At 38.0% G+C, this 72089-nt stretch overlaps 1 protein-coding gene across 1 annotated transcript in view; it reads left to right on the top strand.

Annotated features, from left to right (window-relative positions):
* LOC137834190 (uncharacterized) overlaps positions 1–1036 on the top strand; it is a 4401-nt gene extending 3365 nt beyond the window's left edge. The window contains exons 2-3 of the mRNA XM_068642252.1: positions 1–502; positions 589–1036. The exon at positions 1–502 is cut by the window's left edge and continues 1518 nt beyond it. Of these exons, the coding sequence (XP_068498353.1) occupies positions 1–502; positions 589–1036 (950 nt within the window). The remainder of the gene's footprint in view (positions 503–588) is intronic.
* The last annotated feature ends 71053 nt before the right edge of the window (positions 1037–72089 follow it).

Below are 72089 nucleotides of genomic sequence, written 5' to 3'. Positions count from 1 at the left end.
TAATTGTGAGAACAGATTACCCAATATCCAAAATTTTGAGAAAACCCGAACTTGCAGGTAGGATGGTAACGTGGACGATGGAGCTATCAGAATATGGAATCAGGTACGAGCCAAGAGGACCTATCAAAGCACAATCCCTTGCAGATTTTATTATTCAAATGCCGACAGCAACACAGCAGGAGCACTGGACATTGTATGTAGATGGAGCATCAAGCAAAAGAGGCAGCGGAGCAGGAATAGTGCTTGAAGGACCAGATAACTTCCAGGTGGAGATGGCGCTAAGATTTGAGTTCAGAACATCCAACAACCAAGCCGAATATGAAGCTCTTGTTGCAGGGTTACTATTAGCCAGAGACATGGGAGTTGAAAACGTCATTTGCAAAAGTGACTCTCAACTTTCGGTGGGACAGGTGCAGGGACAGTATCAGATTTGGGGATCAAAGCAACGAGCACATCAGTTGAGCACCCACAAACAAATGGACAAGCTGAAGCCGCGAACAAAGTTATTCTCGGACAGTTAAAGAAGAGGTTAGGAAGTGCTAAAGGACTATGGGCTGAGAAGTTGCCAGAAATATTATGGGCATACAGATGCACACCACAAACGTCAACAGGAGAAACACCATTCAACCTTACATATGGAACAGATGCAATGTTACCAGTAGAAGTTACCGAACCAACATTACGAAGGCAAATGGAAGATTGGAATATCAATAATGAATGCTTAAGAATTGATCTTGATCTTATTGAAGAACTCAGAGAACGAGCAAAAATAAAGGAAGCAGCAGTAAAAAGAAGAGCAATGAAAAGGTTTAATGCGAAAGTAAAGTTCAGGGATTTTAAGGAAGGAGATTTGGTCTGGAGAATGCGTACTGACGCTCGAAAAGATCCACGACATGGAAAGTTGGCAGCCAACTGGGAAGGACCATTCAGGATAATGGAAAACTTACATAATGGAGCTTATAGATTAGAAACTCTAGACGAAAAAGTGATACCGAATACATGGAATGCGAGTCATTTAAAGTTCTATTTCAGTTGAAACAGATGTAAGCCAGAAACTTGTATACATATCAATTATCTAATCAAGAAGAATTATCCAGTAACATCATCTTATTAGAGTCATGCTTTTCTTTTCGGTCTTGGACGCTTTTCACTTCAGGTGAAATCCCTCCCGAAAAAATTTTACACCATTCATTTTGGGCTTGGATGATTTCACTACAGGTGAAATCCCTCCCGACAAAATCAGACATAATTCTTTTCGGTCTTGGATGCTTTCACTCCAGGTGAAATCCCTCCCGAAAAAGGTGGTCTTCGATTCTTTCTTCCATTGGTTCACAAAACATCTCCAAGCAATAGATATAAAACCGAGAGGTTCATGGCGTTTTCACTCAAATGTCAGCAACTAAAGACAAGTTACATTTATTCACTCACGTCTACGTTTTTGGTTACTTTAAAAGTAATACAAACCGAAAACTAACAACAATACTAAGGCAATACAAAACCGAAAGGTAAACAATGGTTAATAAAAACCAAATAATACTCGTCACGTTTCCAAGTTAACTAAACAGCGTTTAATTAAAATAAATCAAAGTAGTCCTCACATCGTTCGACCAAAAGATTTATCATACAACCGAGAAGACCAAACCAGTAAGTTCTAAACATTTAGCACAAAGCCGAACGTAGGAATTAACAAATAATACTAAGTAAATAACACAACTTTAAGGAATAGTATTCGTTAGTTCTTGATAATATTCCATGGAGACATTACAAAAAAGATTCAAAACTTCCACATATACGTTCGACATTTCAACATCAAAACAGCCTCCTCATATAAACTAAGGCACTATAAACAAAATATTAACATCTACATCTGCCTAGTTTTCAATATTGATATCTTCGGCATCATTATCCGGAATTTCATTTACAGGAATTAGTTCACCATTATAAAAATCCTTTTTAACATCAAAATTCCTGTCATCAATAGGAATCTTATAGAAATATTTTGCTTGTTGAAGAGCCTTTTCGAAGCCCAGCTTATGTTGTTCAAAGATAAAGCTTTCGGCTTCAAAAACATTGGTTCTCAGCTGATGTATCTCCTTGTCCATAGCTTTGATGGTGTTTTTATCGGAATCATTTGCAGAAGATAACGCCGATACCTTATCATTCAAACCTTGATTTTCTTTACATAGTCGAACATTTTCTTCAACAGATTTAAAGTTCTCGTTTTCTAAATCAGAAATTTTCTTCCCAAGACCTTCTATTTCAACTTCTCGTTCCATTTTCTGCTTTTTAATCTCTTCTAACTGCACCGATAAAGAGCTCGTTTTTTCTTTATACTCAGCAAAATCATTCTTCAATTTGTCAAACTCAGATAACGCCACACAGTTCCCATTCTTCTCCTTCAACATCTTTCCAATCAAAAGATTTCTGCTTGACAATTCAATAACAGAATCTGCCAAAGCAGCAGCATCCATAGTCTTCAGCATGTTATAAGACGATTCACCGAACGATGTCTGAACAAACTTTGCATACTTCGTTGTAGCACTAAATATCATTTCCGAAAGAGGTTCGGAAGACACATGTTCACTCCGACGATGGCGCCGAGAAGACGAATGTGACCTCTTGCTATTCCTATCACGCTTTTTTGATTTCTTTGAAGGACCAACAGCCTCAACATGACTTACCGGATCAATCGCTTCCACATTCACAATAGGTTCCGCGACTTCTTCCACCACAGGGTTCACCACATTTTCACGACGAAGAGTTACATCACCCACCTTATTCAGCAATTTCGAAAAATACGAGCGAGCTTTCGGATTAGTGCTCGCCATTAAAGCTGAAAATCAATAAAACATTTAGCTAAGTTAAAAGTTTTATCCTAAAAAGAGCAAAAATGTGGAACAACCACGTACCAATCAGATCTTCTCGAGGATTTGATGAAGTATACAGTTGTAGCAGGGCGCGAGTGGGAACCTGGTACGAGAGCCGACTAAAAACCTCGATAACATGACGATCGGCAACACCCATTGAATGAAACGAAATAGAATTAAACTTAACAGGATCTTTCGTCCAATACAGGGGGAACCTTGGAGAATCTCCATCAAAAAAATACTCTCTTCCTACAGGCTCTATTAGAATCTTAAAAAAACTGCCCTTAAAATCTTTATATGATGATGTAAAAGGTTTAAGAAAACAAACATTGGATTTACTAATAAGGGATAACCACCCTGGCCGCTTCCCAGGCCGAGAGCTATAATAATACAAGAAGGAAGCAGGACTAGGAGAAAGCGATAATAATTTACACAAAATACTAAATGCTTGCATCGCAGCCCAACCATTCGGATGGAGCTGAGTAGGTGCGACATTAAGGAACTTAAGGACACCTATTTGAAAATTGTTCAAAGGCAACCGAATATGAAGATCTCTAAAAAAGCAAGCATAAAAATAAAAAAACTCATGACTGTCACCCTCTCGACCATGACAAACATTGTCGGCATCTCCAACACGCCGAAAAGAAATAATATCATTTTCAATGTCAGAATAATAAATCTGGGAATGGGAAAGGAAACTACGAAGTTCGATAGCAAAATGATATTTGGACAAATACTCTCGGACTTTAGGATTAACCCATTGGTAACCTGGACGAAGACTTCTATGAGGCAATACAATGCCGAATTCTTGAGGAGCATCAACAGTCGGTGCTCCATTTGAATCATTCATACAAGAAGGAGTAGCAGATGAAGACTTCGAGTCTTGGCGATCCTCTTCTCGCACCACTCGCCCAGTTGATTCACCACCCGCGCTTGAAAAATCATCAGAAGCAGAAAAACTTGAAAGAGACATTACCTTTTTGAACTGGTTACAGATTGAAAGAAAGCTGCTTTTCTCAAATACACAACGAAACACATTCGTAAAAATTTGGAAGAAAACCCTATTTATAACCCACAGTTACACCCTAGAATTTGAAACGTTGCTAGCAATCTGAAACCGTTCAAAAAGGTATAATCTAACGGTTGCAATAAGTTCGCGTCAAATCAACTTAACTCAGCAAGGCCCAAAAACCGAGGCATTCAATATCAAATCAAATCAAATGTCAAATATACTATAATTTATTAAGACATGAATATTTTACAAAACCTTAAAATATTCCTGTCTTGGGGGGCTAGTGTACTGATAGGGTTAAAACCGAGAGGTTCATGCCGAGAACTACATAGCATAACAATTAAGATGATTAAGTTAAAACCTAGAGGTTTTGACCGAAAGTAATAAAGACAAGAATAAAACAAATATAAAAGTTGCAAAAGCCCAATTAGATAAAAACTTACAAGAGGGGTGCACAAATAATAAGAAAGGTGCAGAAAGAAAGCCCAAGAGTAAAGGGAAAGCCCATTAAAGAAACTCTATAAATAGGAGTTCAGAGATAGAAAGAGGTAAGAGTGATTTTATCTGATGAATGTTAAACCTTTTCTGACTTTGGCATCGGAGCGACTTGCAGGTAACCCCCACCTGTTGTGAGGACCAGCCGAGAGCACCAGCCGAGAGGACCAGCCGAGAGCACCAGCCGAGAGGACCAGCCGAGAGCACCAGCCGAAAGAACCAGTCGAGAGTTCCAGCCGATAGCAACAGCCGAAAGGAGAAGCCGAGAAGCACCATCAAGAAGAGAAGTACCCGGCCCAAGACAGTATTCAACCCAAGATTGAAGGATTAGTCTTGATTAACCCGTTTCAAGTGTTCTTGGTCCTTGTTGTAAGAACAATTAGCATATTGAATATATGCTTGAAAGAATTTATACTAGTGATATCTTACTTACATAATTATAATTATAATTATATATATATATATATATATATATATATATATATATATATATATATATATATATATATATGCAAAAAACTTTTTTCTTTCATGTAAAAAATTTACACTTGGAACTACAACCTTAACCTTACTAATAAATGGTTGATAGTTAAAAAATAATTGTTGGACATATTATTTATTATACAAGGTCTAAGTCGATATGTTATACAAACTTGATCCTGCCGGTTGACCTAGCGCAAGAGCGTTGCCTCGTCACGATCTTCCTCACCAGCTTGACATCATGTGCCCTTCAAGTCCACACCACAGATAGCCTCTCTGAGAACCTGAAAAACACAAGGTGGCGCCTCTGCGGCCGGTGGCGCTCCGACGCTCAAGTCAGTGACAAGAACACCCAAGAAACTGAGAGAAAATATGCTCTGTAGGACCGTACTAAAAGCACACAACCCTAGCAGAATGAGCCGTAATGAAAAACATACCTCTGCAAATTCTGTTAAGTTTACCTTTATAGCTAGGTTTCTTCTCTCTCCAGGCCGTTATGCTTTTGGACGCGTGGCTCGCATCCAACCCTGCACATGTCACCATCTGGGCTGGGGTCGCAGGTTGTACCCAGCCCTACACGTGTCATCACCTGGGTTGGAGTAACTGATAGCATCCAACCCTACACGTGTCGTCATCTGGGTTGGGGCAACCTGAACGTCATTTCTGTGTAGTAACTAGTCATGCGGCTAAGTTCTCTACTCAAGGAGTAAACTAGCACGCGGCATGCTCTAGAACACCACCTGACAAGGCGAGTATCGGGTGCAGCAAAGTGCACCATCTCTGTGATATCGCTTGTCGCTTGATGATCCCTCCTTATCGCAGCGCCATGCATGTTCTGGCTGAGGAAACCTTGCCTTCAACGAATGTCCACTCTGGGAATCCTGTCGCTGATAGGCAAGCTGTCCCCTCAACCCAAACACCCTTCACGCCCTATGCTGGCGCAACAATTGCCTCACTGGAGTTGTACACTTAAACTTACACTTCTGGGCCTTCATCAGCTTCAATATGAGCTTGTCGGGAAATCTGGCGACGCGCTTCCTGCGGCGATATCAAGTTACCTGATCGCCAATCGCCAAACACGTCGATGACAGGCAAACCTGGCGACAACCGGCCATGCTCATTGCAGAACGCCAGCTCCATGACCGGCGACTACACTCACCCCTGAACCGCCCATCTTTCCTTTGCTCACGTGCTCCGCTGAACACGCCCCACATAGTCACGTGCAAGACACGTCATCACACCTGACGACCTGGTCGGTACAAAACTCATGTAATCAAGAATGGTTCATTTTGCCAAGAGGTACTAGGCAAGGTTGAGAATGTCTCGACTCAATAATGGACACTATAAATCAATTAAATGATTAAAAACATCTAACAAATCATTATTTTTATACAACAATTAAGATTAAGAATGACATAAGTACATCTTCAAAAGCATATGTAAAGACCTATTAAAAATAGTATAAATAGACAATTAGCTTAATATATTTACTAAATGCTGCTAATATTATTGCATTGATTATAACTCTTCAATACTTACTTGAGTGTTGAGTGTATTTCCAAACACATTACTTATCTTGAATCAAACGAGACCAAGAATTGATATAAAGACGGAAGACTCCTAAACATCCAGATAACCAAAGAAAGGTAACGTGGTTTTACAAGATGTTTTTGATCTTGTAAACATTATTAATTATTTGTAAAAAATAAATCTTGATCCTGAGACATATCTTTAAGATCTGAGACATATCTTTAAGATGAAATTTGTGGGTGTTTGTTGAGTCATGAAATAATGTCTCTTGAATTAAATTAGAATGTTATTTCTATTTCTTAATTTTGTTTTACAAATAAAAAATGTGTATACTTTGCTAGTTTATATATATATATATATATATAAATAAATAAGAAAATGAATATTTTAACTATTATATATATAATATAAATCAAATTTATCTTTTGTTTGTGATTTTTTTCTCTCTCTGTAATAATAAACTTCTAATTTTTTTATAAGTTTATCAGATAGTCATTCTTTCTTTTGCCTTTAAGGCCTTACATGATCTAGTTTTTATTTGGATTTTTTTTTTGTCTTTTTTCTGATATATCGAGTCCTCTTTTCTTCTTTGTTTGTATGGATAGAGTTTGTTGTCAAATGTTTAATGTGATGTAGAAAGATGAATCTCTTGGTCTAAGTTTCATATTTGATTTGAACTAATTATGTATAAAGTCAACGCATTGCATTTGTTGTATGCATAAAATATTAGCAATTTACTATACATGAGTTGTAAAGCACATATGGTAACAATCACTTAAAAATGGTAATCGTAAATTGTTTTCAAAAGAGATAGTTTATTAAAATAATATTTATAATTAAAGTATACAAAAATTGTTAAAACACTATATATCATTTCATATTGTGATGAAAAAGGTACCATTACAAATTACAGCCCAATTCGTAAACTTAATTAAAATGTACTTACTATATTTTCATATAAATTATAAATTTTCCTTTACGGTAAGATCATTTATTTTTATAATAATTTTTTTAAATTACGTATAATATATTCTTAATTAATTGATCATTTTAAAAGTTTACACCAATAGTTTGTTAAGATAAAAATTTGATTTAGTTGATTGTATTTTTCACATATAATTTGTTATATTTTATTTTTACGATCAAAACTTGATCCTATGAAATGAATAAAAATTAATTAATTTAAATTAATAGTAAAATAAAAATAAATAATTGGTTTAGTTTCATAAATATTGATATATTTTATTTCTAATACTAATACTACCGTCTTAGTATAACTTATTCTATTTAAGATAATTTAGTATAATAACTTATTCTATTTAAGATAATTGAACACATATTTATTACATATGTTTATTAAAAGGAAAATTAATAATAATATTATTAAAACTGATTTTTTTATTATATTAAAAAATTATATTAATATTTATTATACTAAACCGATTATTTATCCTACAAATAATTATATATTTAAATATATTCATTACTTATTAACTATTAATTTTTTTTACAACAATTGGAATTGTTCACTTTATCTTCTAAAGCAAATTTGTCAACAATTGAAATATTTGACTGTCAAATTGTCTCTTTTGAAATCTTACAACACATTCAATTGATGAAACATAGAAAAAGAAATGTATTTTTTTTTAAAAGAAATGTATTTTTTTTTATCTTTTGATGGAAAAGAAATGCTTTCCAAAGAGAAGTGTTATGTGAAGAAACTTTTTGAAATTTGAAGTGTAAAATAAAATTATGAGAAATTGGAAACAAGTGTGAGCGAGTAGGCCCCACGCGGCGTGCAGGCGTGCGAGGACATTTGGGTCCCACTTCAAGGCTGCCCACACCTTTCTTTCCCTTTGAGAGTCAGAGCCAGATAGTGACCGTTTTGCCTTCAAAACTCATTTTAATATTCATTTCAAACATTCTTTATTTCAAAATATTTATTATACCTTATATTTAATAAACTATCTTAAAGATTCTTATTTTCAACGCTTTCATTATTATATAATTTACTTTTTTCATCTCCCTTCTTTATCAATTAAATAAAACTCAAATTAAACATAATAATTCATATTTTCTTTATTTTAGAAATGGCCGCATGTATTTTAAAAAAAATAATTTGTTCAACTCAAATAAGACTATATAAGAAAATAATTCTGTTAAAATATTTTGCATACTTTTATATAATTAAGTTGAAATAATCAGGTGTCGGTTAATCTATATGTTTCATTAAGCATAATTGAAATGAATGATTAATGTTATGAGTTGTACTTTTAAATAAATAAAATAACATTTTTAGATGAAAATGTGAATGGATAATAACAAAATTTTAAGGATATTCTTTTGATTAGGATGATTTAACTTGGAAAGATTTACAAAATGGTAGTACAAAGTATTTCAAGAGAAGGTTTATCATATTCAAACTTGAGAATAAAACCTAATTAACATAATACATTTTAGGATATTTTCAAATAAGAGTTGACATAATACATTAAACTTTTTAATAGTTAAAGAGCTTATATTTTTAATATAAGGTTATTTACTTTAATATTTATTTTGTCGTAGTGGTTTAATCAATTTTGGAATATATTCTTTGTATCTTAATTATTTGGCGAAGCCATCTCAGAGATATGAAATAACACATATCCGACACAAAAGTCACTTCCACTATCTAAAAATTGTCACACTCACTGTACCACCAAATCCGAGAAATTGGTAATTTGGACACAACTTTCTAGCACGGGTTGCCAATCCATTATCTGAATGAACTCTTTGAAGACTCCTCAATTAGGATTTCATACTCTGCTGATTGATGAGTTGCACAATTTTTGGAATGAATGAGAGTGGTTGAAAAATGAATGGTCAAACAGTGACATATCCCTATCTATGCAAGAAAATAAGGACAACAATTGACTTCAGCATGTGGACTAATTATACCAATAACATTTGGTTTTGAACAAAAAACTACCACAGATAGAGAGAGAGAAGCTTTTACCTAATTCATTTTTAAACTCTAAACCAAACAAAACGCGTTCTAGATATTTGCCTATAATACTGTACTAATTTGAGTTGGACTTTGTGTGTCATTGATATATTGCCTAACTGAATGCAATATAAAGTCAATATACTACATATTTGGTGTAATACTCATAGGTTTTGGCATCCAACACAGTAATATATGCATGCTATAACGTGGAAGTCACCAAAAAGCTAAATCAGGAAGTTTCTTATGATTAGCAGAATGATAATGGCTCCACTTAATGAATCATATAATGCAAAAGGAAGACAAGAAAATAATCTCAGAGAAACCTACTAATTAGGGCACAGTCCTCATATTGCATGCATATGCTCTAGGCCGTTTGGGTGAATTATTATTTGCAGTGTTTTAGGCTTTTAGCAAATCATTAACAGTTGCAGAGGCTATGCTGTGATTAATATATCAACAAAAAGCATGCATGCATATAATTTAGTCAACTGTGATATCATTTTAAAAATGAGGATTCGACAAATTGAAAATTTCATAGTTATGTTAATTATGTGGTGGAAAAACCTTCAGAAAAAAATGAGGTCATAATGCAGTAAGCTTTCGGTGTGCAAAATGACAAAGTGAACTATAATTAGGGCTATGAATACACAATGCAATGAAGGGAGACCTCCCCCACACAGTTTACAATCATGAAGTACAAGCTCAACCATGTTGGGAATGGTGTGTTTGTGTCACATTACTTCATTTGATTTGTGTAAATATATTGGTGTTGATATTGAATTGTAAAACGTCCAGTGCCTTACACGCCAAATATTGATGATGGCTTTGTTTACTTCTCAAACACCATCACCAAAGTCTGTCCCTTGTCTGTCTATGTTAACATCAGTAGCATATCACATATGTCCCTATATTTAATAGAATTATTTTGAATATTTAGAAGGTTTGGTTCAAATTACATCACAAGGAAAACCGATGTTCTTACATATGGGGTTCAAATTTATACGACTATTATATTTTTTCTTTACTATTTCGTGTTCATTATCTTGATTAACTTTGAAGTAGTATATATAATCAAGTATTTTAGTTTATGAAAAACTAATAACAATTAATTATGTATCTAGTAAGATTAATTAGTGTTAAAGGATTTATATATGGTTTTAAATTAATTGTATCTTTAATTAATGTGAAATCTTTAATCGAAGCTCACATGAGATGAGATGACAACTAAGTGAGATAAGTGCAGGTTTAACTATGACATTATCATATTTGAACTCAAAATTTATCCTCATTTTCATCCTCAATTCCAATAAGTATAAATGTTTTGCTCCATCCCCAGCGAACGAGTATATCTCTGTACCCCACCTATCCGACTCTTGTTATTTTAAGTATTAATTAAATATAAAAATAAATAAAATCATAGAAAAGAAAATATGATATTAATATCAAGTATTCAATGTCAAAAGGATACATATTATTTCTCCAATATCAAATATCAAGAAATTGTATAAATATGGAATGAAAGTATCAAATAATAATTGGATAAAAATTAATTAATTATAGAAAAGAGTAAAAATATAAAATATATGACCTAAAAATAATTTACAAAAATAAGGATCAAAGAAAACTTAATACAAATTTTTTAGGTTATCAAATAAATTAAAGATGTTTTAGTAATTTAAAATACATATTCTCATCCCCATACCTAATTTAAAAGTCAATGCAGAAATTCTCGTCAAAATCAGAATAGGTTTGAACAATACCTATAGGGTGAGTTCATTTGTCATCCCTACTCATATCGAGACATGTACATCTCGAATGTGAAACTAGATAGTTGTGGGTGATTCGATAACAACTCAATAAGAGAAATGAATTTAAGTCTAATTCAAACTCACGAGACTGACTTATAAAGATTATCACCATATAGAGTAAATTAATATTATTTCTAATTGATATATAATTTGTAACACAATCAATTCAAAATCATAAAGCATCCTATTTATCAATCTTTATTTATGGGAATGGGATATCATGCTGTGGGAGGATAAATGGTGGGAGGATAAATGGTTGGGCGACGAGGAGCTAAAAGATAAGTTTCTGAGACTTTTCTCTATTTGTTCTAGCAAGAGTGATAAGCTGTGGCAAGGAGGGTAATGGAATGACAATCTTCAGTGGGTATGAAAGATAGGATGGAGGAGAAGTTTGTTTGATTGGGAAAAGTACCAAGAGCTAGACATGGGAAGGCTGGTGGGAAGCAAAAGTATTAACGTGGAAAATGAGGATTAGTGGGTGTGGAAGGAAAGTGATACAACAAAGTATACAGTCAAATCAACATACAACATTCTAAAATATGAAAAACAGGGGGAAGGAGTAGCTATGTATTGTTGGGTCTATTAGTGTCTAAGTTCAAGAGGGGAGGGGTGAATTGAGCTTATAAGATTTTCGCAAGAACACACAATTTTTTCAGTATTCCAGAGGCAAAAAGAACAGATTGTTTTTACATGAAATAGATTGATTCTTCAGAGCAGTCTTGGCACAATTTGAATTTGTTCAATGTAAAATTGTGATCAACAGAGAATTATAACAGAATCAGATCAGCTTAATATTGTGAGGATGAAGGATACAACTATGCTTAGAAATCAAACAAAATTACTCAACACAAGGTTTTAAGAGGAATGATCCTTTCTCAGATTTTAATGAATGGACAATTTGTTCACAAATCACTTAAACCATTATATACAGCAGCCTTGTTTATGATCAGAGAACTTTAACAAATCAGGAAGAACTGATGGAGATCAAGCTCAAGAGAACATGGAGGCCACTCATCAAGCTCAAGAAGAGGTGGAGGCACAAATGGAGGATGCCCATGGAGGTCAAAGTCCACCTCAAAGGATTACAAGAAGCATGTTCAAAGCTTTGGGAGCTAGAGGACATTTATTTTCTCTTTTTGTAGTTTCTTTAGTTAAAGGTGCTTAGAGGGAAACTTTAGAAACCTCTTTTGTTATAGCATCTTTTAGGCTTTAGGTAGGAGCTTTAGGGGGGTGTATTAGTAGATAGGTGTAGGAGTAGAATAGGGGGTGCCAAAGTGAAGGAAAGGATCACACCTTCCTTGCTTTGCAAATAAGCGCCGGTTCTAGTTTGATTTGGGAGGGAATTTTGAATTGTTTTAGCTTTCATTTTCAGCACCTTAGGCTATAAATAGAGGTGCCTTCCTTGTAAAATGGAGATTTGAATTTATCTAAAGAAACTATACTCAAAATTGGAGTGAGCATTTGGAGAGCTTTTGAGCCTTCTACTCTAGTCTTATCTTGAAGGACCATGGTTTCCTCAAGTGGCGGCTTGCACACTCATCTAGGAGCATCCATACTTCTAGTGGCGTGATCATCCAACCATTCTTCCATCTTCATGAGCATTCTTTTCTCCTTCCTTTCTTCTTCTTCCATTGTTCATGTTGCCTTGTGTTTTGAGTTGTTTTTAGTTTCGGTTCTTCCAATTTCCAGCACCTATATTCTGTTTTTGTTTCTTAATTCTGTTCGGTACACTTGATTTTGATTTAATTCTGTTCGGTCTTTTCTTTTTAATTTCCTTTGTTGATTCAATTTGACAATATTTGGTTCATCCAAATGAGTTTGGGATTTGGTACTTGTTATTGGTGAGTTCTTGACTTAGAACCATGATCCAACTCTAAGGATTGGTTTATATGAGTGGTTAGTTATGCCTTTTGGTTTAACTAATGCACCAAGTACCTTCATGCGCCTCATGCATTATGTTCTTAGACCTTTCATTGGTAAGTTTGTTGTGGTTTACTTTGATGACATTCTCATTTATAGCTTATCTTTGAATGACCATACGTTGCATGTTAGGCAAGTTTTGGAAACCCTTAGGAAGGAACATTTGTATGCTAACCTTGCTAAATGTATGTTTGCTCTTGATCATATAGAATTCCTAGGGTTTGTTGTGAGTTGTAAAGGGGTCCATGTGGACAAAACAAAGGTGGTGGCCATTCAAAATTGGCCTACACCGAAATCTTTGAATGAGGTCCGAAGTTTTCATGGGCTTGCTTCTTTCTATAGAAGATTTGTCCCAAACTTTGGTACCATTGCCGCACCACTCAATGACATAGTGAAAAAGGATGTGGTCTTTCATTGGGGAGAAGCACAACAAAATGCTTTTGATACTTTGAAAGAAAAATTGACTAATGCTCCCATCTTGGCCCTTCCTAATTTCACTAAGACATTTGAGATTGAGTGTGATGCTTCAAGCATAGGTATTGGGGCTGTTCTCCTTCAAGAGGGCCACCCCATAGCCTATTTTAGTGAGAAATTGAAGGGAAGTCATCTCAACTATTCCACCTATGATAAGGAATTATATGCACTTGTTAGGGCTTTGTTTACTTGGCAACACTATCTTTTTCCCAAAGAGTTTGTGATACATAGTGATCATGAATCTCTTAAATATTTGAAAAGCCAAAACAAACTTAACAAGAGGCATGCTAAGTGGGTGGAATTCATTGAGCAATTTCCTTATGTGATCAAACACAAGCAAGGCAAAATAAATATTGTGGCGGATGCTCTTTCTAGAAGATACACCTTGCTAAATCTTTTAACCTCTCAATATCTTGGTTTTGATCACATTAAGGAACTTTATCATGATGACCTTGATTTTTCTCTCCTCTATCAAGAGTGTCTTAAGGGAGGACACAAAGACTTTTTTATTCAAGATGGCTTTCTTTTTAAGGGAAAACGTCTTTGTGTTCCCCAATGCTCTATTAGATTATCTCTTGTTAGAGAAGCTCATGAGGGGGGCTTAATGGGACATTTTGGGGTTGCTAAAACTTTGGATGTGTTGCATGAACATTTCTTTTGGCCTCATATGCATAAACATGTTCATAGTTTGTGTGATAAATGCATAGCTTGCCGCAAAGCTAAGTCTAAAATGCATCCCCATGGTCTTTATACTCCTCTTCCTATCCCTTCAATGCCTTGGGTAGATATATCTATGGATTTCATCTTAGGCTTACCCAAGACATCAAAGGGAAAGGACTCCATTTTTGTGGTAGTGGATCGTTTTTCAAAGATGGCTCACTTTATTCCTTGCCACAAAGTGGATGATGCATGCCACATTGCAAACCTCTTCTTCCAAGAAGTGGTTCGCTTGCATGGGGTTCCTAGGTCTATAGTGTCCGATAGAGATCCTAAGTTCTTGAGTCACTTTTGGAAGACCTTGTGGGGCAAGCTTGGAACTAAGCTTTTATTTTCTACCACTTGCCACCCACAAACTGATGGTCAAACCGAGGTGGTGAATAGAACTTTGGGACAACTATTAAGATGCTTTATTTCGGGGAATCCTAGAGTGTGGGAGAATTTACTACCCCATGTTGAGTTTGCATATAACCGAGTAGTAAATTCTACCACCTCCCATTCTCCTTTTGAGGTGGTCTATGGGTTTAATCCCCTAACACCTCTTGATCTTCTTCCTATTCCCCTTCTTGAAGATGTCTTGTGCAAAGATGGGGATGAAAAAGCTTCTTTTGTGAAAACTTTGCATAAAGACATCAAGAAGAGAATTGAGAAGAAGGTTGGCAAGTATGCTGAACTTGCCAATAAAAGGAGAAAAGCATTGTTGTTTGATGAGGGCGATTGGGTTTGGCTTCACTTGAGGAAAGATCGTTTTCCTACTCAAAGGAAGTCCAAACTAATGCCTCGAGGGGATGGACCTTTCCAAGTCCTCAAGAGGATTAATGACAATGCTTATGAGTTAGATATGCCTGATACATTCTTAGGTAGTCGTACTTTTAATGTCAGCGATCTAACTCCTTTTTCTGTAGGTCTCCAGAATTCGTGGTCGAATTCTCTCCAACTCGGGGAGTATGATGGAGATCAAGCTCAAGAGAACATGGAGGCCACTCATCAAGCTCAAGAAGAGGTGGAGGCACAAATGGAGGACGCCCATGGAGGTCAAAGTCCACCTCAAAGGATTACAAGAAGCATGTTCAAAGCTTTGGGAGCTAGAGGACATTTATTTTCTCTTTTTGTAGTTTCTTTAGTTAAAGGTGCTTAGAGGGAAACTTTAGAAACCTCTTTTGTTATAGCATCTTTTAGGCTTTAGGTAGGAGCTTTAGGGGGGTGTATTAGTAGATAGGTGTAGGAGTAGAATAGGGGGTGCCAAAGTGAAGGAAAGGATCACACCTTCCTTGCTTTGCAAATAAGCGCCGATTCTAGTTTGATTTGGCAGGGAATTTTGAATTGTTTTAGCTTTCATTTTCAGCACCTTAGGCTATAAATAGAGGTGCCTTCCTTGTAAAATGGAGATTTGAATTTATCTAAAGAAACTATACTCAAAATTGGAGTGAGCATTTGGAGAGCTTTTGAGCCTTCTACTCTAGTCTTATCTTGAAGGACCATGGTTTCCTCAAGTGGCGGCTTGCACACTCATCTAGGAGCATCCATACTTCTAGTGGCGTGATCATCCAACCATTCTTCCATCTTCATGAGCATTCTTTTCTCCTTCCTTTCTTCTTCTTCCATTGTTCATGTTGCCTTGTGTTTTGAGTTGTTTTTAGTTTCGGTTCTTCCAATTTCCAGCACCTATATTCTGTTTTTGTTTCTTAATTCTGTTCGGTACACTTGATTTTGATTTAATTCTGTTCGGTCTTTTCTTTTTAATTTCCTTTGTTGATTCAATTTGACAATATTTGGTTCATCCAAATGAGTTTGGGATTTGGTACTTGTTATTGGTGAGTTCTTGACTTAGAACCATGATCCAACTCTAAGGAAAATGCCTCTATATTTTCCAGCTCAAGGTGATTCCTAAAAATGTCAAGAATCTTGTTCTATGTGGCTATTGGAATCACATCAAGAACAATTTTCACTTAAACCCAGAATTAACAGATTCAATTTCAAAAGAACAGATTTAGTTCTTGACAGAATTAAGCAAAAACCAGAAATGAGTGCAGGGATGAGAAGACAAGGCACACAAGTTTTTATACTGGTTCACTCATACAGAGCTACATCCAGTCTCACCTTACCCCAAGGTGAAATTCACTAAAAACAGTACCAATCACTTACAAACACAGCAGTTCTTGAACACTACAAGAACAACACACACAATGCTGAAAAACCCTATTTCAGCACACCTTGCACTCCAAGAAACCCTATCAAGGAGTGACTAACACTTACACCTTTACAAAACAGAATAAAGGAAAGATTACACCTGAAAAGAAGATGCAAGAACTCAAAACCAGTAGTTCAATTTGCTGCAGAACTGCACCAACACCTTCACCAAGATCAAAGGTTTCCTAGAACAAGCACACTTGAAAATCTCTTTGGAAAACCTTTCAAAAATCTTTCAATCCTTCTTCTCACATGGAAAATGTTTGATCTCTGTCAAAAACGTAATTGCTCAGCACACTCTTGTGAGATAGACTTTTCTTTATATAGAAAACAATTTCTAACTTCTTTTCAAAAAACAGTTGAAAAGCAGTTATGAAAACAACAGATTCATTTTTGAACTTAACAGATTTATTTTGTGAAAACTGCCAACTCAGCTAACTGAAATAACTGTCTGAGTTATACCTTTGGTGCCCTAACTAACTTGTGAAAAAACTTTCAACTGACCAAAGGGCAAACCGATTCTTTCACAGTGAAACAGATTAAATGAAGGCAAATAGGCCAGCTCAGCTTTAACTGAAATAACGAACTAAGCTTTGCCTGTGGTCTCAACAGAACTTTTAGAAAAGCCTTTTAACAGAGAAGAAATAAACAGATTCTTTCTCCATAAAACAGATTTATTTGTGTACTGATTTAAAACTTTTAAAAACATTTTAAAAAGCTTTTCAAAACCCATTTAACCACATCATGTGCTTGATCTAGACTTGGTTAGGCATCTAGGATAGGTTATACAGCAAAAGGAAATCATACACAATTACATGCCTAATTACAAATGAATCTAAAAACCTATTACAATCTTCAAAGCACTCAAGCCATTTTCTTCATCAAACACACATCAAGTCTTGGTAGGGAAGAAGCTTCCTCCAGCTTCAACATGTATGAGGGGTTTTGGAGGATTAATGCTCAATCATCAACTCACTTGACTGCTTGGCGGGTGCTGGAGGATAAAATAACATCTAAAGCAAATTTGATGAATAGGGGGATAGTAGTGCAAAATAGCATCTATAGCATGTGTGGGGAGGAAGCGGAAACAACGTCACATCTTTTTTGTACTTGTAGGGTAGCTTGACTGGTTTGGTCAAAATGCTACGAAAGGGTGGGTGTGGCATCGACGGTTCATCATGAACCAAAAGAGCACTTCGTAGAACTCAGGATGATTAAGGAAGGTGAAGTTGTCAATAACATTTGGTTATGTGTGTGGATAACAGTCGTACGAGAACTTTGGAAATAAAGGAATAAGAAGAATTTTAGGAATGAAACTATAGATCATAATGAAATCTTCATGATGGTTCAACTGAAGGTTTGGTCGTGGGTAACTGCGAAGGTTAGACTAGCATGTGTTTTTTATTCTGATTGGTGTCTTGAACCATTAGTTTGTATGAGGTTCGTTATCAGAAACACGAATTAGTTATGCAAGTGTTAATGTTCTTGAGGGTTTGTGAGTGGTTTGAATTTCTTGTATAAGGATTGATGTATACCTGAAATACCTCTATTAATTTTATTTATTTTGCTGATAAAAAAAATAATCTTTATTTATAACTCTGCATAAAACTTTTTATTTATATTTGCACTCAATGTTTTTTTAAGTGTAAGTTTCTTTTATATTATATGTTTCACTCTAAGAAGAAATTTTAGAATATCGAATAGTGATTTTTGGAGTTTAGTATTGTTTTTATCAACGAAGAATACTATATATATGATCACATTATTTGGAATAATCCGTCCCATGTCGAAAAGCAAAATTAATAGAAAAAAACAAACAAACAAACAATGAGAAGAAGCCAAATACTTCTCCACCAACCCACCCAAAACACCCCATTGGCATTAGACATGATAAAAAAGGATGGAAGTTATGTCGGAAATTATCCAATTTGATTTGGAAGTTGCTTTAAACTTAGCTATGAAACCTTTCAATAAGTCAGATTTAGAATGAGCCCCCTGCCACAAATAAAGTCAACTGCCACAAATCACATGTTTCAAACGCAAAGTTTCAACTTCCATTTCCACACTGTCAGCATGAGACAAGCAAAGGATTGATTGTTCTTCGAGCATCTTCTGAGAGGGTGCATATCACCACTTAGCTATCTGAAGAGACCAACTGATAGGCCAATAGAGATAGAGCAACTTTGGAACGTACCGTGTGGTGGCATTTTAGAAGATGAGCAAGCACACAACTCTTACGCTTTTGTTATGTGTTCCCACCACACTACCTTACCTCTCACCTCTGTTGTTATTTCTGCTTCACTGCATAACACATTATCCCGCCCATGTTCACCAACACCTCCGCCTCCATGATTTCTTTCTTGTTACCTACAATTGATCAAATCTTCTCCCACACTTGTTCCCAATAGGTTATTTTTTTAAATGTTAACAACGTAAAATTATTTTTAATTTATATATATATATATATGTGTGTATAAAAGTTAAGTGCACACTTTCATCATCATAGCAGCACCAAGGATAGAGGAAAAAGTTTACGTAATTGTTAGAATTAAAGACTATGCGACAATGACTAATATGTGGGGAGGACATCTTGATATGGTAAGAAAAAGATTTTAAATATGGCAAAGCATATTTCTTTTTGGAAATTTTTGCAGGTGAATAGTCAAATCATTTAAGTTTGCCACCTTGTTATTATGTGACTGCATTTTATATCTATGATTAAATGTACAAAGTAACATCACGACAAAGTTTATTGGTTGCAATTTGACTAATTAATTTACGTTCTGATTGTTAGATTTATATTATGCTAAGTGTACCGATCCGTTTCCGGGCGTTGACTAAGGTCAAAGTCAAACGCACAGTGGGACCCACCAAGGGGGTCCAAAGAGAAAAGTCAGTGTGTTGACCGCTTTGGGCGTCGCCAGGTGTGGGCGTCGTCGGGTGTGAGCGTCGCCATGTGTGGGCGTCGCCAGATTCAGGCATCGATGCTACCATCCCCCGATACCCACGGGTAGGGAAGACCGTGGAGGGGACGACACAATAAGAGGCCACGGTGCGGGCGAGGAGGCCTCGGGCCCTGGTACCTCAGAACAGTAATAAAGAGAAGAGAAAGGTGGCTTCAAGGCCATATTCCCAGTACCAGTAGGGAGTAACTTGACTCGTGAAGTACCCACGCCACCTCTGGAGAGTCCTTGTGACAGATACGACCCGGGAGAGGGCCACGCCCGGGGGTAATCCACGTGCATGGTACGAGAGAAAGGCTTATACACTCCCAGGGCGAGTGACTACAGGCTGGGGGCGCATGAGTTGACACTAAAGTAGTCACCCCTTGCGCCAAATGCACTTCGAGGAAGGAAGACTTACACGCTGGGATTTCCCTAAGTTGGGTTACAGCGTCGTAAGGCCTTCCACGTGGAGTTGCGATTAAGTCAAAAAAGCCACGTGGCAGTAAGCATTGAAACCCAAGGTATATAAGCTTCTCTGGAAGCTTAGTGAGGTACTTTTTTACACGCTTTACAGATTTTAGGCACACACTCTAATCATTCACTCGCTGTGATTGGAGAGAGAGAAAAGTTAGTTACGATTCAGTTACGCGCCTTCAGAGCATTCGGTTACGGTGCTCCGATACGGAGGTGTTTGGTGTTTTCTGCTTGCTGACTTGATCGTCGAAGTGCAAACGGCCGCGAGGGCGCCCTTTGTTCTCTCTGTTTCTGGTACTCACGACGATGTAGGGTGAAGATCTGGAACCAAGACGAAGGAGTCCTTGTTACGCGAGTCGCAGCTACGCACGAAGCACGTTCTGGTCCACCGGCAGGAACATTTGGCGCCCACCGTGGGGCAGATCTAAAACATCAAGTCCCACCGCAAGTGTTCAGAGGTTCAGTAGCAGTTTTTGAGAGAGTTTTTCAAGAATCTTGCAAGATCCACAGTTCGTTGTGAAGTTTATGCAGTTTCACCGATTGCTTTCGGTCCAGTTCAAGTTTTCGTTGTTTGTTGTTGAAGTTTGCGCAGTTCCAACGTTGCTCGTGGTTTGTTGGTGGTTTTCTCAGTTTTCACCGATCGTTTTTCCGTTCAACTCAGTTTTCGCCGATTGTTCTTCAGTTCAGTTTAGTTTCCATCGTTCTTTTTGATCTTGATCGGTTTCTACCGTTCGTTCCCTAGTTTCTTGAGTTGCTACCGTTCGTTCGCAATTCCGTTCGTTTTTCACCAGAAGATTTGTCAAGAACCACCGTTACGGCTCGAAGAATTCCAAGAAACTGTAAGAAATGAGGACAACAAGGCAAAGTTCGACGCGTGCTGAGAGTGACGATATGACCATGCAACAGGTCATGGAGATGATGCAGGGCCTGTAGGAGGAGATGGTCGCATCAAGAGCAGAGCAAGAGCGCATGCAGGCGGATCTCGCGGCGTCACAGGCGAGGAATGAAGAGTTATGCCGTATGAATGAGGAGTTGCACTGCGGGTTGCGCAACCACTCAGGGCTACGAGAAGCCGATGATCGTGAATGCTTCACGCCACCAAGGGAGTTCTCCACACCATTCTCGCAGTCGATCATGGAGGCGGTGATCCCTCACACGTTCGTAGGTCCTAAGGTGACGTTCAAGGGAATGGAGGATCCCGAGGCGTATCTCACTGCGTTCGACACGCAGATGATGCTGGTAGGTGGCTCCGACACCGTAAGGTGCAAGCTCTTCATGAGTATGCTGACTGGAATGGTCATGGACTGGTTCATCAGCCTTCCAGACGGCCACATCACGTCCTTCGCACAGCTCTCACAGCTGTTTCGCGAACAGTATATAGCGAACAAGGCTCCGCCACCAGTATCGTACGATTTATTCGATGTAAAGCAGTATCAAGGTGAAACCTTGAAAGAATACATCAATCGCTTCGGGGCCCAGGTGGTAAAGGTTGGCACCACGGAGGAACCTATGATCGTCTACACGTTCAGGAAGAGAATGTGCCCTGGACCTTTCTGTGAGTCAATCATCTGAAGCCGCCCCCAAACTTTTACTGAGATTAGGCGTCACGCTGTGGAGCACATCGCCATTGAGGGTGAGTGTGCGAGAAGCGCACGAGCATTGCACCCGCACGCCCAAGAGCGTCGTCGCGTGCACAACCCGCTAGGGTGAACGAGGCCGCGACCGGAAGGAAGGGTCAGGACAGGAAGCGCCTATACGAGGCGAGGAGGCCCCAGGCTAGGGGGCGAGCAGAGGGAAATAGGCCGGCGAGGGAGGGGAATAGGCCGCTGAGGCACAATTTTGTGGTAGAGTTGAAAGATCTTATCGCCGTGCCCAACATTGCAGACAGGCTGAGGCCCCCAGTAAAGACTGAAAAAGTGATGGGACCTCACAAGGACGAATGGTGCGAGTTCCACCAAGCGTTCGGGCATCACATCAACAACTGCTTGGCGCTGGGCCATCAGTTGGACGAGCTGGTGAAGAATGGATTTCTGAAGGATTATTTAGCTGGGTCTTCTACGGCCGCGGCCCTGGCGGTACCTGAGGAGGATCAAGCACATGAGATGCCGATCCATGGAGAAGTGCACACCATCTTTGGTGGCTTCTCAGGTGGAGGATGCACTACCTCTCAGCGCAAGAGGTATGTGCGATCAGTTAATATGGTAGCCGAGGAAGGTTTGGATGACCCGTGGGAGTCGATGATGGAAGAGGGCCAAACACAACCTTCCATGAAAGGCAAGATCCAAGTCAAGAGCGTCTAAGACAAGCTAGGAGCGTCTAGGACAAGAAGACTAAGCTAGGAGCGTCTAGGATAAGAAGACTTGGATCAAGCTATGAATGGGAGAGTGGCATACTAGCACATATTCCGTGAAGGCCCATCAAGTGTAGTTTAGCTTTAATTGGGGTGTAAATAGCATAGCCATGTGGACAAATGTTTATTTTTCTGCACATTAGAATTAAGGAGGAGTTAACCTTGATTAGCTAAAGGTTTCTAGAAGCCTTCACTAATCAAGGGACGGTTTTGGAAGCCATGTGAACCCATGTGCACCCATGTGCTCCATGTGCCCATGTGCCTCACATTTCCATTTCATTTAGCTTCCATTTGTGTAAAATTTAGGTCATCAAATCTGGTCCTCTTTAGCCTATAAAAAGATGAGCCTACACCTTGTATTTTCAAGATTAATGAGAGTAAAGTTATGCTGCCAACATTGTGCCATACTTTGCTTTTCCCTAGTTTCTAGGATCTAATCTTCATCTTCATCACCTACCATAGGGCTGGCCGAACCTCCCTCTTTCCATACACATCATGCACCTTCAAGATCACCATAGCTCCTAGGAGGATCTTGCACATCTCAATCCATGGCTTCCGCACCATTTTTCACATGATTCCGAGAAGAGCTCCATGAATTTGCCATCATTTGGTATGAGAGCATAGGTTCTTCAAAGATGAGTTGTTCTTGGTCTTTTCATTTTGAGTTCTTCTTTATTTCATGTTGTTCATCTTGTTTCCATAATTTTCTTGCTGTTTTTTAAATTTTAATTTGTTTTGGTGTGCTATTTGGAAGATCCAACCGGTGCACTTTGTTCAATTGATCTTGAACAATCCTTGTGCAATTTGTGATAGGATTCCATACACCTTTGAGTTGCTGTTTTTCTTTTAGGTTTTTGAGTCTTTATTGCACTTTTATTTTGGTTCATATTATGCTCTTTGAGTCTTTTAATTTCTGAATCCATATATGTTTTGTCAAGTCATGTTCATCCACAATGTCATCAATTCATAGTAGTCCTTTGTTTGGCTTGATTGTTTCTTGATTTTGGGTATTTTTGCTTACTTTGAAACTGCTGTGATATTGATGTTTTGGTGCCTTTTATTTTTAGTTTGAGTTCATATTTGTGTTTAGATCTTACACAAATTCCTTTTTCATCAATTCCATTGTGTTATATTTTGGTCTCTTGCTGTTTTTTGTTTCCAGTTTTTTTCCCAGAATCCCCTGTTTTACATTCTCTGTGCTGGCTGTTCTGTTCCAGAAAATTATTTTCACTCATAGGAAATTTTTGATTCTCTGGAATATGCAAGGTTAGGCTGTTACAGAAAGGACAAAAAAAGAATCAGCTCAAAAGAGTCAATAGAAAAAAATGATAAATATTTTAAAAACAGTGTGCAAATCTGGGCGCTACAGTTGGCGTAACTGAACACTGAAATTGAAAAAATTATTAAAACAAATGGCTCATGAGTTTGGAGTGATTCCAAAGCCAGATTTTAGTTAAGATCTTGAATATTTTGCATATCAATTTTCAGAGGCAAATTCCAAAAGGGCAGCTCAGCATAAATTGGGGAAAAACACGTTCTCTGGCCCACAACAATTTTCCAGTGGTGCTGTTTTTTATTTTGTAATCTAATTCTAGTACTATTCTTAGGATTCTGTTTCTGTGTCTACCTTTATTTGAGTACCTTTATTTGCTTGTCTAATATTTTTCGAACTCTTTCTAGTTGTCATAATCTAATTCCATTTGTGTGGTACTGTTTTCTTCAATTAATTTGTTTCTTGCTTTTGTTCTTTGACCTCTAAATTTGGTGCTGGAGTTTAGTCCCTTTTGGTGCTTATTTGAGTGGAAATTTGACTTGGGTAAGGACTAGTCTTCTTGATAGGTGCTGGAATTGGAGAATTAAAGTCCTTAATTCTAAGGGGAAACAAAGGCAAAGGCAGAATCAAACACTTCTCAAAACACCACAAACACTTGGAGGGTCCAACAAGGAAAGACAACCAAGGAAGTGCCAATAGCAAAAAAAAAAAAAAAAAAGATCAACAAAGGGAGTTTTATTAATTTTCTTTGCAACTTAAATTGTGTTAATTACTTCCTTAATTACGTGATTAGACGGTGAGTGTGTCTTCAAGGGCTCCAAGTGTCCAAGAAGCCTCACCTAGGGCCGACTAGTATAGAGTTTACTAATTAGCAAATTGTTAATTGTTTTTAACTACTTTTCCTTGCTTAATTGGCTACGCTTTTCACTTGTATTGCTTTGTTTAAACTTTGGTTAATTCGTCTTGCTTGGTTCATTAGTTAGCTTGCATTGTTTTCTTGCATTAAAATCTGATTTCTCAACTTAATTGTGTTCTAAGTAGTTTACTAAGAGAAAGCTTTGTGTGAAGACATTGAGGGATAGTTTTTGGCTAAGGCAAAGGCTTGGTACTTAAGTAGTCCTTTGTGACTCACCTCCCTTACCTGGAAAACTACCTTCTTTGACTTTCCTAAATTTTCTCAAGGTAAAATACTTGTATACACAAAGCTTTAGCCATGTCTTCTTCTTCTCACTCTCCAAAGTCTATTGAAAGTGAAGTAAAATCTATTAAAACTCTTTTGAAAGAAGTTTCACAAGCTGTGCAATTGATTTCATCTAAACAATTGGAGAATGAGGCCAAAACTAATAAATTGACTAAAGCAAAGGATGAGAAGTCTCAATTTTCAAAAAAATTACATTCTCATGCATCTAGCTCTAAACATCATGATTATCTTGGGGAAGAAAGTCTTAGGACAAATGAATATCATCAACCATCCCCTAGGAGAGCTAGAAAAGAGAGACAAGAAAACCTAAAGGAAGCTAAGGTAGAGCTACCTCATTTCTATGGAAAAGAAGATGTAGAAACATATCTATATTGGGAGATGAGGGTAGAGCATTTGTTTGCTTACAACCATGTGAGTGAAGAAAAGAAAGTACCCTTAGCTACCTTAAGTTTTCAATGTGATGCTATGTATTGGTGGAATGCCCTAAAAAGAGAGAGACATCTCCACAAGGACCCTCCCATTACATCTTGGAATGACCTTAGGGGAGCCTTGAGATGTCGCCATATTCCCTCACATTACAATAGGAAGTTGATGGACAATCTCCAAAGACTTCATCAAAAAGATATGAGTGTAGAAGAATATTGGCAAAAGATGATATCATATATTGAGAGGGCAAGGATTAACGAGGACAACCATACCACCATAGCTAGGTTTCTAAGTGGTCTCAAACTTGAGATAAGAAACAAAGTTGAACTTTTACCTTATAGAGATTTAAATGACTTGATTCAACTTAGCATTAAAGTTGAAAAACAAATTTTGAGAAAACAATAAAGTCAAAGACAAAGTTCATACTATGTATCTTATGACAAGGATGAGTTCCATAGAGGGGAAGAACATATACAAGAACCATCTCTAGAACTTTCCCAAAACCTAACCAAGCATATCTCTCACACTCAAGCTAGAGAAATTCCATGTTTAGAATACCTTGGCAATGATCAATTAGCATCTCAATGTTCCAATGAAAGATCTATGATCTTAAGGGACAAAGATGAGAATATTAGCCAAGAAAAAGAAGCTAGTGAGATTGATGAAAATGTAAAAATAGAAAAGCAAGAGAACCTTGTGAAACAAAAGGTGTGGGAGAAGAGTGTTCCTTCCCACAAGGTCATTCAACAAGGCAAGCACATTGAAAATACCCTTGAAAACATGCTTCTTGTTGAACAACCTAGCCTTACCTCTTGTAAAGGAACACTTGCAAGCATAAGCAAAAAAGAAGAGTTTTTAAAAGAAGCTTGCATAGATAAAGATTATTTCTCATATGTGCTAGGATATCACCAAGTGAATGTCAAGTTATCTATAAGCATCTACCAAAACAATTTTTTATGTGAAGTAGTGCCTAAAGAAACTTGTCATGTCTTATTGAGACAACCATTGCAAAGTGTACAAATTTTCATAAACAATGGTTGTAACAACGAGACTATCTTTACACATAAGAGAAAAAGTCTTCATGAAGGAGAACTCATGGGCCAAATTAGAGTTGATAAAACTCTAGAGCTTTTAAAAGGAAAACTTTTGTCCCCCATGAGAAAAGAAGTTCAAAGACATTACCTTAGGTACAATTCTTGTTTTCAAACTACACCTAAGGCAACGTCTCAAGAACTCTATACTCCTTCACCTTTTGTAAATGATCCTTGGGAAGACACAAATTTCATTTTAGAGCTTCCTAGGACAACAAAAGGTTTTGATTCAATTTTCATGGATAAACTCTTCTCTAGAGAAGTGCTACATCTTCATGGTTTATCCTCAAGCATAGTGTTGGATAGAGCTCCAAATTTCGCAAACCATGATTTGAGGATTCTCTTTGGAAAATTTGCAACTAAGTTGTACACTTTAAATTCTTATCATCCTCAAAGGCATGGTCAAAATACATTTGAAAATCTAGCTCTTTCTACTATGCGTAGAATAATTATAAAGGACAAACACAACTCTAGAGATGAGCATACACACCATAAAGTAGTTCACAAAACTACTTATATTTCTACTTTTGAGGTTGTAGGTGGGCTAAATCATCTTTCTTCTTTTGAGTTGTTACCATCTCCTATAGGATTTGTGCCTAAGGAGAAAGTAACCACAATTGAAAATTTTAAAATGCATAAGATGATTAGAGAACACATACAACAATAAAAAAGAAATATTGTAAAAAGTTGCCAAACACAAAAGAAAAACAAAAATGGCAACTTAGTGAAATTAATTTTCAAACTGACACCTCTGCTTTATTTGATGATTTTCGTAGGTACACGTTTGACCCGGGAGGGCAATCCTAGTTCTCAAAGCAAGAGGCTGCTATCCGAGATCAAATCTGAAGATCTGAGGATAGATCTTCTCAAGAAGGAGGAGATGATGGACACCATCCAGCCACAACCATCCCTCTAGGAAGCAAACGCATTGGATTTGAGGACAAATCCTTTTCAAGAGGGAGGGGATGATGGAAGAGGGCCAAGCACAACCTTCCATGAAAGGCAAGAGCCAAGTCAAGAGCGTCTAAGATCAAGCTAGGAGCGTCTAAGACAAGCTAGGAGCGTCTAAGACAAGAAGACCAAGCTAGGAGCGTCTAGGACAAGAAGACCAAGCTAGGAGCGTCTAGGACAAGAAGACCAAGCTAGGAGCGTCTAGGACAAGAAGACTTGGATCAAGCTATGAATGGGAGAGTGGCATACTAGCACATATTCCGTGAAGGCCCATCAAGTGTAGTTTAGCTTTAATTGGGGTGTAAATAGCATAGCCATGTGGACAAATGTTTATTTTTCTGCACATTAGAATTAAGGAGGAGTTAACCTTGATTAGCTAAAGGTTTCTAGAAGCCTTCACTAATCAAGGGACGGTTTTGGAAGCCATGTGAACCCATGTGCACCCATGTGCTCCATGTGCCCATGTGCCTCACATTTCCATTTCATTTAGCTTCCATTTGTGTAAAATTTAGGTCATCAAATCTGGTCCTCTTTAGCCTATAAAAAGATGAGCCTACACCTTGTATTTTCAAGATTAATGAGAGTAAAGTTATGCTGCCAACATTGTGCCATACTTTGCTTTTCCCTAGTTTCTAGGATCTAATCTTCATCTTCATCACCTACCATAGGGCTGGCCGAACCTCCCTCTTTCCATACACATCATGCACCTTCAAGATCACCATAGCTCCTAGAAGGATCTTGCACATCTCAATCCATGGCTTCCGCACCATTTTTCACATGATTCCGAGAAGAGCTCCATGAATTTGCCATCAGTCAGACCTTATGTTTACCAAGGTTGACCTACGTGATGTCGTCCCACATGATAATGACTCTATGGTCATTTCGATCGTCACCGCTGGAAGGAGGGTGCACCGAGTTCTCGTGGACCAGGGCAGTTCCGCAAATGTAATGTTCTGGTCCACCTTTAACATTTTGCACTGGATGTTTGTATGGGTTCGCAGGGGACCAAGTGGAGGTACGTGGCTACCTGGAGCTAAGGACGATGTTTATAGATGGGACGATGTCACGGACCGAGAGCATCCGATACTTAGTCGTGAACGCCAATTCAGCCTACAACATTTTGTTCGGAAGGCTTGCGCTGAATAGGCTAAGGGCAGTGGCCTCTACACGTCACATGAAGATGAAGTTGCCAGATCTTAGTGGCCAGGTGATCGTGATCAAGTCCGATCAGGAGGAGGCCCGAAAGTGCTATGAGAATAGCCTAAAGACGAAGAGGGGGGTGATCATGGTGATGGAACGCCCGCCCATTTCAGATACGCCTATGGAGGTAGAGCCTCTGGAAGAGGCGATGCCCGCGAGGGAGACGCCTGTCAAAGCCGTACCCGTGGAGGAAACGCCTAGAGAAGCCGCACCTTTAGAAGAAGCACATGGGGAGGCCTCGCCCTTGGAAGAAGTATCCGAGGAGGCCTCGCCCATGGAGGAAGTGGCAGACGAGGCGACGCCTCGAAGAGAAGGCCGCAAAAGTGAGTCTCGTGCTGAGAGCGCTCGGGATAGGCGACCCAAGCCGGTTGAAAATGTGGTTGAGAGGCAGATTGGTGGTAAGATCTTCAAGTTGGGCGACTATTGAGTTAATAAGAGCAGCATGAAGTGGCGGCGGTAATCTCGCGCCACCTGGACACATTCGCATGGTCCGCCTCGGACATGCTAGGCATCGACCTAGATTTTTTGTGCCACCATGTCACTATGGACGCCAAGGTTCGCCCTGTACGACAAAGGAGGAGGAAGTTCAACGAAGAGAGGCGCCTCGTCGTGAAGGAAGAAACGAAGAAGCTGCTAAGCGCCAGACACATCAGGGAAATCCAGTATCCTGAGTGGCTGGCTAACGTCGTCTTAGTGAAGAAGGCGAATGGGAAGTGGAGAATGTGCGTCGACTTCACAGACTTAAACAAGGCGTGCCCCAAAGATTCGTATCCGCTACCTAGCATCGACGCGTTGGTGGACAGCGCCTCGGGCTGCAAGATGTTGAGCTTCTTGGATGCATTCTCGGGGTACAATCAGATCAAGATGCATCCACCCGATGAAAGCAAAACGGCGTTCATGACTGAGACGTGTAGCTACTGCTACAAGGTCACGCCGTTCGGGCTGAAAAACGCAGGCGCCACCTACCAGAGACTAATGGATAGGATCCTCGCACCTATGCTGGGTAGAAATGTGCAGTACTATGTTGATGACATGGTGGTGACCTCCCAAGAGAAAGGGCGACACACAGCTGACTTGGAGGAACTGTTCGCTACAATTGTTAAGTACCGTCTCAAGCTGAACCTGGAGAAGTGTGTTTTTGGGGTCGAGGCGGGAAAGTTCTTAGGATTCATGCTCACTGAGCGGGGGATAGAGGCGAACCCCGACAAATGAGCAACAATTATAGCCATGCGAAGCCCAGCCTCGGTAAAGGAAGTACAACAGTTGACGGGGCGCATGACGGCTTTGTCAAGGTTCGTATCTGCTGGTAGAGATAAAGGCCACCCATATTTTCAGTGCCTGAAAAGGAACAGCCGTTTCGTGTGGACAGAAGAGTGCGAGACAACTTTCCTCAAACTGAAGAAATACCTGGCGACGCCTCCCATGCTGTGCAAGCCACGAGTAGGCGAGCCCCTCCGTTTGTACTTCGCAGTGACGGAGTGGGCCATCAACTCTGTGTTGGTTCAAGAATAGGATTAGGTACAGAGGCCTATATACTTCGTGAGCAAGGCCTTGCAAGGCCCGGAGACGAGATATCAAGCACTGGAAAAGGCGGCTCTGGCAGTGGTGTTTTCAGCCCGGAGTCTCCGTCACTATTTCCATAGTTTTACGGTGGTGGTGATGACGGACCTCCCCATCCAGAAGGTATTGCAGAAGCTAGACGTCGTAGGGAGGATGGTTCGCTGGGCGGTAGAGTTGTCTGAGTTCGATATTCAGTACGAGCCCAGGGGATCCATCAAAGGGTAGGTTTATGCAGACTTCGTTGCAGAGTTCTCACTAGGAGGCGCCCCCCAGGAAGTGGAGCGAGATTCACAGTGGATGCTTTCAGTGGATGGATCCTCCAATCAACAGGGAAGTGGCGTCGGGATAGTCTTGGAAGGGCCCAACGGGGTGTTGATTGAGCAAGCCCTGCGGTTCGCCTTCAAGGCAAGCAATAACCAAGTAGAGTACGAAGCTTTGATCGCCGGAATGCTCTTAGCCAAGGAGATGGGCACACAAAGCCTCTTGGCGAAGAGTGACTCGCAGCTGGTCACGGGGCAAGTGACCGGGGAGTATCAAACGAAGGACCCGCAGATGGCTGCGTATCTGAGGTACGTCCAAGTGTTGAAGGGAGCTTTCGCTGCGTTTGAGTTGGTGAATGTCCTGAGAGAGCAAAATGCCCGTGCTGACCTGCTCGCCAAGTTGGCCAGCTCAGGCAAGGGGGAAGGCAGATGACAGTCATCTAGGAGACCCTCAAGACGCCGCGAAAGTTTGTGGCAGATAATAGGGTGGACGTCCTCCATATCAGCACGACTAGGGGAAAGCCGAGGAGCCATCGGTCTTTGATTCAGGACACGACGAGGGTGCCCAGAGTCAGTGTTTATCCGGCCTTTCCCGAAAAGGAGGGTCGTGTGCAGGTGTGCGTTTTGGAGGAGGGGGACACATGGATGACGCCCTGTAGGCGATACATTGCAGATGGGATCCTCCCAGTAGAGCCTGGAGAGGGCAAGAGGATAAAGAGAAGCTCCACAAGGTACACTCTCATCGATGGAGCGCTATTCAGGCATGGGTTCACGCACTCGATTCTGACATGTGTGAGCGGCGATAAGTGCACGAGGATAATGTCGGAGCTCTACGAAGGGATCTGTGGAAGCCATGTAGGGGGGAGGTCGTTGGCATCCAAGGTGATCCGTGCAGGGTTCTACTAGCCGTTAGTAAGGGAGGATTGTGTGAGGTATGCTCAGCGTTGCAAGCAGTGCCAAATGCACGCTGAGTGACACAAGGCGCCTCTAGAAAAGCTGAGGTCGATTTATAGCCCGTGGCCTTTCCACACATGGGGAATCGACATTCTGGGGCTCTTCCCTTTGGTGATAAGGCAGATGAAGTACTTGATAGTCGCCATCGAGTACTTCACGAAGTTGATAGAAGCAGAGCCAGTGGCGCAGATCACTGCACACAAGGTACAACACTTCGTGTGGAAGAATATTGTTTGCCGCTTCGGTGTACCGAGGCGTCTCGTCTCAGATAATGGTACCCAGTTTGCCAGCCTGCAAATGGGTAAGTTGTGCTCAGAAGTAGGCATCAAACAGGTGTTTGCATCTGTCGAACACCCTCAAACGAACAGACAGGTGGAGTCCACGAACAGAATTTTGTTGAAAGGGTTGAAGAGGAGGCTTGAGAAAGCCAAGGGAGCGTGGGCAGAAGAAGTACCAAGGATCGTGTGGGCTTACCACACCACGCCCCAGTCTTCCACTATGGAGACGCCGTTCAGCCTAGTATACGGGTCGGACGCCATGATCCCAGTGGAAATTCATGAGAGCTCGCCTCGTTTCCAAAGCTTTGTGGCAGAGGAGTCCAATGAGGAGAGAAGGGTGAACTTAGACCTGTTGGACGAGGCTAGAGAAGAGGCGAGAATAAAGGCTGAAGCTGTGAAGAGAAGGGTGCAGCATCAGTACAATTCTAAGGTGAAGCCGCGGCAGTTCTAAGTAGCTGACCTGGTCATGCGAAAGGCTCATCCATATGAGTTGGAGAACAAGTTGTCTCCCAAGTGGACTGGGCCCTTTAGAGTAACCGAGGCTAGGGGGAACGATTCGTACAAGTTTGAGACTCTGGAGGGAGGCCCCATTCCACGCACCTGGAACGCAGCCAATTTAAAGTTTTACTTTAGTTAAAGAACATTATGTAGTACACAGTTTTTAAAAGGGGACACTCTTTTTCCCTTTCGGGGGTTTTTTATTAAGGTCACCCAAGTAAAAACGCAGTTCAAGAATACATTGTCTCATCTTCCTTTTCTTGTAATGTAAGGAAACACTAGAGGGAAAGGGCGCGGTTCATTGAGAGGCAAGCCCGCCACCATGGTGAGTAGACACCTCAACAGGAGGGACGTGGATATCTCCTCTGGGAGTGGACACCAAGTGCGCAAACCAACTTGGACGTGTCACCACCCGGAGTGGCGGGAGCGCACTCCTCGGGCGTGGGCGTCAAGTTTGAAAGGTATGTATAGCAGAGTTAAAATTCGGGCGTTTAGTCCCTGGGCAGGGGTTAATGGATTCCTTCGGGACGCCCCCTCCCCAGATGAGAAAGGCTAGCCCCGGTGTCTGATGCCTCGACACCTTGCAAGGAAGTGGCGGGGGGTGTTTCCTTCGAGTGTGGGCATCAGGCGGTAAGGAAGTTTGGAGCAGTGGAGAGCCAGGAGACTCTAGTGCAGATACACGCCATATAGGAGAAGTGCCATCCTTCGGGAAACCTTCTCCTTAGGCGTAATCACCGAAGTCCCTGGTCATCTTGGTGTTTAGACACACCGGGGATGATACGGTACTGCTTTCAGCATGCCTCTCCTCGGGCGTGGGCACCAAAAACACTGATCGCCTTGGTGTTTTTAGACACTTTGAGGACGAAACACCTCTGCGCTAGGGCAGGCCTCTCCTCGGGCGTGGGCACCAAGTGTGCAGAGATAAGGGCTAGTAGCCTTGGTGTTTAGACACCCCGAGGATGATACGGTACTGCTGTAGCAGGCCACTCCTCAGCGTGGGCACCAAAGTGCAACTTTGTTCCAAGTGTTTAGACACGCTGAGGACGAAACGACCTTGTGTTCAGCAGGTCTCTTCTCGAGCGTGGACACCCAGTGCAGGTAAGCAGGCTTCGGCCAAGATAAGTCCTCCTCGCCCTCGAGCGATGTCGAGGCCACAGAAGAGCTAAGTCCTCCTCGCCCTCGAGCGATGTTGAGGCCACAGAAGAGCTAAGCCCTCCCTCGCCCTCGAGCGATGTCGAGGCCATAGAAGAGATGAGCCCTCCTTCACCTTTAAACGATGATGGGGCCAGTAACACCTTCGGTGGTTAGTGCCTCAGGGCCCACAAAGGGTGAGTAAAGATCAAGTCAAAGTTATTACGAGTTAAAGAAGTAGAAGGAATTCGAAGAGCAAAAGAAAAGTGTAGACCAAAGCAGGAAGAGGCGAGGGTGAACAAAGCACAAACACAAGTTATCGAAAGCAGTAAAGAAGAAAAGAATACACAAGAGTATGAAGTCAGAATAATCAACTATATTCAAGTACGCAGAAGTAAGTATTTACAAGAGTTACAAAGTTACAAAGTTACAAAAAGTGGCTAATCCTCATGAGCTTCTAAAGGCACGATCTTGCCTTCTACTATTTCGTTGAAGGGGCTGCGACCAGAGACGTCGATCCCCGGGTTTGCACAAGCCGCTTGGGCAAGGGCCTCAGCAAACCCATCGACAAACGCACCCGCGACGTCTTGGACCAGCTCTTGCTCCGCCTTCTTGAAGTGCTCAGCTTGGGAGGCCAACTCTTGATCTTTGGTCGCGAAAGCTTTGACCAACTCCGCCCGGCTCGGCTTCAAGCAAGTCAAAGGCCGTAACCTTAGCCTCAAGCAGGTCACAAGCCTTGGCCTTAGCCTCAAGTGTTGCCTCCGCCGCTCCCAACTTCAGCTCTCGATCAACGCAGTGGCCTTTGAGTTTCTTCTGTTGAGCCTTGGAAGTTTCAACGGCGTCTTTGAGATCCACGATCTGCACACGAAGAGGCACGACCTGCCCCAGAAGTTCGGCATGGGCTTGCCCCGCTTCGTGTAATCTCTTGCTAGCCTCCTCCTTTGCCTTCTGGGCCACCTTCAAGGAGTCCTTGTAGGCCTCCTCTTGTGCGCTCCCAACGATGTTTCTCCTCCTTCAGGGAGGCACACTCTTTTTCAAGAGCTTGAAGTGCAGAAATCTCACTAGCCTTGGCCCTGGCCTGATCACGCCAAGAGTTGGCACAGGCAAGGAAGGCACCAAGGTAGTAGTTCATACCCTCTTTCTTAGCTTCCTCAGATTGGCCCCTCTGGAGACACCCTGTGAAGGTAACCCCTCAGCATTTCTTGAACTGGTTGTGGAAGCTCTGGGGTTGGTGCAGGAGTGGTTTGAGCAGGTTCAGACTCGACCCCACCCTCCAAAGCCAGTTGTTGCGGAGGTGAGGTGGCGCTTGGAGGGTGCTCCCTTAGTGATCCAGCACCAGGGTTGGAAGAGGAAGTGGAGGTGATGACCTTGGTGGTTCTTCTCCTCTTGAAGACTTGCCCTTCAGCAGAGTCCGCTTCATCGTCTAAAGGAACCACCACCACCCCTTTGCCTTTGACCAAGGGGCTGGTGTTACGGCAGTCTCGACCAAGGCGAGGGGCATGGCCGCTATGGGAGGTGGAGAGTTTGGAGTGCGAGTTGGAGAAGGAAGAGTTTGTGGATGTGTTGTATGAGATGGGTCTTGGGGGCGAGAGGTTGGGGAAGTGGGAGCAGGTTCAGAGGCTGGGCGTGTGGAGTCCCCAGCTCCCTTGGACGAAGTGTCGCCCTTGGCTTTCAAGGCTTGGGCAAGCCTTAGCCTTTTGTTCCTGTCCATTTTGGAATCTGCACCAAGAAAGCAAGCAGAGGAAGGGTTAGGCACAAGTTAAGCTAAAACACGAAGCAAATAGATAACTCACATGCAAGCAAGAGTGAAAACAAACAGAAGCAGAAATCCAAAACAGAGAAATGGGGAGTGGTTCTCGTACTAATGTATCTGGTGAGGGCCTCAACATCGTATTCATGAGCTATCAGTTCTACAGTATCGAGGACCCCCACGCTAGCCAAAACTTGGCAAACCTCTCGATCGGTCGAGGGTAGTTCGTCCAAAGTCTTGGGCTTAGTCAGCTTCACTTCCTGCACCCAGTACAAGGGGAAGCCATCTAGCGCGACGTGGTCATGCTCAGCGCAGCACATCCTGAAGAATTTCCCCCACCATCCCTTGTAGGATTGCTGGAACAGGGAGAAAAGGACTCTTCCAGCAATACCGCTGAAGCTCACCCATAGACTCTTCCCTTGCTTCTTCACCTCGAAGAAGTGGAGGAAGACGTCCACGGAGGGGGGTTGGCCGAAATATCCGCATAAGATCCCGAACGCCTTGAAAAACGCCCAACTATTTGGGTGTAGTTGGGCAGGGGCGACGTTGATCTCAGTCAAAAGCTCCCTCTCGAATCCAGAGAAGGGAAAACGCATTCCTATGCGTTTGAACACTGTTTGGTAAAAGAAGAAGAAGGGCACCCCGTTGTTTGACCTATTGTCCACACAGACAGGCTCGCCAGGGGTGTAGGGCTGCACAAAAATGTATGCGTCGTGTCTCCTAGCGAAGGCGCTAAACTGGTAGACGTTTGGGTCGCCTACATGGTCCCGCCAATCCTTCAGGGAAGTTAAGCTTGAGCACTCAGAGAGCAACTCATCGGGGGCCCAAGGGTATAGGGCTCTGTAGTTGACCCGTGGAGGTGGAGGGTTGGTAGTCGTTTTAGTACGCGCCATAAAGGAAACTGAAGAATGAAGAAGAGTAAAGGTTTAGCAAGTGGGGGTTAAGGCTAAAAAGGGGAAGAAACCCTAGAAAAACCCTACCCACGCGAGAGATTGAGAAGAGGGGGAATGAAGAAATGAGGAAGAAAAAGTGCGAATGCGAGGGAAATAAACAGACCCAGGCAGTTATATCAATGCAAAAAGCCAAGGGGAAGAGCCATCGAAGGAGAAAAATCATACCTTTGAATGATCGGGTTGATGAAGGTTTGAGGTGTGAAGAGAGAGCGCAAAGAAAGCTTCGAGAAGATGAACAATGTTGAGGAATGCGAAAGTGATAAAACAATAACTGAAACGCGCGATTTTGAAAGACTTAACGTAAACTTGAGGAGCGCAAGAGGCGTTAAGTTGTGGCCGTGAGATTGAGCCACGTGTCAAGAGATTAAGGCATGACTTAAGGTGTCACATCACCAGCGTAGAGAGTGTCACGTCACCAACTCAGAGAATGTCACGTCATCAGAATGCCACGTGGACGGTAGGGCGAGGCTTTAGTCTTTTCGCTGAAAACAGTTATCAGCTCAAGAGTGGGGGGCTTGTGTACCGACCCGTCCCCGGGAGTTGACTAAGGTCAAAGTCAAACGCACGGTGGGACCCACCAAGGGGGCCCCAAAGAGGAAAGTTAGTGTGTTGACCGCTTTGGGCGTCGCTAGGTGTGAACGTCGCCATGTGTGGGCGTCGCCAGATTCAGGCGTCGATGTTGCCATCCCCCGATACCCACGGGTAGGGAAGACCGTGGAGGGGACAGCACAATAAGAGGCCATGGTGCGGGCGAGGAGGCCTTGGGCCCCGGTACCTCAGAACAGTAATAAAGAGAAGAGAAAGGTGGCTTCAAGGCCATATTCCCAGTACTAGTAGGGAGTAACCTGACTCGTGAAGTACCCACGCCACCTCTGAAGAGTCCCTGGGACAGATACGACCCCGGAGAGGGCCACGCCCGAGGGTAATCAACATGCATGGTACGAGAGAAAGGCTGATACACTCCCAGGGCGAGTGACTAGAGGCTGGGGCGCATGAGTTGGCACCCAGGTAGTCACCCCTTGCGCCAGATGCACTTCGAGGAAGGAAGACTTACACGCTGGGATTTCCCTAAGTTGGGTTACAGCGTCGTAAGGCCTTCCACTTGGAGTTGCGATTAAGTCAGAAAGGCCACGTGGCAGTAAGCATTGAAACCCAAGGTATATAAGCTTCTCTGTAAGCTTAGTAAGGTACGTTTTTACACGCTTTACAAATTTTAGACACACACTCTAATCATTTGCTCGCTTACATGCTGTACGCACGAGTGATTGGAGAGAGAGAAAAGTTAGTTACGATTCAGTTACGCGCCTTCAGAGCATTCAGTTACGGTGTTCCAATACGGAGGTGTTCGGTGTTTTCTGCTTGCTCACTTGATCGTCGGAGTGAAAAAGGCCGCGAGGGCGCCCTTTGTTCTCTCTGTTTCAGGTACTCACGGCAGGTACTCACGGCGGTGTAGGGTGAAGATCTGGAACCAAGACAAAGGTGTCCTTGTTACGCGAGTCGCAGCTATGCACGAAGCACGTTCTGGTCCACTGGTAGGAACACTAAGTAATATTGGGCTTTTTTTGTAATGTCCAATGAGGTAAATATGTTTTGGACTTTTTATATAAGGGTTAGAGCATTTTTTAAATGCTTCTTTGCTGATAAAAGAAAAAGTGCACAGTCAACTTAGTCAATTCTAAGTCAACATTAATTTTTAAATAAACAAAACTGTTTGTGTTAATGTTGAATTAGTGTCGGTTAAATCAATACTGATAAAATATGTTTAATGTTAAACATTGATATAGTTAGTTTAGTCAATTCTAGATTGACGTTAATTATTTTTAATTTTATTTTAAATAGTAAAAATATTTATGTTAATATTGTTGATTTAGCCTATGCTAATTCAAATAGATAATAAAAATAAATAAGTTTAATGTTAGACTAGTTTATGTTAATTTTTATTTATTTTTAGTATTTATATTTATTTAAATTATTCTCTGATAAAACCCTAATTGATAGAGCATCTACTAAGTCAGCCCAACCTTCTAGAAGGATGACCAAGAGCATGGCATATGTGTTAAAATATATGGCCTTAAACGAGAGGGGGGTTGAATTGTTTAAGAAAGATTTTTGCAAACTTTTAACCTTCGAATGAAAATACTTTGAAAGAACCTTGATTAAGGATTCAGTTTTTCCAAAACAAACAACAAAAGCACAAAGCTGGAAAAACAATCGGTTGTTTTAGCGAAACAATCGGTTGTTTATACCAGTTCCAAAATAACAAAACTGAATTAAAAACATAGGGATAGAGAAATTGTACACAGTTGTTTATACTGGTTCACTCCAAACAAGAGCTACATCCAGTCTTCTCAGAAACCCTGAGGATATCCACTAAGCAATCACCACTTGATCACTTACACCACAACCAAGAGAATGACCTTGAACACCTCAAGAAACACACTCTCCTTGGCCAACACTAAGATTGCTGATCTTGAACACCTCAAGAACACACAGCCAATCTCAGCAAAACACACACACGAATTGTTCAGCAGTTTACAAAGATTACACTTGTTACAGATGAATATCTGAAATCAATACAAGTAGAATCCTATTCAGCACCTTGATCAATCTCTCAACACTTTAGCAATCTCAGAACTCTTTGAAAAACTCTTTTTTTGATTAAAAACTTTGTTTCAAGACTCTTAAAACATAAAAACAGTTTTTTCAGAATATATCTAAGAATATAGTTTGTTATCAAATCTTAACAAACTCTTAATTGCATTTAAAACAGATTGGTCAAAGCATTTAATGACTGGAGCGTATTGAGTTAAAGCATTTAAAGCTCAGTCAAAGAAAACAGTTTTTCTGTTATGGTTTCAAAACAAACAATCGATTGTTTCCTCGAATCAATCGGTTGTTTTGTTACTTAACAAAATTCACCATTCAAAAACAGTTTTCAAACTTTCTCATAAACACCTAAGTGTAAACAATCGGTTGTTTCGACAAAACAATCGGTTGTTTCAACTTAGTTTGAAAAACATTTTACTTCGTTAAAAATGAGATGCTAATTGCTTTGAGATTTAATCCAAGGGTTGATTACAACATTTAAACTACCCCAGAACAAAGCTAAAACCAGCACAGCAGCATCAAGCAAAGGATGTCTGATGAAATGATGTCTTATTTCAATATGTTTGGTCCTTGAGTGCTGGATTTGATTTTTGGTAAGATTTATTGCATTTGTGTTATCACACATCAAAGTAAATTTGTTGATTTGTAAACCAAAATCTGCAAGTTGTTGTTTGAGCCATAGGATCTGTGCACAGTAGCTACCAGCAGCTATATATTCTGCCTCAGCAGTAGAGAGAGCAACACATGCTTGCTTCTTGCTATGCCATGAGATTAGGCTTGAGCCAAGAAGGTGACAAGTGCCACTTGTGCTCTTTCTATCTAGCTTGCAACCTGCAAAGTCAGAATCTGAATAACTAATTAAATGTATTGGAGAATGAGAAGGATACCATAGTCCTACAGATGATGTTCCTTTGAGATATTTCAGAATCCTTTTTGCAGCTTTGAAGTGTGACTCTTTAGGATTTGCTTGATATCTTGCACATAGACACACCACAAACATGATGTCCGACCTACTTGCTGTTAGATAAAGCAATGATCCAATCAAACCTCTGTATTTTGTTTGATCTATACTCTTTCCAGCAACATCGGCATTCATGTAGCAGCTTGATGGCATTGGAGTGCTTGCCTCTTTGCAATTTTCCATTTCAAACTTTTTGAGAATTTCCTTGCAATACTTTGATTGACTTAGGAAGATCCCATCTTTTGTTTGTTTAACCTGCAATCCAAGAAAGAAAGATAGTTCTCCCATCATAGACATTTCAAACTCACCTTTCATTGCAGCCACAAATTCTTCACACAACCTATCTTGTGTAGCACCAAAGATGATGTCATCAACATAGATTTACATAAGAATTATTTCTGCATTTGACTTCTTGATGAAGAGAGTCTTGTCTACCATTCCTCTTTCATAACCATGAGATAGCAGAAAGTTGCTAAGCCTCTCATACCACTGGCTTGGAGCTTGTTTCAGTCCATACAAAGCTTTCTTCAACTTGAAAACATGGTTGGGATACTTGTGATCTTCAAAACCCGGTGGTTGATCTACATAGACTTCCTCATTGATGTAGCCATTCAAGAAGGGACTCTTTACATCCATTTGGAAGAGTTTAAAACCACTCATACATGCAAAAGCCAGCAGCAGCCTCACAACCTCCAATCTAGCCACAGGAGCAAAGGTTTCACCATAGTCTATGCCCTCTTCTTGATTGTAGCCTTTGGCAACTAGCCTTGCTTTGTTTCTAGTGATCACTCCATCCTCATCTAGCTTGTTCCTGAAAACCCATTTTGAACCAATAATATTCATTTCATTAGTTTTAGGGACAAGAAACCATACCTCATTTCTTTCAAATTGGTTTAGCTCTTCATGCATAGCTTCAACCCACTTCTCATCCTTGAGAGCTTCTTCAATTGACTTTGGTTCAATTTGAGAAACAAAAGTTGTGTGCCTGCAGTAGTTTGAGATGGAGCTACGTGTGGAGACACCTTCCTTTATCTGCCCTATGATGTTATCCACTGACAAATCTCTAGGAATCCTCCACTCTTTGGGCAGCTCACTCTGTTGCAGAATATCAATCGGTTGTTTCTGCGAATCAACCGGTTGTTTTTCTGCACAGATATCTAGCTTCTCCAAATTGATGCTCTGTTCGTCTTCCTCAGCACTGATCTTTGGGTTCTCACTGATTCTGCGATCTACCTCATCAAAGACTACATGTACTGATTCTTCTACAGTCATCAATCTTTTGTTGTAGACTCTATATGCATGGCTTGTGAGAGAATAACAAATGAAAATGCCAAGGTCAACTTTCTCATCAAACTTTCCCAAGCTTTCCTTTCCATTGTTAAGAACGAAACAGCTACAACCAAAGACTTTGAGGTGACTGATGTTAGGCTTCCTTCCATTGAAAAGTTCATATGGAGTTTTCTTCAAAATGGGCCTTATAAGCACCCTATTCATCACATAACAAGAGGTGCTCACTGCATCTGCCCAAAAATACTTAGGAAGTGATGACTCACTAAGCATTGTCCTTGCAAGCTCTTCAAGAGATCTGTTCTTCCTCTCTACAACTCCATTTTGCTGTGGTGTTCTTGGAGCAGAGAAATTATGTAGAATCCCCAATTTCTCACAGAACTTTGCAAACTTCTCATTTTGGAATTCTCCTCCATGGTCACTCCTTATGGAGCCTATGTTGATGTTCTTTGTGTTTTGAAGCCTTCTTGCTAGCTTTTTGAATGCAGCAAAGGCATCACTCTTTGATTCCAAGAACAAAGTCCAAGAGTACCTAGAGAAATCATCAACAATAACAAGAGCATAATAATTTCCACCAAGACTCATAGTTCTAGAGGGTCCAAAGAGATCCATGTGAAAGTGTTCAAGAGGTATCAATGAAGAGACAATATTTTTGGTTTTAAAAGAACTTTTCACTTGTTTCCCCTTTTGGCAAGCTTCACAAATGTGATCCCTCTCAAACTTGAGTTTTGGCAGCCCAATCACAAGATCTTTTGATATTAGCTTTTTCAAATGATTCATGTGAATATGAGCAATTCTTCTATGCCAAAGCCAAGATTCATCTTGCTTGGATAGAAGACATCCAATTGAACATGGTGAAGAGATATCTAGAAGATACACATTATTAACTCTCTTACCTACCAACATTACCTCTTTGGTGTTGGGTAGACAGATTTCACATGTGTTTGTCTTGAACATCACTTGATACCCCTTGTCACATAGTTGGCTAATACTCAGAAGATTATGCTTTAGGCCTTCAACAAAGAGCACATCATGAATCAGCAAGATGCTTTCATCTCCTATGGATCCTCTTCCAAGAATTCTTCCTTTGTTGTTGTCTCCATAGGTGACATGACCCTCTTGCTTGAAGGATATTCTCAGGAACTTTGATTTGTCCCTTGTCATATGCTTGGAGCATCCACTGTCCAAGTACCAAAGTTGTTTTCTTTCCTCCAAGATGTCCTACAAAAAATATTTTCAAGTACATAGGTTTGGTCCCTTTATGAATGTGGGTCCATCTGGTTTATACTCATCAATACAAGCTTTATTTTTCTTGGGAATCCACTTCATAAGCCCTTTAGGAACAACATGTTTTCTGATTTTACAGAATCGCACAGAATGACCTCTTTTTCATGCAATAGAAGCATGTAACAATTGGTTGTTTTGATGGTCCAATCGATTGTTTTTCTGGCATTTTCGAAAATGATTTTGAAAATCTATCTTGCTTGTTTTGTGGATTAAAACCCAATCCAGATTTTCCAAAAACACAATTTTGAGATGCTAGCACACTCTCAAAGTTAGATTGGCCTTTAGAAAGCTTATCCACTGTTTTAACAAGATAGTGGACCTTCTTTTCAAGATTTTCGCAATTTTCACAAACTAGAGTATCACACTTGCAAGAGGAGTTTTTGTAAATGATTTCCAGATTTTCAAAATCCATTTTTGAATTTTCTAAATCCTCTTCCAGTGCCTTTACTCTGTTTTCAAGCCAGCTATTCTTTTCTTTCAATCGATTGTTCAAGAGAGCCAATCGGTTGGCTTCTTCATGAGTTTCTTGAAAGGCTTGAAGCAATTGACCATAATTTTCAGAGTTTGATGAACTTACACTACATGAGTCATCCTCCCTTCTGGCCATTAAGCAAAGATTGAGGCTTTTCTTGTTTTGCCTTTTCTTTCTTCTTGCTTGAGTCTTTGTCATTGCTTCCTTTGGTTCATGAACAGCTTTGAGTGTCTCCCACATTTCCTTAGCAGTTTTGCACTTTGATATTCTGAAAAATTCATTAGTTTCTAGTGCAGAAGCTATAATATTTTGAGCAGACTTATCAAGCTGAGCCATCTTACATTCATCATCTGTCCATTTGGACAAAGGTTTTGTAAAGAAAGCATTTTCCTTTTTGAACTTTGGAATGTAAGGACCATTCTCAATTGAGTCCCAAATTCTTTGATCAATGGATTCAATAAAGATTTTCTTTCTTGCTTCCCAAAACTTATAATTCAATCCACAGAATAAAGGTGGTTTGTAGATTGAAGCACCCTCCTCAAAAGATAGTTTTCCAGCCATAGAAAAAAGATTTTTAGATCAACTTGAATAACTTTCAAGAACCAATCTCTTAATGCCAATTGTTAGAATATATGGCCTTAAACGAGAGGGGGGGGTGAATTGTTTAAGAAAGATTTTTGCAAACTTTTAACCTTAGAATGAAAATACTTTGAAAGAACCTTGATTAAGGATTCAGTTTTTCCAAAACAAACAACAAAAGCACAAAGCTGGAAAAACAATCGGTTGTTTTAGCGAAACAATCGGTTGTTTATACCAGTTCCAAAATAACAAAACTGAATTAAAAACATAGGGATAGAGAAATTGTACACAGTTGTTTATACTGGTTCACTCCAAACAAGAGCTACATCCAGTCTTCTCAGAAACCCTGAGGATATCCACTAAGCAATCACCACTTGATCACTTACACCACAACCAAGAGAATGACCTTGAACACTTCAAGAAACACACTCTCCTTGGCCAACACTAAGATTGCTAATCTTGAACACCTCAAGAACACATAACCAATCTCAGCAAAACACACACACGAATTGTTCAGCAGTTTACAAAGATTACACTTGTTACAGATGAATATCTGAAATCAATACAAGTAGAATCCTATTCAGCACCTTGATCAATCTCTCAACACTTTAGCAATCTCAGAACTCTTTGAAAAACTCTTTTTTGATTAAAAACTTTGTTTCAAGATTCTTAAAACATAAAAACAGTTTTTCAGAATATATCTAAGAATATAGTTTGTTATCAAATCTTAACAAACTCTTAATTGCATTTAAAACAGGTTGGTCAAAGCATTTAATGACTGGAGCGTATTCAGTTAAAGCATTTAAAGCTCAGTCAAAGAAAAAAGTTTTTCTGTTATGGTTTCAAAACAAACAATCGATTGTTTCCTCGAATCAATCGGTTGTTTTGTTACTTAACAAAATTCACCATTCAAAAACAGTTTTCAAACTTTCTCAAAAACACCTAAGTGTAAACAATCGGTTGTTTCGACAAAACAATCGGTTGTTTCAACTTAGTTTGAGCACCAGTTATTTTCCCTGCTTAGTATTTCGGTGGAATAGGATTTAAATAGCATAAATTGGGCTTGTGCCAAAGTCCACATTTTAATATAGCTTTTAAAAAGAGTTCCCCACGTGCCGCCACATTTTAACCTAGCTTCTCGAAAGAGCTCATATGTCGCCCCCCATGTGCTCTTCTTGATCCACACGACACCTTAGGCTATAAATAGGGTGCTCGCTCTCTTGTAAAACACATTTGATTTTACGTAAAGAAACTTTGTTAGTGATTTTTTGAGTGAATATTTCTTCTGATTCTTATCTTGGCAGAGAATGTTGCAAGTTGCGACTCCCTTCCTCACTCATCTTGGAGCTCTCTTGATGTGAGTTGATTTTAGGATTGCACATTTTTAAAGGTTTTTACTTCAACTATGATTTTGATTTAACAAGATATGGTGAGACTCAATGAAGATTACCATTGGACACTAACTTAACCAAGTGGTTAAGTAAGTGTGAAGGTTCTCCTCAAAAGAGCAAAAGAAAAACATAATTACTATGATGATAATGATGAACACGAAAATAATAAAAAGGTAAGGAAAAGATAAATGGAATAAGAGAAATAGCCAAAGCAAAGAAGAATAATGGCGGAATGAAAAAGAAGATAAAGGAAAAGAGTAAGAGGAAAGGAAGGTTATGGAGGTGAAGAAGAATGGTAATGTGACGCCACTTAGGGGAAAGAGCTCTAAGATGAGTGAGGGAGGAGACGCCACTTGAAACAATCTCTGCTCAAGATAAGAATCAGAGAGAATTGGAAAAAAACTCAGGAAATCACTCTAATAGAGTTTCTTTACTCAAAATTCAATGTATCATTACAAGAGGCAAGACACTCTATTTATAGATATGAGTGCCTTGGAGAGAAAAAGTGATGGGAGAGAGGCGACAATGAGGAGAGCCTTCTAGAATCTAGGTCAAGCTATGGTGATGCTGACATGGTGAGATGTTCTAGAAGGTAGGTCAAGTAGTGAAGGACATGGACGCTACATGAGTGTGTTTCTAGAAGCTAGGTTAAAGTGGGCTTTGGCACAAGTCTAATTATGCCAATTAACCCTAATTTATTGAAATAAAAAGTAGGGAAAATAGTTGGTGCTCAGGTCCAATTATGTGAGCTCTGCTCCTGGTAATCCTCTAAGGTATAAAAGGTTCTGAGGCACTGACTATGGGTTGAGCCTGACCTAGCCCTAGGTCTTGTGCCATGCTCCTGGTCATCCTTTTGGAAGGTTGGGCTAGATCAGTAGGTGCTCTATCAATCATGGTCTCATTATCTCCTTCCATAAGTGGCGTGATTCCTCCTATCTTTCCATCTCCATGGATGTTTCAACCGCCTAAGACCCCTTCTCTCTTATCTCTTTCAATTTTCTTCCATTTTTCTGCCAATTCTCTCCCAATTATTATGTTTAATTTTGTGTGTCATTATTCATTGTGTGTGTCTTTTCTTTTTTCTCTTTGAAGAGAACCTTCACACTTACTTAACCACTTGGTTAAGTTCGTGTCCAGTGACAATCCTCACTGAGTTATCACCTTATCTTGCTAATAAAAAATCCTAATCCAAGTGAAACCTATAAAACATGAGTAATTGCAAATCAACTCATATCAATGTCTCTTGTACTAACATTAATTTTATTTATTTATTTATTTATTTAATACGATATTATTACATACTAAATACAAAGATGAGGATAAAGAAAAAATACAAAGAAAAAGGCCAAACTATTTGCATCTAATATGATTACAATTCATTAGCTTGGTAGTGATAGATTGTAGCTAGTGATCTTCTTACTTTTTACATGATAAATATTAAATCTATTTTATTCTATATTAAGAAGTGGACTTTAAGCATAATTCAACCTTATAAAATCAACTCATTAGATGAAATTTGTACTCATTTATATACTATGAAATGTCTTTATTTCTAGTCGATTATGGAATCTCCAATACACCCTCTCATGCTAAGACTGTGAACTTGTGTGTGAGACTATATAATGAGTGGTTTGATAGCAGGAGATTTGACCAGCCTAACAAACACTCGATAGGATAAACTATAAATGACTTTGATATTATATTAAGGAGTGAGTTTTAAACCTAACTCAACCTTGTAAAACTGGCTTATAACGTGCACCTACTTATATACTATTAAATATCCTTAAATGTAGTAGATGTAAGATCTCTCATATAAAGTGCATTCCAATTTACATTTTTAGTTTTTATAACAATGTTTTTTTTTAAAAAATTTTGGTATTTGTATTATCTCAAACATTATTGGATTAAAAAGATAATTTATGACATACTTAGATTTTTTTTTCATAAACATTCTTAAGAAAAAAAATAAAAATTAATACATCAACTTTTTCTATAAACTTAAATTAAATTATGCATAAATTAATTTATAAATTTTTCTTCGTTTAGTTTCTTTAAAATATTACTTTAAATATATATATATATATATATATATATCAAAAAAGAAAAAAAAAACCTTAAAGATATTCACATATTTTAACTTTGCTTCAACGTTATGGAAATGAAAAAGATATGATTCACTAATCTTAGAATAAAATATTTCACAAGCATCTATTGATAAGAACTTTTAACCACAAGAAAAATGAAATTGAAACTTAGAATACTTTATGATAATAGGTAGAATATTTATATATAATGGAAAAAAAAATCAATTACTTTAGTGCAAAAAATGGGTATGACAACATTTATAAATGTTGGTTCAAAAGGGTATATCGTCTAATAAAATGTGGTGATAATTTTGTAAATAAAGACAACATTTTTTTATTAGGAAAAATAAATAAATAAATATGAATCAATTCAAGGATGGTCCAACCCTTATACAGAATAAAAGAGACATTCACGCGTCTCCCCTAAGAGAATAGAATCACTGAAAACTTGCCAACAACTATATGCTAAATACAACACAAGCCAAGATGACAACCAAACAACTAAAAGCTACACTAAATCAATATACCACATCAAACTCAACCTTCTATCTTAACAAAACAGGAGAGCAAAGTGTTGTGCTTAAACAAAAAAAAAAAATCAAATCACGAGAGCATAATAACAAAAATACAAAGCTAAAAAGAGCTACACGCAAAGCATGCCAACAACAAGCATTTGTACAAGACCAAGCAATCCTTGATCCCCATCATTAATCTGCCTTGAACACCTGGCTCTAAAAAAATCTACAAAAAAAAAAAATCCCTCTCAACCAAACACTGCTCAAAACACAAAGCAAAAACCTGACCAACCTTATAAAAATTCATTTACTCTTAATCAAGTACATAATCAGGGGATCAAGACACCAATCTGAAAAGGAAAAGCAATTTGAGAGATCTTTAGAAGTTACCTAAGACCAAAACTGAGTTGAACCAGGGAGACAATTTTAGAGTGATCAATCACTGCACCTTTACACATGAGCTTATTCCTATATCTCCAAATCTCACATACTACTGTAATCCAAAAATTTCCCCAAACTACATTAATAGATTCAGGTGCATTCTTCAATTTAAATTGCAAGAAATGTAGAGCTGAATTGTGATGATCTATTGACATCAACCCTAATCAAGCGTAGCACAAGTTCTAGACTAGCCAAGTGAATAAAGACAACATATAGGCGATGATTATAGTGATAACCGTCACCTATTTGAAAATAGAAGATATAGAAGACAATTTTAGGGGGAATCATCGCCTATTCTTTGCATATAGATGCCAATTTTAGGGGTGACCGTTACCTATACCTGAATATTACATATAAACGACATTTATGACCTAATAATCATCGTCTATATTCTTATTTACCTACCCTTCCCAATTTTCTTCCCTTCACACTTTCTTCTCTGTTGTTGGTTTCTCTTATCTTCGTGTGTTCACTGAGCTCACCACTGTGTTGTTGGCGTTGTTATCTTCGTCTCTTATCTTGGTTCTTATCTTTGCTCCTTATTGTGTTGTTTTAGTTTTTTTATGCTTTATGTGTTTTTTCATTCCATTATCTCCATTTTCAAGATGAAATGAGTTGATCCTAGTTCGAATGTCTCTATGCCTCGCGTTCTCCTCATGTTCATTGCCCTAGGCTTCCTTGGAAGCTCCTTATAGCTCCTTTGTGACCCATGTGACTCCTTCATAGTCTCTGCTCATTCCTTACCAGGTTAGTAGTTTTGGGATTTTTATTTAATTTTTTTTCTTATTATTTGTCATGAATTTAATAGTTAGATTAGTAGATGAATTGTAAATACTAGAATTATTGATTAGTTATATTTTTTTTTATATTATTAGGTAGATTATTAGTTGTGTTATTATTTAAATTATTAGTTAGATTAGTAGTTTAATTGAAAAAAATTATTTGATTAATTAGTTAGATTATTATTTAAACTATCAGATTATTAATTATATTATTAGTTAGGTTATTATTTAAATTATTAGTTATATTATTAGTTTAGTTGTAAAATTGGAATTGATTAATTAGTTAGATTATTATTTAAATTATTAGTTAGATTGTTAATCATATTATTAATTAGATTATTAGTTAGAGTTTTATTTAAATTAATACTTAGATTGTTAGTTGTACTTATAAAGTTGGAATGATTAATTTTTGAATTGCATGTATAATTATAATTGTTTAATACATGTTGGTATTGGGTCTGGGGTGTCGGACTCCTAGTAAATATTGTTGGGTTTTGGAAATTTAGTGGATTTTCATTGAAAGACCCTTAGTTTCCCATTTGAGATTTAATATATTTCCTTCTCTAGTACTCCTTCATTTGTAAATTTGTTTTTTTCAAACATTTTATAAAAGTAGAGGAGGTTGTATCGACATTAAATGTATTGAATCTTGAATTGTTCAATTGGACAATTTTAGAAGACTAATAACTTTTTATTAGTTCATTAGTACATAAAGTGTAATCTACATTTCATATATTTAACGTAATTTTGGTTCATTAGACTTTGTTTTGATCTTTGAGTGCATTAGATTTTGTGTCACCACTTTCATTTCGTGTAACCTGAAGACCAATGCAAAATGCTGCCAAAATTTTGTGAAATATAATGAATGATGATTAAAGTATATTTACATTGAAATAATAATATAAGTGAATTTTCTTGAATGCGATAGGTTCATACCTTTAATAAAAAAAATATGAAATTTGACATGTATTTAGTCAATACCTCAATGATGATCAAACTTGGATCAATTCAATACGCATTAGTGATGAGTACGTGATGGATATCCACTAGGAGAGGATTTTATTAATGAAGGAAGAGGATTTTCACCTACACATTTGAAGTTCTTCCTTCTAGTCTTCTCACAAATTAAAAGAAGTCAAAGAGAAGATCAAGCCTAAAGATAAAGAAGTCTACAAACTCTCAAATAATAGGCTTCATATTAAATATCTCTCTTTATAGTTTCTTTTAAATTGTAAATAATATAGAATAATGTTTAGAAAGGTGCTTAGAGGGAAACATGAGACACCTCTTTTGTAAAAGCATCTTTAGGCTTTAGTTTAGCAAATTCTAGAAGCTTGGGGAGTGAGCTTAGTAAGAGGGGTGTGATCTTAGGAGTTTTTTGGGTAGCTTAGGGAATAAGCTATGTAAATGACCAGCCCTTACTCCTATATAAGGAGGGCTTAGGTCCTTCACAATTCAGATTGGAATTTTATAGTAGAGAGACTATACTCAATTTTGGAGAGAATTTGTGAGTTTTGAGTCTTCCTCTTCTTTGCCTTATCTTGTGAGCTATGGTGAGCTTCAAGTGGTGGCACTCCATCACTTATCTTGGTTCAAGGTTCCAAGTGGCGTGAATGGCTTCTTCCAATCCTCAAAATCCAGCAAGCATCTTCATATAAGTGTCTTCTTTCCTTTCTTCAATTTTCCATTCGGTAGTTTCATTTCCTAATGTGTTTCCTTCATTTTCTACCGTTTACATTCTATTTTCCAGCTTTGTTCTTTGTTTCTTTTTCGGTTCAGTAGCTAGTTTCTTAATTCTGTCCAGTTTTAATTCTTGTTCTTCTTTCCTTTTGTTTTGATTCAATTTGACAATACATGGACTTCAATATGAGTCTTGGTTGGTGCTTAGTTTTGGTGAGTTCTTGAATTTAGAACATTGATCCAATTCTAAAGTAAAGTGCCTTTCAAATCCAGCTCAAGTTGTTCCTAAGAATGTCAAGAATCATGTGTTCTTGTAGTTACATTCACATCAGTACGAGAGAGGAGTAGAATAATTTATGCAATTTGTGCAATATAATGGCAATAGTAGTAGTTATGAAGTAAGGTTTAGGTGTCCTTGCATTAATGGTTTGAATGGGAGAAAATTTGTTGCTAACAAAGTCAAGGAGCACATTTTATGTGATGAGTTTCTACGGTCTTATACAACTTGGAAATGATGAATTATTACATTTACCAAGTATGTATGAATGTCAAGAATATGTTTACTCTATCATGGATGATGGAGTGGATGATGACCGATTAGAGGACATGATTTGTGATGTTGGCGTTGATTCAGAGTCCTCTTTTATCTTGGACCAACTAGTTTCACACAGTCATCGACAATGTTAAGATTGATGAATTTAGAGGCATTTAATGGATGGACTGATAAAAGCTTCACATAATTACTTGTTTTGTTGAAGGAAATGCTTCCATAGGGAAATACTCTATGCTTCAATATGAGGTCAAGAAGATTCTTTGTCTAATGGTATGGACTATAAAAAGATACATGTTGTTGAATAAGGTGTTTTGATGTTTCCAAATCAGTTTTGAAGACTTGAAGAATCAACTGTTGTGTTTGTGTGCATTATTTAGTAGATTTTGAGTTGTTAATTCACATCTAGTTTTGATCCGAGTTCACTTGATTCCTTATCTCTTTTGAAATAAGTGTTTTCTGAAAAGCTGTGTGAATTTTAGTAAGTTGTTTTGAACTTTCAATTAGTTGAAAAAGTTGTTGCTCAAGGTCTTGTGACTACAACAAGTTTTTCTATCTAGTTGATTTGTCGAAACAACCGATTGATTGATGTTTCAAAACTATTTTTAAATGTTTATATCTGCTTTTGATTAATGATCTAACATTTTTAACCACTTCTTTGAGTCTATATAAAGACTGTTTTGTGATCATTTAAAAACAACAAGAAAAAGAGTTTATTAAAAACGTTTTCAAGAGAATATCAAGAGCTTTTGGATCATTGCTTGTGTGTGAAATATGAGTGTATTCTATTTGTACTACTGCTTTGTAAAGCTCAAATGTATTCTATTTTGTTCTTTTAATACTGTAATTGTGTGTAAATCAAGTCCAGAAAGGGTTTCTGGAAAGTGTGGTGTTGCTAAGGAGTGTTGTGTGTTCTTGAGGGGGTTTAATATCAACATTCTTAGTGTGGTTTTGGCTAAGAAGTTTTGTGTTCTTGAGGGGTTCAAAATCAACATTCTTGGTTAGGTTTTGGCAAAGAAGTGTTGTGTGTTCTTGAGGGGTTCAACATCAACATTCTTAGTGTGTTTTGTAATCTAGTTTTGATTGCATAGTGAATTCTCAGTGGTTAGCTGAGGACTAGATGTAACTCTTGGTTAAGAGTGAACCGATATGAAATTGTCTGTATGAATTTCTCTTTGTTTGCTCTTATACACTGCTTTATATTCTGCTCTCTTTTTTCTGGTATAAACAGTCTGTTGTTTCGATAAAACAATTGGTTGATTTTTCATAAAGAACTGTAAATCTGATATTTTATGCAATTGAACAGAAAATCAATTAATTGATTTTTACAGATCTTTTCACTGTACTTCCAATCTTTGTGAAAATGTTATGAAAACAATTCACCCCCCTCTTGTTTTGGCCATACATTCTAACACATGCATGTCCTAATGATTGCATATTCTACAAGAAAGAGTTTGAATTGTTTAAAAAATGTTTGAGGTGTGGGTTATTACATTACAAGTTGAAAGACAAAAATGAAGATAGTATTCAAGAGATGACAAATCATGGACCCCTTATGAAAATTGTGTGGTATCTTCCGATCATTCCAAGGATTAAGCTTTTTTTTGAAAAACCAAATGATGCTAAAAGTATTAGATGACATGCAAATGAAAGGAAATGTGATGACATGTATTGTCATCCTACTGATTCTATGCATTAAAAGAAATTTGACGATGAGTTTCCTGAGATTGGTATATAGTTAAGAAATATTTGACTTGATTTAGCTACAGATGGAATGAATTTGTTTGGTAATTTGAGTACGAACAATAGTTCATGGCCTATCTTACTAGTTATTTACAACTTACATCCTATTATACCAGAAGGAGTTCGAATTGTTAAAAGACAAAGATGAAAATAGTATTCAAGAGATGACAAAGCATGGACTCTTACGAAGGTTGTTTGGTATCTTCCAATCATTCTAAGGATTAAGCATTTGTTTGCAAACCCAAATGATGCTAAAAGTATCTGATGGCATACGATGAAAGGAAATGTGATGTCATGTATCACCATCCTACCGAGTTTATGCAATGAAAGAAATTTGATGATGAGTTTCCCGAGTTTGGTATAGTCAAGAAATATTTGACTTGGTTTAGATACAAATGGAATGAATCCATTTGGTAATTTGAGTACGAACCATAGTTCATGGCCTATTTTACTAGTTATTTAAAACTTACCTCCTACATTGTTTATGAAGCGAAAATACATGATGTTGTTTATGATGATATCCGGTCCAAAACAATCAGGATATAATATAGATGTTAATCTTAAGTCCCCTAAAGGTCTTCAGGATATACTTGTTGCTGCTATTGGACTACCTGAGCACCTTGGTCGTCTGCATGCTATAAGATCAGGGATTGACATATCAATTTTCTGAGACTTCTTCATGACAATACTCATCAAGCACCCATCCAAGAAGTTATATTGCAATTGAGACAACAAATCATGAGGAGGTCACAAAGGAGATCACTTAGAAGTTGAGGCAGGAGTTTTAGTAGTACCTCGAGAGCTAAGGTTCTGCAACACAGACCTTTGTGGCTTCCACAAGTGGAGTTAGCACAAAGGGAAGTAGTGCAATTGATCATCCATCAAAAGATGACATTGGCGAGATAAGCTGATGTAAGTTATTTATGGAGGACGGTTTCCCTCCTCAGCCGGTGGCCCTAAAAGTCTTTGAAAGGGCCACTGTTTTACATAATATGCCTCTCTCCCCTAATTTGGTGAAGGTCAAGATCGAGAAGGTACGCATTATTGATGGTGTAGTTCTTCTCCCAACAAATGAGGTTTTTATTGAGGCACAAACATTTCAAACATTCATAGCATGACCTAGACACCTCATTTGATGTATTCTAGAACCTCCGGTAATAAAATAAATTGTAATTATTAATTTTTATTTATCTATGAATATATTTGTACATTTAATTTATTGAAAAATGTTGTTTATTTTACAACAACAATTTCAAAAACCTAGTCCTCAAAGAAAGAAGCAATTTGTTTCTATCTTGTTTTTATTAACAATCCTATAGCCCCATTATTACAAGTTGTTATGACTATAGGTACAAATCCTACGGAGGTTCCGTGGGATGATACTATCTTTTAAAGAAATAGTGTCATTCCATTATGTATACACATGTTTGATGTGTTAGAATATATGACCTTTAAACAAGAGGGGGGTGAATTGTTTATGAAAGATTTTCGTAAACATTGAAGGTATAATGAAGGCCAATGAAGAATCACAGACAAGGAAACTATGGAAAATAATGCATAAAGCTGTTTTAGTTGATTTTCCAGAAAATCAACCGGTTGTTTTTATCAGCAGTTAATAAAAACAACTTAAAACATATATATGAGAGATTAGGGAAAGAGAGAATCACACAAACAGATTTATACTGGTTCACTCTTACACCAAGAGCTACATTCAGTCCCCAGAAACCACTGGGTATTCCACTATGCAATCAAAACCAGATTACAAACACCACCTAGCAAAGTAGTGACCTTGATCCCCTCAAGAAACACACTACCTTTGGAAAACCACACCAATAGTGTTGATCTTGAACCCGCATAAAACCACCTTTATATAGACCAACCAAGTGGTCAAAAACATTTAATAAAGGAGCCAAGGTAGTTAGGATCATTTAAAACATATTAAAACCACTTAACAAAATTTTGTTAAGGTTTTCAGGAAAACAATCGGTTGAATTGACCTGAGAGCAAAGTCAAGCTTTTCAAAAACTACTAAGGTAAAAGAACTTAGATCATCTTAAGGAGTGCATTAATAAGTTTCAAACAACTAGACACACACACACAAAAGCAGCAAGGTCTTCAAGCTTTCCATTTGGATTTTGGCGACATCAAAACATCTTGTTCAACAAGTGGTTGTACCTGACCACCAGAAGTTGAATATATATCGATCATTCAATTCTGAATGATGTAAGTCTCTTAAAAAATATTCTATTTTACTTTATATAATTAAATCAGTAATCATGATTTAACTAATTATACTTATAGGTATATGATGCAATTATTTGTAATTTCAGTAGATTAGGTTCAAATAAACCAGAGTAGGGCGTGCTTAGTAATTTGAGTAGGGTGTGCTTAGTAATTTGAATAGGGTGTGCTTAGTAATTTGAGTAGGGTGTGCTTAGTAATTTGAGTAGGGTGTGCTTAGTAATTTGAGTAGGGTGAGCTTAGTAATTTGGGCTTGTTTCAAGCCCACCTTTCATGACAAGTGCTTCTAGGTTTAGGGTTTCTTTGACCTACCTTCTAGAAGGCTTCTCACAAATGATACCCCTACCCTTCTATCTTGTTCTTCAAGACACTCTCTCCTATAAATAGAGTGTCTTGCCTCATGTATTTCACATTTGAATTTGAATTGAGAAGTGAAACTTTGCTTGAGTGATTAGTGAGCTTTGTCTTCTAAATTGTTTTGGGTCTTATCTTGAGAGTAATGCTCCTCAAGTGGCGGCTCCTCACCACTCATTTTGGACATAGTGAAGAACACTCGGGAACAACCACAAAAAGTTTTTGATGTTAAGGCTTCTCTGGATTGTAGCCTTGCTCTAATCCACCTGATGCAATTCTTCGTGACTGTTGAGTGGAGATTGATGGAAGGCAGCAAAAGACTTGTAGATTTCTAGAAGTGATTGGTTTTGGGCATTATTTTACAAGGTGAAAGGGCCAAAGAAGAGGTTTGGCCAACTTCCTTGAGTTTCTAAGAATGCAATGAGCATCATAGAGAGATACTTGGATTGTGTAATGAATTTCTGCCTAAATGGTTTCATAATTCTTTTATGGGTCTCTCGTATCTCTTGCTCTCACTCTTTAGTTGAGAAGTCCTAAAACAAAGCTATAAGGTTGGCTTAACCTCCTTCCTAGCACAATTCTCCTACAACACCCATTATTCCAAACCCATTCTTAACCCATTTTGATCAATTCTTCCATTGTCATGTCTTCTTCTTTCATCAATTTATTCCAACACTCAACAAGAATTTCTTAAGTATATTTCTAGAGTATGTATTAATGAGGGGAAACAAGATGTCTACAGATTCATGGATCTCTAACTAATTCATCCTTTGAGAAATAAGAAAGTTGAAATCCAGACATACATTACCAACTGCTTCGTAACAAGGGAAAACATATATATTGCCCCTTATATTAATGAGTTAGTACAATTTTTAAGTGGTAAATTGTTAGTACTCGATTAGTTGTACTTATACTAATGGCTTTTTCAATGCAAGTGCCATTGATAGTTTCTTGTGATATCCCTAAATGTTCAAACTACTGCATGATTTTACTCATTACACAAGAAGTCACTCATGTATCTAAAGCAAATAGTCGATTGGTAATTAAATTAGTCTTCACTAGGTTATGAATCAATGGATTACATGAGGAATACTTGGGCAACATATTTTATTAACTTCTACAAATCTAGGATAGATGATGATATTTGATTAGTTAAATCTTAGGTTGTTCAGTATTAGTTTCAGTTTATATTTTTTTAGTGCATACACATTTTAATGTGCTTTTAATATATCAATTTTCTTACTTAAAATAATTAATTTATAATTTTATTTTATGTGGTTAATATTCTATTTTTATGAGTATTTTATAGTATTTATGTATTACTATCATATTTGTTAGAATGATGTATGGCTTTAAACTAGAGGGGGGGTGAATGGTTTAAAGAGGGTTTTCAAAAACTTTTAAGCCTAGAATGAAATTACTTCGAGAATAACTTGATTAAGAAATCAGTTTGTCAAAACACAAAGCAAAAAGCACAGCACCAGAAAAACAATCGGTTGTTTCGCAGAAACAATCGTTGTTTATACCAGTTCACAAATATCAAAACTGAAATTAAAGAGTTAAAGGATAGAGAAAATGCACAAAGAGGTTTATACTGGTTCACTCTAAACCCAAAGCTACATCCAGTCTTTCCAGAAACCACTGGGGAATCCACTAAGCAATCAACCCTAAATTACTTATGATATGATTCCAATAACAAGATATAGATGATTCTTTGACATTTTATGGAATCAACTTGAGTTGGAGATTGAAGAGGCACTTTTATAGAAATGGATCAATGTTCTATGTTTCAAGAACTCACCAAAACTCGAACCAAACACCAAAACTCATATGGAAGTTCCATTTCTTGTCAATTGAACCGATTAAAAGGTGCAAGAATGCAAATGAACCGATTAAATTGCTTAAGAAATTAAATGAACCGATTAAAATGCTTCACAAATGAGATGCACCGAACAAAAGCAAAGAAGAAGGAAGATGAACCGATTAAAACATGTAACTAAGCTAAAATACCGAATAGAAAGAACCTAAGACATGTTTAGGAATTCGTATGAACATGGAGAAGAAAGGAATAGATGGAAAAGAGAAAGACTTATGTGGTTGAAGAACTTGGTTGATGGACACGACACTTGAAGTATGAATGCTCCAAGATGAGTGTGAATTGCCGCCACTTGAGGGAACCAAGGCTCTCAAGATGAGATTAGGAACAGGAGAAGGCAAGTTCTCACTACACTCAATCACCAATTTGAGAGAGTTTTGTTACTTCAATTATCAATTCTGAATTTAGAAATACCTAAGCCCTCCTTTTATAGGAGCAAGGGCCGGTCATGATGCTACAAAGCTTGTACCACAAGCTACCCAAAAGTCTCCTAAGCTAACGCCTATAGTGACTTATGAAGAGTCACCTTCTAAAAAATTCTAAACTAATGCCTAAAGATGCTTTACAAAAGAGCTTTCTTTAGGTTTCTCTCTTAGCACCTACCTAAACACTATTCTATATTATTTACAAATTTATACAAAAGAAACTATAAAGAGAGACATTAATTGAAGCCTATTCTTGAAAGCTTGTAGACTTCTTTGGCTTTAGGCTTGGTCCTCTCTTTATTTTATGTCTTCTTTAAATTTTGAGAAGACTAGAAGGAAGAACTTCAAATGTGTGGGTGAATAACCTCTTCCTTCTTTAATAAAAGCCTCTCCTATGTGATCTCCATCAACTTACAACACAACCAAAGAAGTGACCTTGATCCCCTCAAGACACACACTCCCTTTGGTCCAGCACAACAACACTAAGAATGTTGATCTTGATCCCCTCAAGAACACACAACACTTCTCAACAAACACACAAAGTTTCTTTCAACAGATACAAAGGATTACACTTGTTATAAACACAAATCTGAAATCAATACAAGATAAAAATCCTATCTCACACTCTTTGATCAATGCAATCTCTAAGCAATTCTCAACTTTTCAAAATATCAATCTATTGAAAAACTCAAATATGTTTTTCTGTACATAATCAAAGTTTTTGTTTGTTATCAAATCTTAACAAACTATTAATTGCATTTAAAGATTGGTCAAAGCATTAAAAACTGGAGCGTAAACAGTTAGAAAATCATTTAATGCTCAGTCAAAGCACAAAACAGTTTTCTGTTATGGTCCCAAAACAAACAATCGGTTGTTTCCACGAATCAATCGGTTGTTTTGGTTTAACAACAAGTCAACCATTGAAAATAGTTTTTAACCTTTCTAAAAACACCTAAGTATAAAACAATCGGTTGTTTCGACAAAACAACAGGTTGCTTTTCACTTAGTTTGAAAAACACTTTTCTTTTAAAAGGATTGAGAATGCTTATGCTTTGGATTCAATCAAGAGTGGATTATACATAAAGTGTACCCCAGATCCTATCTAAAAGACAGCTCAGCAACAGCAAGCACATCCAGCCTTTCATCAACCTTCAAAGGGTTTGGATTCTTCAAAGCTTGAACACACTTGGTTCAACAATATTTATGAATGTGGTTGGGGTTTAGTAAATTAAAGGTTAAAAAAGAAGAAGAAATAAACTAATCAAATGAACTAAAAAAATCATAATATAGACGATATTTCATACCAAAACCGATATCTATATTCCAATATAGATGATGGTTCAGCCAAAAATCGTCGTCTATATAGTTATCTAATTGTTTTTTGTCACATATTAATTGACAGTTCAAACCAAAAATGTCATCTATATGTGACTATATGTGTTTTTTAATTTTAACTGTCTAGAGACATAAACTATGCTTTTGCTAAAAATGTCATATATAAGTACAAAATAGACGATGTGTATCCCTAGAGACATAAACTATGTTTTTACACCCAGCTTGTTTGAGGGTTTTCAAAACTGTTTTTGACTTGGTTGACTAACTGTCAAAACCAATTCAACCAGTTGATTTTTAATTTTCTTAACAACTTTTTTAAAAACCTATTAAATCTATTTTCAGTTGATTTGAATCTATTTTGGCTCGTGTTTAACTGCCCAAAACGGTTAGATTGAAGAGCTATAAAACTGGTTACCCTTCAAATTTGAAAAGACACAGAAAGTGAGATTAAGAAACATTTTGAGGAAGATTTGATTCATGCTTTACTAGATTGCCTAAGGTTGTGCAACTGGTTCAAGAAGTGAATTAGGAGCTTTCTGATTTCTTGTACACCAAGTGTAATTTGTACCTTCTATTCTTGTAATTTTTTTTTCATTTTGTATACTTGTAAAACATTGAATCTGTAAGGTCAGAGGTTGTTCTGACTGTGATTGTGTGAAAAGGAAAAAAGGGTGTGTTTTCTTGTGGGATCAAGATCACCTCTTTGTAGTGTTGTGTGATTGTAATTTGTTGTTGGTTACTTAGTGAATACCCAGTGGTATTTTGGGGACAGGATGTAGCTCTGTTAAGGAGTGAACCAGTATAATTGATTGTGTGATCTCCTCTTTCCCTCACTCACTTAAAATCTAATTGAATTGTGATTTTAACACTGCTTCCATAAACAATCAGTTAAAACATAATTTCAACCGGTTGTTTTTTTTATAGCTAGTTTAACAATTCTGTTTGCTTGGCTGATCTGATTTGTTTATCTGTAAATCAATATCAATCTTCATTCTTAACATATATTTGCGAAAAACGCCCCTTAAACAATTCACCCCTCCCACTCTTGTTAAGGCCATTATTTCTTACAATTGGCATCAAGAGCTAGGTTCTAGAAGTTTTCTCAAGTGCTGTTTTTCAAAACTTTTTTAATGGCTGACAAGTTTCCTTTTGGGGAAGGAGCTTGTATTAATAGACCACCTTTATTCTGTGGTGTGAACTATCAATTCTGGAAAATTAGAATGAAATTTTTTATTCAATCTACATATAAAGGAATTAGGGAAGCCATAGAGAATGGACCCTTTATCCCTAAATTCAAAAAGGATGATGTGTTTGTTGATAAGCCTTCGTCTGAATGGACTGAGTCAAATAGTAAGAAAGCTAAGTTTGATTGGATTGCAAAAAATATTATAACTTCTGCTTTAAGCTATGATGAATTTTTTAGGGTGTCACAATGCAATTCTACAAAAGAAATGTAGGATATTCTTGAGGTCACACATAAGGGAACCAATGATGTGAAGAAGGAAAGAAAGCATGCTCTCATCCAAGAATATGAATTGTTCAGGATGCAGAAATGGGAAACAATTTCTGATGTGCATAAACGTTTTTATCACATTGTGAATCACCAAATAAGTCTTGGAAAAAGCTTTGACAAAGAGGAGTTGATCATAAAGATTTTAAAATGTCTTGACAGGTCTTGGCAGCCAAAGGTTACTGCCATTTCTGAATCAAAGGATCTAATATCCATGACAACAACCTCATTGTCTGGTAAGCTAAGGGAACATGAACTTGAAATGAATCGGTTGTTTATCCAAGAAAGTGAGGATAAACACATCAAAGAAATAGCCCTGAAAGCAGTTGGCCAGAGAAGATATCAAGATTCTAGTGACAGTGAAGAAGACACAATGAGTTTGCTATAAAAAAGGTTTAAAATTCTTGAAGAAGAATAACAAAGGCCAATCTTCTAAAAGGTATAATTCCTAGAAACTGAATGATTTCAATTCTAATAAATATACCTGTTTTGGCTGTGGTAAGCAGGGACACATCAAGGCAGATTATGCTAACAATGAGAACAAAGAGAAAACAAAATTCAAAGGAGAAAGAAGGGGAAAGACCAAGAAAGCCTACATAGCTTGGGATGATAATGAAGTGTCTTCCTCAAGTTCCTAATAAATGCATAAGCAAATTTGTGCTTGAAGGCATCAACATCAAGTAGTGTAAGCTCATCTTCTTTGATGGCAGAGGCCCCAGCCACACAAAACCACATAATAAGGAGGATGAAGACCTAGAGGTTGTTTATTGATTTAATTGCAAATATGGGTCTAATTGGGCTTTTGTTTATTTTTGTAGGCCCAATCAAGAGGTAAACTCTAGGATGAAGGAATGTACAAACATATCCAAGAACACCTCCAACTCATTAAAACATAAACTAGAGCTTTGGTCAGAAGAACACAAGAAGATTGAGTTTCTGCTGACTAGTCAACATTATTTGTGGGCCAAGCTTTAGCTTAAATAAATTGTATAAAGTTTTTTAGGATTTCATGGGCCATGAATTGGGCCTAGTAGCATAAAATAATTGGACCAAATATTTGGGCCAAGTAGCATAGGTTTTTGGGCTTGTATTTGGGCCAATAGTAAAATAGGTCTAGTTAGGGTTAAAAGTGACTAGTTGGGGTAACAATTGGGCTTCTTTGAGCCCAATGTAACCTTAAAACGTCTAGGGTATATTGGAGGACGAAAATCACCTTGGCATGGAGCACATGAACGTCCACATGGCAACCTAGGAGTGGAGAGGATTTATCATGGAAGGTGTGAGCTAAACATGGAAAGCATGACTCCACATGGCACCTTCTCATTGGAGAGTTTTATTTTGAATTTTCAAATTTTGACTCCAAAATGTTCAGCCCTCTCTCCTATAAATTGAGGTGCTTGGCTCATGTTCTTACAAGATTAATGAATGAGTGAATTGCTGCCAAAATTGCTAGCCATCTCACTCCCTTGTCTTGCCTCTCTAGGATAGACACTTTAATCTACTTCTTCACCTAACTCAAGTGATATGGCCCAACCAATCACTCTCCCTACTTATCAGGCACCTTCAAGGAATCCATAGCTCCATGAGAGGCATCCTTGCACGTTTCCTCCATTGAAGCTTCCGCAAATCCTCCAAAATTCAAGAAATCAATTTGGTCATGAAGGCACAATCCATCATTTGGTATCATGAGCCATGGTTCTTCAAGAGCTAAGTGTGAGCTAAGTGTGCCTTCTCTTCTTTTATTTTGGTGTGTTCTTTCTTATTTTGTATTGTTCATCATCTTACCTTGATTGCCTTGTTGTTTCTATTTTTAATTTTGGTATATGTTGTTGTTTGGAAATTCTAATCGGTGCATTTGGTTCAAATTGATTTTGAGCTTCCGTTTTCAAAAATTTTAGGATTCTATTAGGTAATTATATGTGTTGTACTGTTTTTTTTTTTAATTGAGTCTTCTTGATATTTCAATCTGTGCATATTGTTTGGTTTGAGTCATTTTAAATTTTTGAATCCAATTCAGTTTTGTGAAGTCATGTTTCTTCATAATGTCATAAATTCCAAGTGGTGTTGATTATTTCTTGATTTGGTTGCTTGTTTTAATTTAGGTGCAGTTTTATATTTTTGTATTTGAGCTTTTGGTGCATTTTTTATTTTCAGATTTGAGTTCATGCTTGTGTGTTAGATCCATACAAGTTCATATACATCAATTCCATTGTGTCTTTGAAGTTTTTCAATTCTATTTTTAATTCCAATGTAGGTTTTCTCTGATTCAATGAATCTATGCTGGCTGAAAATGTTTGCGAAAATTAATTTCGTTGGAGAAAAATTCTGAGATTCTGTATTTTAACAGTTTGAAGTGTTAAAAAAAATTGAAAAAAAAGAAGTGTAGCAAAATTCAAAATACAAAAGAATGATAAATGAAATACCCACAGAGTGCAAAATTTTGACTCTAAAAAAAAGTGAAGCGAAAGTGATTTTTGAAAAAAAATTTATCACAATTAATTGGCACACTGTTTTGGTAAAATTCCAACGCCTAATTTGAGCTAAGACATTGAGTTTTCTGTGGTTTAAATTTCACATTCAAATTTGAAATATTCAGCTCAGCATAAACTTTTAAAGTTACACAAATTTTACACAAAATTCCAGTAGTACTGTTTTTGGTTTTCTTCATCCAATTCTAGTATCATTCTCTAGGTTCAATTTGTGTACTACCTTTTCTTGAGTACCTTAATTTTTGTTTGTCAATTTTATTAAATACTCTTTCAAGTCTTGTCATATATCAATTCCCTTTGTTGTGGTCCAATTTTTAAATTGAGCTTTTGTTGCATTAAACTTGTTTGATCTCTTTCTTGGTGGAAGCAATTCAAAAAGTTCCTTGGTGAGTAGTGGAGCTGAAATTTTTGGTGAGAACTATATTACTAAAGAGGTGCAGATTTGAATACTCAAAGTTGAATATCCTAAATAGGTATAACAAGGGGATAGAGCAAGCTAGCATAAAAATACACACAAAGGAATTACAAAGAGAAGGAGTGCATAAATTAGGTATCAAAATTTGTTGATTCAATTTTTCATTGTATTTCTTTGAGTTGTAATTTGCAAGAATTTGTTCAATTAGTGGATTAAATTTCGTTTTAGACGGTGAGTGTCTCTTGAAGGTTCAAAAGTGCCAACAAGCCTCACAATTAGGAGTCGTCTAGTTTAATTTTTTTGCAATTTAAATTCCTGGTTTTTAAAACTTTCTTTTAATTTCTTTCTTTAGAAAACTCTTTGTTTGTGTTGAAGAAGTTTTCATTTGAAGGAGATTTATGAAGTGCTTTGGGATAAGTTCTGGCTAGGAAAGACTTGGTACTTAAGAGTGTCCATTGTGACCCGCCTCTCTTTCCTGGGAATTTAACTTGTGTGCTAAACTCACTTTCCATCTTGTGAAAATCTTTTAAATACAAAGCTTAATATGTCTATGTATACTTCTCATCATAGTAGAAGTGATTCAAATTCTTCATCAAAACAATTGAAAAAATATTTCTCAAGAACTTAACTCACTTCAACTATGGAGACAACAAGAGATTATTAAAAAAGAAAGGGAAAATATTGAAAGAGATGCTCAACTTGCCATTCTTGAGAAGAACTTAAAATTTTAAGGCAAAAAGAGGAGAGAAAAATTAAAGAAAAAGCATAGAACATCCAAAGAACCTAGAAAAAGAAAGGAAGATAAGGTATAGATATTAAAAATTGGGCCAAAAAGGCAACAGTCATAGAGATTAGGAGCATAGTCATAGAAGAAAGAATTATAACCCTCATTGTCAAAAAAAAGAAGGGATGTGTTTTGAGCCTAGAAGTTTATATTATTCTATAGAGCCTGAAGTATATATTCCTTACTTTGATGGAAATAAAAATGTTTAAGCATATTAAGAATGGGAGACAAAGATTGATCAAATCTTTAAAAAACACCAATTGGATGAGTTTAGCAGATTTTCCATGGCATTGAGCTCTTCTCTTTTGTGGTTTTTTTGGGTGGTTTGTGGAAGCTTAGTGGTTTGTTAATGGATCAAGGCCCTCCTAGGAGGTGTGGCTGCCTTTGAGGTGCATGAGAGTAGGGAAATTGAGGGAGGTTCGGCCAGCCCCCTTTGGTAGGTGAAAGGATTGAAGATTAAGACCTAAATCTTAGGCAACGGAGTAAAGTATGGCTCAAGTTTGGCAGCATAACAATACTCAATTTAATCTTGAAAATATAAGGTGTAGGCTCCTCTTTTTATAGGCTAAAGAGGACCATAATGCAACCCTAATGCTAATCAAAATGAAATGCAAATTACACCACATGGGCACATGGAGCACATGGCCGGTCCTAGTGGGAGAAATCTTCTAGAAACCGTGAGCAATCTAGGGTAAATCAAAAGGAGACAAGTTTATGCTTTTCAACACTACACTAAATACTAAGCTACCCCTAATGGGCCTTCATGTAGCATGTACAAGTTCCTTTCTCTACCATCCGTAGCTTGACCCAAATATGCGTGGAGATGCTTGGCCATGGATCTAGTGATAGGTCCTAGACGCTCTAGTCTTCCTCCTAGACGCTCCCTTTCTAGACGCCCTTCATCTTGGGGTAGACACTCTTCACCTTGTGCTAGACGCTCCCCACTTGGCTCTAGACGTTCTAGACTTGGCTCTTGTCTTCTATGGGGTGGTGAGCTTGGCCCTCCTCCATCATCCCCTCCCCCTTGGAAAGGATTTGTCCTCAAATCCAGTTCGTCCTCGTCGTCATTGGTACCCACGAATGGAGAAATATCAATTACATTAAAAGTATCATGTACTCCATATTCAAGAGGTAGGTCCAATTTCTATGCATTGTTATTGAATCTCTTGAGGACTTAAAAGGGTCCATCACCTCGGGGACTTAGTTTGGACTTCCTTTGAGTTGGAAATCGGTCTTTTCGAAGGTGAAGCCAAACTAAGTCTCCTTCCTCAAAAATTATTTCTTTCTTCCCTTTATTGTTGTATTTTGTATACTTTTCATTTTGTTGTTGTATTTGGATTTGAATCTTCTCATGCATTTTCTTCACAAAATCGCCTTTGATTACTCCTTCCTTATGCACAAATTCTTGTGGGTTAGGAAGAGGTAACAAATCCATAGGTGTGAGAGGATTAAATCCATATACCACTTCAAAAGGAGAAGCATTAGTAGTCTTGTGGACTACTCGATTGTAAGCAAACTCAATGTGGGGAAGATACTCATCCCAAGATTTATGGTTTCCCTTCATTATAGCCCTAAGCATAGTCCCAAGAGATCTATTGACTACTTCGGTTTGGCCATCCGTTTGAGGATGAAAAGAAGTTGAAAATTGTAGTCTTGTTCCATGTTTGCCCCAAAGAGTTTTCCAAAAGTAGCTTATGAACTTGGGATTTCTATCGGATACTATACTTCTAGGTAGACCATGAAGTCTCACCACTTCTCTAAAGAAGAGTCTAGAAATATTTTGAGCATCATCTACCTTGTGGCAAGGAATAAAATGGGACATTTTGCTAAAACGGTCCACTACCACAAAGATAGAGTCATGGCCTCTTACAGTCCTAGGGAGTCCTAAAATGAAGTCCATGCTAATGTCTTCCCAAGGAGCATTTGCAATCGGCAAGAGGGTGTAGAGTCCATGAGGCATTGTTCTAGACTTTGCTTTTAAACATGATATGCATCTAGAGCAATGTCTCATATAATCACTCATATAATCCAAACTTGGTCTTAAAAGCGGTTTTCCACTCATCACCCTCTTTGATTCGAATTTGGTGATACCCACTTTTAAGGTCAATTTTAGAAAATATGGTTGACCCATGTAACTCATCAAGCATGTCGTCAAGCCTTGGGATTGGATGCCTATACTTGATGGTAATGTTGTTGATTGTTCTACAATCACAACACATGCGCCATTTTCCATCTTTTTTTGGCACCAACAAGACAAGTACAGCACAAGGGCTTAGGCGCTTTTGAACCCAACCCTTCTCCAACAAGTCTTGAACTTGTCTCTCTATCTCCTTGGTTTCCTCGAGGTTAGTTCTATAAGCGGGCCTATTTGGTAGGCTTGCCCCCGGAATGAAGTCAATTTGATGTTCTATACCTCTAATGGGAGGGAGTCCAATGGATCCCTCATTAGAAAATATATCTTCAAATTCACTTAAAAGTTTTTCCACTTAAGGAGGTAGACTCATGAGTTCATTACTTGTGGCAGTGCATGCAAGTGTTCCTTTACAAAAGATTAGGCTTGGTTTTTCAACAAGAAGCAAATTTTCCAAGATGTTTTCAAAAGGCTTTTCTTGTTGAGCAACCTTGTGGGAAGGAACACTCTTCTCCCACGCCTTTCTACCCCTAAGGATTTTCTCTTTTTCTAGCACTTTTTTTTTTTTCCTCATCCCTCTTATGTTTCATTTGTATTTGGTCTTTCACCACTTGAGAGTGTGGTAAAGGACTAAGTACAAACTTCTTATGCTTATGGGTGAAGGAAATCTCGTTAGTGAGATCATCATGCAAGGTTTTCTTGTCAAATTGCCATGGTCTCCCTAATAAGATGTGGCAAGTTTCCATAGGTACTACATCACATAAAACCTTGTCTTTGTAGTTCCCTATGGAAAACTTGATTTCCACTTGCTTATCTACACTTAGTTCCCCATTTTCATTAATCCATTGTAATTTGTAAGGTTTTGGGTGAGGAACTACTTGTAGATTAAGCTTATCAATCATTCTAGCACTACAACAATTGCAACTAGATCCACTATCCACAATGAGGGAACATATATTTTCTAAATCATTACATCTTGTTTGAAAGATGTTCTCCCTTTGTGTTTCCATGGATGTGCTAGGTTGTTTGTTGAGGGATCTCCTAATCATTCGCAATTCTCCCTCTAATGGAGCTACCCTCTTATCCTCTCCCCCTTCCTCTCTCTCACTTGGCTCATCCTCGCCACTAGTGTATTCGTCTACACCCTTTAAAAACAAAGTCCTTTGGTTTGGGCATTGTGCTTGCACATGCCCTCTTCCATAGCACTTAAAGCACTTAACATCTCTAGCTCGGATGGGTGGGGTGGAGGTATCTTTTGTTAAGGACTTGGTAGTTTCCTTTGGTTTTTCTCTAGATGTACTACCCTCCCTTTTATAATCTTTCTTGGGATAAAAGCTAGAGTATGAACCCACCCTTTGACTTGAAGTTTTGCTCAAATTTTGTTGTTCAACTTTAATGCAAAGTTGAACCAAGTCATTCAAGTCTTGGTAGGGAAGGAGTTCTACCCTATCTCTTATCTCAAGAGAGAGGCCACTAAGGAATCTTGCTATGGTGGTGTCCTCCTCTTCTCTAATGGATGCTCTCATCATATAGAGCTCCATTTTCTGCCTATACTCCTCTACACTCATTTTTTTTTTTTTGAGTCTTTGGAGCTTGTCCATTAACTCCCTATGGTAGTATGAGGGTATGTATCGACGTCTTAGGGCTCCCCTAAGGTCATTCCAATACTCAATGGGAGGTTCCCTATGAAGACGTCTTTCTCTTTCGAGAGAGGTCCACCAATACATGGCATTCCCTTTGAAGCTAAGGGTGGCTAAGGGTACCTTACGTTCTTCACTCACCTTATGGCAAGCAAAGAGTTGCTCTACTTTCATCTCCCAATCTAGGTAGATTTCTACGTTCTCCTTACCATGGAAGTGAGGTAGGTCTACTCTAACCTCCCTTGGGCCCTCTTGCTCCCTTTGCCTATTTCTTCCAGGGGGTGGTTGGTAATAGTCATTGATTCTAAGGCTACCCTCCCCTAGAGACTCATCTTCTTTTGAATGAGATGCATGAGTATGAGATTTTTTTGAATTTTGTGATTTCTCTTCCTTTGCTCTAGTTAGTTCATTGATTTTAGACTCGTTCTCCAATTGTCTATAGGAAATGAGTTGAATATCCTTTGCAAGTTGTTTCAAAAGGGATTTTATGGACTTCATATCACTTTCCATAGACTTTGCAGAATGAGAAGACATGACTAGAGTTTTATGTATAGAAGTGTTTTAATTTGAGAAAAATTAGGGAAGTTAAAGAAGGTAGTTTTCCAGGTAAGAGAGGTGAGTCACAATGGACTACTTAAATACCAAGTCTTGCCTTAGCCAAAAACTATCCCTCCAAATCTTCACACAAATCTTTCTCTTAGTAAACCACTTAAAACACAATCAAGTTGGAGAAATCAAATTTTGAATGCAAGAAATAATGCAAACTATCTAATCAACCAAGCAAATTTAACAAAGCTTTAAACAATACAAAGACAATTAATAAGCGTAGCTAATTAAAGCAAAGAGATGTAATTAAAACAATTAACAATTGCTAAGCTAGATAGTTCTAAACTAGTCGGCCCTAGGTGAGGCTTCTTGGACACTTGGAGCCCTTGAAGACACACTCACCGTCTAATTGCGTAATTAAACAAGTAATTAACAAGAGTTAAGTTGAAAGAAATTAGATGAACTCCCTTTTGTTGATTTTTCTATTTGCACTTCTTTTGTTGTCTCTTCTTTATTGGGCCTTCCAATGTATGTGGTGTATTTAGAAGGTGTTTGTTTCTGCCCCTTGCCTTTGTTCCTCTTGGAATTAGGTAATTAATTCTTCAATCCAGCACCTATTAAGTAAACTAGACTCCCCTCAAGTCAATTCCCACTCAATCAAGTACCAATTGATAATTAATCCACCACCAAGTTTAGAGGTCAAAGAATTAAAGCAAGAAACAAATTAATTTGAAAAAAGTACCACACAAATGGAATTAAATGTGACAACTAGAAAGAGTTCCAATGAAATTAGACAAGCAAATAAAAAGGTACTCAAAGAAAGGATGGCACACAAAATGGAACCTATAGAATAGCACTAGATTTGATTTCAAAATCAAAAACAGCACCACTGAAATAATTGTTGTGGTCCAGAGAGTGTGATTTTCACTGATTTATGCTGAGCTGGCCTTTTAAAATTTGCTTCTGAAAATTTATATGCAAACAAATCAAGATCTTAACAAAATTCTGGCGTTGGTTTCACTCCAAACACATGCACCATTGTTTTTTAATAAATTTTCTAAAATCAGTGCTCAGTTACGCCAGTTGTAGCATCAAGATTGCACACTGTTTTTATAATATTTATCTTTTCTATTTGTTTTTTTGAACTGATTCTTTTTTTGTCTTTTCTCTAACACCTCAATCTTGCAAAATCCAGAGGCTCATAATTTTCTTATGTGGAAAATAATTTTCTTAAGCAAAACAGCTAGCACAGAGTTATGCAAAACAGGGGATTCTGTAAATCTGGAAATAAAAACAACAAGATATACCAAAAGAAACACAATGGAATTGGTGAAAAGGAATTTGTGTAGATCTAAACACAAATATGAACTCAAGCTAAAAATAAAAAGCACCAAAGGATCAAAAACACAGCATATTCAGATCAAGCATTTATACCAAAAACAAGAAACAAATAAGCCAAACAAAGTACTACTATGATTTGATGACATTTTGGAAGAAGATGACTAGACAAACACATATAGATTCAGAAATTAAAATACTCAAATGAACACAAAATGAACCAAATAAAATTTCAATAAGGACTCAAATACCTAAAATAAAACAGCAACACAAACTATATGGAATCCTACCAAAAATTGCACAAAGATTGCTCAAGAACAATTGAACAAGATGCACCGATTGGAATTTCCAAACAGCACACCAATTCAAAACAAAAATTAAAATAGCAAGACAGTATGGAATCAAGATGAACAACTAGGAAATAAGAAGAACTCAAAAAGAAAATGACAAAGAGATACTCATCTTTGAAGAACCATAGCTCATGATACCAAATGATGGCATTGAGCTCTTCTATTTTGTGGTTTTTTTTGGGTGGTTTGCGGAAGCTTAGTGGTTTGTTGATGGATCAAGGCCCTCCTAGGAGGTGTGGCTGCCTTGGAGGTGCATGAGAGTAGGGAAATTGAGGGAGGTTCGGCCAACCCCCTTTGGTAGGTGAAAGGATTGAAGATTAAGACCTAAATCTTAGGCAACGGAGTAAAGTATGGTTCAAGTTTGGCAGCATAACAATACTCAATTTAATCTTGAAAATACAAGGTGTAGGCTCCTCTTTTTATAGGCTAAAGAGGACCATAATGCAACCCTAATGCTAATCAAAATGAAATGCAAATTACATCACATGGGCACATGGAGCACATGGCCGGTCCTAGTGGGAGAAATCTTCTAGAAACCGTGAGCAATCTAGGGTAAATCAAAAGGAGACAAGTTTATGCTTTTCAACACTACACTAAATACTAAGCTACCCCTAATGGGCCTTCATGTAGCATGTACAAGTTCCTTTCTCTACCATCCGTAGCTTAACCCAAATATGCGTGGAGATGCTTGGCCATGGACCTAGTGATAGGTCCTAGACGTTCTAGTCTTCCTCCTAGACGCTCCCTTTCTAGACGCCCTTCATCTTGGGGTAGACGCTCTTCACCTTGTGCTAGACGCTCCCCACTTGGCTCTAGACGTTCTAGACTTGGCTCTTGTCTTCCATGGGGTGGTGAGCTTGGCCCTCCTCCATCATGCTAGGTCTTGGTGGACACAAAGAGAAACTGATGTTAGAATCGCCAGAAAATCATTAGTACTGAATTGGGATGAATTAAAGATGTGTATGAGAAGAAAATTTGTTCTTCCTTTATATGTGTAAAAGAAGAAGCTTAGAGAAGAAATGAAAGAGCTTGTAGAAAAAGGAAGAAATTTTATAAATGGTGAAAAAGAATATGTAAGAAGAGAAAAATTACAAGCTCTTAGAGAAAGAAAGATACAGGAAAGAAGAGAGAGAAAAAAAAATAATTAAAGGAAAATCGTTTGTTTGGAGTTGAACCAGAGATTGACATAAATTATTCTTCCATAGAAAACCCTTGTGAGAATAAGTTTGAAGAAAAATCTGTGTCTGGAGTTGAACCAGATATAGATATAAACCTTTCCTCCATACAAAAGCCAAGTGAGGGGTTGTTTGAAAAAGAAGAAGACGGATCTAGAAAGAATGAGGAGTATCTTACAACACCTCCTACAAGCATAGGGGAAAAAGAATCCTTAAAGGGGGATTGCAATACTTTGAACTCTCATTTGAATCATAATGCTTACTCTTATTCTCAAAAATCACAAAAACAACACTTTATGATGTTGTTGCTTATCTTGGGCAATGAACAACTCAAAGGAAGCAAAAATATTTTTGACAATGGCCCTATTTCTTTCCAACAAAACTTTTATAAAAATAGCAAAGGGCCTTATTTCCTTACTATTTTATTTTAATACAGTAGTCTTAATTTCCTTATCTCACTTTTCTTTCATGTTTACTGTAGGTTAATATTTGATCCTAGAGGACGAGCATAGTTTTCAATGCAGGAATAAGGCTGTTGTTCGAGATCAACCTTGTAGATCTGAGGACATATCCTCTCAAGAAGGAGGGGATGATAGTAGAGCCCCCAACCACACACAACCACATAATAAGGAGGATGAAGACCTAGAGGTAGTTTATTGATTTGATTGCAAATATGGTCTAATTGGGCTTTTGTTATTTTTGTAGGCCCAATCAAGAGGAAAACTCTAGGGTGAAGGAATGTACAAACATATCAAAGAACACCTTCAACTCATCAAAAAATAAACTAGAGCTTTGGTCAAAAGAACACAAGAAGATTGAGTTTCTGCTGACTAGTCAACATTATTTGTGGGCCAAGATTTAGCTTAAATAAATTGTATAAAGTTGTTTAGGATTTCATGGGCCATGTATTGGGCCTAGTAGCATAAAATAATTGGACCAAGTATTTGGGCCAAGTAGCATAGGTTTTTGGGCTTGTATTTGGGCCAATAGTAAAATAGGTCGAGTTAATCTTAAAAGTGACTAGCTGAGGTAACAATTGGGCTCTTTGAGCCCAATGTAACCCTAAAACATATAGGGTATATTGGAGGACGAAAATCACCTTGGCATGGAGCACATGGACGTTCACATGGCAACCTAGGAGTGGAGAAGATTTAGCATGGAAGGTGTGAGCTAAACATGGAAAGCATGACTCCACATGGCACCTTCTCATAGGAGAGTTTTATTTTGAATTTTCAAATTTTGGCTCCAAAATGTTCAGCCCTCTCTCCTATAAATTGAGGTGCTTGGCTCATGTTTTTACAAGATTAATGAACTAGTCGATTGCTAC

This window comes from Phaseolus vulgaris, chromosome 5 (genome assembly GCF_000499845.2).
Source record: "Phaseolus vulgaris cultivar G19833 chromosome 5, P. vulgaris v2.0, whole genome shotgun sequence".
Classification (NCBI taxonomy): domain Eukaryota; kingdom Viridiplantae; phylum Streptophyta; class Magnoliopsida; order Fabales; family Fabaceae; genus Phaseolus; species Phaseolus vulgaris.
The sequence above is the reverse complement of the archived record's forward strand: the minus strand, read 5'-3'. Positions and strand labels throughout refer to the sequence as shown.